This window comes from Clarias gariepinus, chromosome 5, assembly GCF_024256425.1.
Source record: "Clarias gariepinus isolate MV-2021 ecotype Netherlands chromosome 5, CGAR_prim_01v2, whole genome shotgun sequence".
Lineage (NCBI taxonomy): Eukaryota > Metazoa > Chordata > Actinopteri > Siluriformes > Clariidae > Clarias > Clarias gariepinus.
Genome location: NC_071104.1, coordinates 15,423,266 through 15,488,236, shown reverse-complemented (window position 1 = coordinate 15,488,236; position 64,971 = coordinate 15,423,266). Strand labels below are relative to the sequence as shown.

The window sequence follows — 64,971 nt, the reverse complement described above, 5'->3', positions numbered from 1 at the left end:
AGGGCCCTGCCTGCCCAGCATCAGGTTAAGTGCTCCTGACAGCCGACCACACAGTTATTAACTGTGATCTGCCACCACAGCACCCAGGCATGGCGGCCGAGGGGAGGGCCTGAATGCACACTCCTCACCCACACAAAGACCGCTTTCACCAGCCTGCCTGCCCTCAACACCCCTACCCTCTACTGTACTTTATACGCACATAGTCAGGCTGATTTTAATATCTTCAGCCCTAAAGGATGTATCTTATAAATTGCATGGGACGACACCGGTTCCACAAAAACACCTCATCTGACCTGTTCACTCATGATCAGCTGGATAACAAACAGCCAATAAACCCAGTCTGACTGTTATGACTATACATGTACTGTATGTGATGTTGGTGCTACTTGAAACACGTTCCTCAAATCCAATGGTTTAAACACTCTACCTCTGCCTTCCCTCGCCACCATTACCCTTTCCGGAGGATGTGAATGCCACAAACTATGTTGAGCCCCTGCAACGGACAAAGTGACATTAATATAGAAGTAGACTTGAGATGTTGTTAGGAGGTCAGCGAAGATCCATAATGACAGCTAACTATGTTTAGACACGAAAGTATTTCAACAAACAGCAGCATCGTCCTTAGTCTCTGAAGAACTCCGGCACTGTCTGGGAAAAAAAACCCTCAAGCGGTTTTTCCTGCCCATGCTTCCCATAATTAGAGCCCACAATGTGCTGTTAAATAGTTGAGGCTTTTATTTTTTTTGTGTGTATGTGTCTTTGAATCAATGGGATTCTATATGGTAACATAGCGCATACGGCCTTTTCAGCAGAGGGAGGCTGTGTGCACCTTCAAAGCGGCGGTGGGCTGAGGACACGGCTGACATGCATTATTCCACACAAGAGCTGCCTTTTGTTTACTTCAAGCTCCCTACCACAAAATTGCAGGATTTGTCCATCAGATCTCTTATTTAATTTTTTTTGAGTGTTTTTTACCCAGTCCATGCTTTGTTGGTTAGTATATTGATAGATAACAACAACAGACATTCAGACTTTAGAGACTGTTATGCTCTTTTTGATTTCATTACAGAAAGTCATGAATACAATACTACTTAAAAGGTGTACTATTAACCAATGTTTTGCTTGAGACAAAGACAAAGAAATTTGTATACCTATAAACTGAAATTTTGAGCTATTCTCTCTCTCTCTCTCTCTTTCCCTCTCTTCCTTCCTCACCCACATATATACACATACGAAGTTAACCAAAACTTCTGCCAAGGCAGTGAAAGGCTCAGATTGCTGCCAAATACAGTGTAAGCAGAGAAGCTGCACCACTTCTGCCAGGAAGCTTTAACCCCTACGTGTGCCATTAAGCTTAACAGTCTGCCAGTGCCCCTTTGAACTATGTGCTCACATCCACTCAGCACAGGCCAGACTCCAAGTTCAGCTCACTTAGTGGCTTACATCCTGAAGACATGTGGCAGCTTAATTTCATGCAGAGCAACATTGTGGGTAACACTGCCCTCTTGTGGCCACACAGACATACCAAAGAGGGCTGTTCCAGATGAACACTGTTATACCCACAACAAAGAACTTTCCCTTAAAAAATTCTATATCAGACAATCATACATTTAATAGTTCTATTTAATAGTTTATTATGCATAACATTAGAACCACATAAATAATATGCACACCAGAAAACAATTTTCATGAAGCAATTTCAGGCTGTTCTGATTTGGTGTCAACTAGAGGTAAACCCAGACACTCCCAGATCCAACCCTCTTTTGGAGCTTGAGCTTGTGTGGCAGACCACCATATCCCACAGTTTTCTTGTGGGGGTGTGTCACAAATGCATAAATTAATACTTGTAAACCACTGTGGTTTGGAATGTAAAAAAAGGAAGGGTTTCTCGGTAAAGAAGCTGAATAAATTCCAGGATATCTCTACAGGGATGATCTTAAAATACTGGATAACACCTCCTTCTCTCAAAATCCTCTGCCAATGCTAGAAAAGGCAATATTAAAACAAACAAACAAAACCTCCCAAAAAAAGATTATTGATATAATTGCTGTTATATTAAGCAGATTGGATAGGTAGTAACAATGATGGGGTTTAAGTATAATTATTTATAAAAACCATCACCTGTATGACATAGTGCACTCTGAAATTATGCAAAAAGAAAAAAAAAAAACACCAACAAAGCACATACAACTGAGACTGTATTTTGGCACAGATCGTTCATCTGTAAACTGTTTGAGGGAAACCTGTTAGGTTTGAGTTCCTCAAACTGGGGAACAGTTTAAAAGTCCACCATGACAATGACACGAAACAGACAACACAAAAGCAACTCGACAGCAAGTTTGAGAATTTTCTTGAGGATAAAATTGTAACCAACTTGGGCATCCTGTGTCACAGGGGATTCCTATTCCAGTATATACACTTAGGCATTTGGCAGACGCTCTCATCCAGAGCGACTTACATTTTTTTAAATCTCATTATACATCTGAGCAGTTGAGGGTTAAGGGCCTTGCTCAAGGGCCCAACAGTGGCAACTTGGTGGTTGTGGGATTTGAACCTGGGATCTTCCGAACCGTAGTGCAATGCCTTAACCACTGAGGTTATGCTCATGTATAATTGCTCAGTATCATTGAGAGTAAGACAGGATAATTCACCCTGCACACCATGTACACATACACTCAGTTACACTCAGGGAATTGAACATAGCCAATCTATCTACTGGGTTTTGATATGGGTTGTGTGGGGCTGCCCAGAGAGGAACTGTCCTTTATGAAGTGGCAACACTACCTATACAGTTGCAACTGGCCACTCTCAACAGAACATTTTTTTTTCTTTGTTTTAACCTGAATCTGCGTGGTATGCAATGAAATTTGAACATAACTGTATTTCCAAACTCAAAGTATAATGCATTAAGCTTAAGAACGTGCACTTAAAGAGCATTTTTAAAAACTTTTACAATCGTATCATTGAAGTTGGGGAACACTCAACTTTAATGCACCTTTGTCGCCATCTAGTGGAGACTTTGAACATTGACAAGATTTTACCTGTTTATTCAGCATCGGGTCGAGGCCACACCACACCACTTTAGATATTGTCGTGTATAGATTTTGTTAAGTTTTAAAATCGTGTCGAGTCTGTTTGATTTTTTATTTTTCAGAGGTGACTCTGGACGTTGTCGTGTAGAGGCCACTAACCATAGAAGAGTCCGGATCCCCCACGCTTGGGTCGTCTTCATTCATTCATTTATTTATTTACCTCTTTATCCTGTACAGGGTCACAGAGGCCTGGACCCTATCTCAGGAGACTTAGGGCACAAGGCAGGGTACACTCTGGACAGGGTGCCAATCTATCACAGGGCACGCACCCGCGCACGCACACAACCCGGAAAATTACCAATACACCAATTAACCTTACCTGCATGCCATTGGACTGTGGGAGTAAAACAGAGAACCCAGGGGAAACCCACCAAGAATGAGGAGAACATGCAAAGCCCTGCATACAAATCCCGAGGTGTGAATTGAGGATGAGTGCGAGGCCATAAGGCTAACCACTATACCCCATTCCGCCACCAATGTTTGTCTATTTTTTATTTTCTTTTTATTAAAAGTGTACTCTAGCTCTCGTGAGAGTTGTAATGAGAGTTTGTTGCATTCAGTTGGCCTCACCTGGTGCAGTCAAGTGTATGGTCCACCGTTTTTGAGACATCAAAACAATCAGTGAGAAAAATCTGTTTTCGGAACCCTTTGAGATCGTAAATGTCATGTAGTGTTGAATCAGCCTTGCCTATCAATCATGGGCAAGTCATTAGCAGGGCAAACTGGATGACCAAAGAAATGTCTCTTTCTTAGGTATTTGGTTTACTCCCACCCCGCACATAACTTCCCAACACCCACCCAAAAATATCCTTTTTAACAGTGTGGCTCCGCTGAGCATCTTTAAGAGCGGATAAGAGCATCTTTCAAACACCTAATGTAATTGTAAATTAAAATACATTTTGGGTATTTCAGCACCAGTATGTTAATAATCTAAGTGGACTAAAAATGAATTAAAATTTGTGCTGCAGTGCAGCTATTTGGAATGTCTGCTTTTTAACAGTCTGTACAATCATTTCACCCAAGAAAAGAACCAATTCAAAGAAATACTGATGGCTGACTTTTAAATTTTCCTTCTACTTTTATAACTTTATCAGTAGTGATTTGTGTGTTTCACAATGACTATTGTAAGTACTTCACTAAGAAGTGTGTTAAATAACAATAATTATTACTTTCATATGCTTTCCCTAGTTGTTCTTTCCTTATTTTGCTCAGTTTCAAATGTGGTAAAGTTCATTTAGGTGATAATCATCTCTGTGCCCCAGTTTTTTTTTCCCAAGAGAACTCTATCCTGTTACTTTGCTCGCACTACCTACCCTGAATTGGATTTTGCAGCTACTCTGCATACTGTATATTGCACACTTGGCATCTTAAAAATTGATGTCTCTTATCTAAGGAGAATAACGTGCTATAGATTTCATTATATTCTCTTGCAAATCCATGAAGTTAGGAGGTAGACTGTAAAGACAGATTGTTGTAGATTATTTCTGCAAAAGGCCATTTAACTCGAACACCCTCTCTAATGGCCTTGCATCATAGACTAAAACACTTTTACTGATAAATTATTCACTTACTTAGCATCTATCCCTCTTTATCCTGCATTCAGGGTCATGGGGGGCCTGGAAGCTTAGGGCACGAGGCGGAGTACACCTTGAAGGTTGCCAATCCATTGCAGGGCACATGCGCACGCACACACACAATTTGGGAACACCAATTAGCCTAATCTGCGAGTCTGTGGGAGGAAACTATTGTACCCAGAGGAAATCCGCCAAGCACAAGGAGAACATGCAAACTCCATGCACACAGAGACAGGAATCGAGCCTAGCCAGAAACCGGACACTGGAGGTTCAAGGTGACAGTGCTAACCACTACACCCCTGTGCCACCTACTGATAAATTATAATTTTTTATAATTTACTTTTCTCGCTCTTCTAACATTTACCATCTGTACATTCTAGCAAATCCAAGAAGCACAAAACAGTGACTTAACAGTGTCAATGACATAGCCTTTCATAGCCAGCTCATTCGAATGAACAAATGTTCATCTGTCCTCTAAATCATTATTATCCCCTTATAACCGTGGCCTGGACATGTGGTCAGTCAAGGGAAAATGTATTTAAAAAGAATAAGTTTGAAACATTATTATAAACCTTTAATTAAAGTCTTGTGATGATCATAAACTTTGCTCCTCTCGAGCACTGGGGCAATTTAATGCAGCCGTCCCCTGTTGAAACCACAGCACGGGACTTAATAGAAGAAGAGCCAAAATGTTTATCATAAGAAAGGTCATAGAGGTGATGTTGGACATGTTAAAACTGAAAAGGAATATCTTACAATTAACAAAATCATCCAAGAAGGAGAAAAACAGAAAATACTCCATGAAGGACATAAACGTCTACAAATAAACAATACAGTCATATAAATCCTTTCTGAAAAATTTGGAAGAGAAATATTTGTCTGACATTGTACAGTAAAGAGGCAGGTATTTCTTTAAAAAAAAAAAGTGTCTTTTAATATAAGGGCTCAGTCTTATATGTTGCACTTTCTTGTGGCAGCTTGGTTCCTTTAGAGTGTTGATATAGTGGGTAGTACACTGGCCAAAGAGGGAACAACTGTTAAACTTTTAATGCAAACACTGAAACCATGATCACAAAAGCCTTAAACAAACAAACAAAAAAGATTATTAAAAAAAACTTGCTGTGTTCCATAACCCTAACTTTGAGAGAAAAGGGGTCGCCCTCCCAAAAAAAAAACAAAAAAAAAACTCAAAACAAAACACACACACAGACAACCTATCCTGAGTACAGTCTGAGAAAATAAATAAACCCTCCATGCTTGATTCTTTTTTGTGTTTATATGGTTGGTGTATGGAACTCAACAGGGTAAATCAGTCCCGGTATTGTTGGCTGGCGTGTCAGTATCCCTGTAAACCGTTATAAACCTTCTGAGATGGTGTCTGCTTCAGCAGCTTCTTTATGTCTATACAAGGAAAGAGATGGACAACATTACAAATATTGAATAAGTGAGGAAACCTCAGGAGCAAGATCTGGGGGATTTTGTACAAAAAAAAGAATGTCCTGTACAGTACCAGTCAAAAGTTTGAACACATCTTCCAATTCAATGTTTTTTATTTTGTGATTATTTTCCTACATTCTAATCAAGTTCTTGTCAAGTACATTTGCAAAACCTGTCAAGCATCATGATGAAACTGGCTCTCATGTAGACCATTTAAAAAAAGCAAGACCAAAACTTACCTCTGCTACAGAGTAGTTCATTTAGGGTTACCAGCCTAATCATTGTTTTTGAAGGCTTTGCAGAGTAGCAGAAACATTACAATATCAACTGTTCAAATTAGATGATTGCATATTTTGAATGCTTTCAGCATTGTTTTATCATGTAGAAACAGACTTTTGACTGGTGCTGTACTATATTCCACGCACAAAAAATCTAGGCCAATAAACTTGTCATACCAGCTTTCTCATCTTCATTAAACTGATCCTTAGGGAAGTCTATGTCAAAGGTTATTATGAGTGATCCACGGATATTGTTGTTGTCGAAGTTAGGAAGTCCTTCACCCTTCTTCCAGATTCGAGCTCCAGGCTTGGTAATCTTATCTCTAACAATATGAACCTGTATATCCAGAAGAAGCACAATTGATACAATGGATCATGGGAAGTTTCACAGGAGCATAAAGGTGTGAGTGGTAATTAGGATACTTGCCTTGTGGCCATCCAGATGTCTAATAAACATTTCAAAGCCGACCAAGGCTTCTACCAGTGTGATGGTGACGTTTGTGTAAAGATCATCGCCTCTGCGCTCAAACAATGGGTGTCTAGAGTATCAAAAACATAGAAATATCTTATTTTCATCCTTTGATTTTATATATATATATATATATATATATATATATATATATATATATATATATATATTTATATATATACACATACACGCTTTAAATATGCCATTGATCTTTATCATCCTCATTATGAGTGGACAATTAAATACATTAATAACAATGTTCTTAATTAGTTATAGAATTGGGTGCAATATTCACCAGCTAATTGCCTACCATTATTTTCTGATAATGGTTAAAGTACTTTGGTGGATCAAGTCTCAGGCCATTAACTTATGTTTAGTCTTGTGTTCGATGGTGCATCGTTCTGGAATAATAACCTAATTATATTCTTGGGCCCTAATAATGCAGTGCTAACCTCCATCATATGTGTAGAAATGTGACTATAACTCATTGAGCACCTAAGCAGACCTATAAAGTTATTACATACCCTTTGGGAGAGTGAAGATACCATTTAAATTCTATGTGATATATTCCATCGACTGTTTTTAAACAGTGAGCTTACTTTAAGACTTTGATGCGGAAGCGAAGATCTCCAGGCTCTCCATCAATATGGGGTTCACCTGCACACAAGGGAACAAACTTCAATGCTGCTTTGCCAGACACCTACTTTTGAAATTGGGAAAAATTTAAGGGTAATAAATCCAAAAGTTTCTGTGGAGTCATGCATCACCTTCTCCAATAAAGGGGTACTCCATCTCATCTCTGACCCCCTGCTCGATCTCCACTTCTAGTGTCCTCTCTTCATTCACAAGCCTGCAACAGTGCCAGTGTTATTTTTTTCTCTCTCTTTGTGTGTGTGTGTGTGTGTGTGTGTGTGTGTGTGTGTGTGTGTGTGTGATCTATTTCAATACATTTTCTCCTGAAAAGGAGTAGTAAGACTCACCTAATATTGGGACATTCATCACAGACTACTTCCTGGGTCATTTGGAAGCGGCCTGGGCCAAGCTGTGTGGTTCTCATCTCCTGGCGACAGTTGCATTTTCTTTTGCCTGAAGCCTCTTTCGCAACAGGTTTGTTTCGCACCACCTACATCATAGGTTAAGAGCAAACCACCAAAGGGTATTAAAAACAAGGACAACAACAAAACGTATAGCACAGTTTTTGGATCTCTTGCTCTAAATAATTAGAGGCGAAAGATATCAAGTACATTATACTTTGTTATTGTACTTGAGTACAGTTTCAGGTATATGCATTTTACACCCTTCAACAAATGTCTGTACTTTTAACTTACTAAAGTAGCCTATCTGTTTATCTGTTATAATATTGTCATTATTTATGATATTTGGGTTAATCCCCTCTCGTAGCAAAAAACAAACAAACAAACAAAAAAAACCTTCCCAACAGTGTTTGACTGATGGCACTTAGTTAGTAACCTAGTAACCAGTGTAAGGATCTATCCAATGACGGAAACTTCAAAGCACATTTGTAAGTCGCTCTGAAAAGAGCATCTGTGCCAAATGCCTAAATGTAAATACATTTTTTCATGTGGTTATATTGACCAAGGTGGCATGTAAAATTTGGAATTGTACAGTAGTATTGCCATGTTCTGACTATTATACGTAATTGTGTAATTTGCTTTTCCTACGTAAAACGTAAAAAAGCTAATTCAAGCTTAGTATTTTTTATATTTATGTAAATTTAAACGCAAGTTATTTTGTGCTTTTTCTCAATTAGAAATGCAAATTTGACTTAAACTTGATCAACATTTTACTTGTGACACCTGTACTTCAGCTAATGCACATCAGCTAATGACCTATTCCATTATCCAAGCTTAAAGATGATAGGATTTGCCATCTTATTCAGTTAAGTGTGCTAGAGTAGGAAAAGGCAAAGCTGCACACTTCTGTGCAGTAAAGTAAAGAAAGTGTATAATGGATAATCTATATAGATAAAAAATAACTTTACATACTCCACACTTTGCAGAAAATTAAACAATGGTACTTAGTAGCCTAGTTACACAATTTTTGCATAACTAGCCAACAGGTCAATATAAAATAATTATGACAAAGCTCCACCGCATGTCTGATTAAAACTGTACCTCTACAAAATTTCCAGAATAAACCTCCTCCAGTGTAACTTCAAGATCCAGGACTATGTCGTTTCCTCTTGGAATGTTTCGGTCTTGCTGTTGTCTGTTTCCACCGAACATAAACCCAAAGTCCCCAAAGAAGCTGAAAGAAATATAAACAATGCTAAGGCACAGCTCAATACATCCCAGCATCTATGTACAGTACATACAAGTTACTAAATTATTAATTTGAATCACAATTAAAAAAAAGTCTGGTTTTCATTCTTTTCATGTTACTGAAAAAAGCAAAGCTTGAACTCCTGAGAATACTTCTGTAATGCTAAATTCATATATGTCTGCAGAAAACTGACAAACAACAAATAGAATTTTAGTTGTTAAATAACATCATGTTTTTATTACTAGCTTCAGATTGTTTAGATAATTCTACATACAAATCTCTGTGGTGACTCAAAATGAAGTAAAAATGTCACTACAGAAATGAGCTATATGAATATTTGCATGACATAAATAAAAAGGTTAAATAGTATAAAATGTTCAGGAATATATTAAATACTAATCATAAGTCAAAAGTTTGGCATTTCCATCTGTACATCGGTAAACGATGCTGAAGGCGTCCAAAATATGCAATATTGTCAGTTGATATTGAGATGTGCAGGCTACTTACGATATTAAATCTTTTATAACGGCTCTAATCTAAGGTGCTGTAAATTGGCTATTTTTTAGGCTGGAGTACTCTAAATGAACTTCAACAACAAGTCTTGGTCTTGCTTTCATGGGATGGATTTTGCGAATGCACTTTACAATACTGATCTTGTAAGAACTATTCAAGAACAGCAAAAAACTGAGTGTCATTGTTACTTAATTACTCAATTCTAGAATGTAGAAAATAAATCGCTATACAAAAACCAAAATAAACATTGAATTAGAAGGTGTGTTTAAACTGTTGTCTGGTACTGTGACAAAATGCTGTGGCATAAGAGACACTGAACATTTTATGCTATTATGTCAGAATGATTTTTTTTACTTGTGTAAAGCTGCTTTGTGACAATGACCGTTGTTAAAAGCATGGACTTTATAAGTGTCACTGTTCATGGCGTGGACAACGACACAATGTGCGAACAGGTAGCCAATGTAGTTTGTGTAGGATGGGAGTGATGTGTGAGGATTTCTTTGAATAATTGAGGACCTTAGCAGCAGAGTTATAAATGTATTGGAGCTTATTTAAATACAACATTAAATAAGCTCCAATACATTTAGAACTCTGCTGCTAGGGTCCTCACTTATTCAAAGAAATCCTCACACATCACTCCCATCCTACACAAACTACATTGGCTACCTGTTCGCTGTTCGCATTTAATACAAGATTCTCCTTATCACCTTTAAAGCACTCCATGGTCTTGCCCCCCCTTATATTTCAGATCTTATTCACACTTACTCCCCTGTTCGCACACTCCGATCTGCAGATGATGGTCTACTGTTAATTTCTCGCCATAGACTAGCATCATTTGGAGGACGAGCATTTAGTATTTCTGCCCATACACTCTGGAATTCTATTCCCAAACACATCCGTGATCTTTCTTCACTACAGGATATCAAAACCCACCTTAAAACATATCTTTTCTCTTCCTCTTTTCCCAATCTTTGAATACGTGTTTAGATCAATCCTACCGGTTTTCATGTTTATCTGTATTTTGTTTTGTTGTCCTTCAGATGTCCTTTTCTATGTGTAAACATTTTTGTTATTGTAAAGCGGCCTTAAGTCTCCTGAAAGGCGCTATATAAAATAAACTCATTATTATTATTATTATTAATGTTGGAAACATTCCTTTGAGAGTCTGATCATTAATGACATAACTGCATGATATTATTCCTGCGGATTTTTCTGGTCTATTTTATGCTGTGAATCTCCTGTTCTAGCACATCCCAAAGGGTTCGCTTGGATTCAGATTCAGTGCCTGGAGATACCACTGAAGACATCTACACTCATTTTCATGTTCTTGAGACAACTTTTCCTTTGTGACATAGTTCATTATCATGCTGGAAGTAGTAATAGCAGATGATCATGAAAGTAAGATTGGTATTAACTGGCTTAAAGTGTGCCAACAAAACATTCCGCACACCATTACATCACTGGGTGTACAGCCTGGACTGGACTGTTGACACAATGCCACCCGGGTCCATGGATTTGTGCAGCTGGTGCAAATTTATGATTATACCATTTGTTTGCCATCAGACCAGGCTGTGTGTTTCCAGTCTTCAACTCTCGGAGAGCCTTAAAAGCCTGTGCTGCTTTAGCATTCTGTTCATAAGTGAAACAAGTGGAAAATGCTTTTTGGATCACTAGTATTGCACAGAGCAGTAATCTGAGCTGCTGTAGTCTTTCTTTTAGTTCAAATCTGTCAGGCCATTCTCTGTTGTCCTTTATAACCAATAAAGAATTTCTGTCCATAGAACTGATGCTTTCTGGATTTTTTTTTCTTTATTGTGCAATTCTATGTGGACTCTAGAGAATGTTGTGGGTAAAAATCCTTGGAGACCAGTCATATAAAAACAGTTAAACCAGCCCATAATCGCACAATCAATTTTGCCAGGGGCTAAACCACCAAGATCTGATTTTCCACCATTTTAATGGTTGATACTAACATTATCTGAAGCTGCTGGCCCATATGAGCATGTTTGCATACAAAACTCTACTGCAACACCATTGGCTGGTTAAATTAGTGCATAAATGTGTATGTGCACAGGTGTTCCTAATACAGTTCTCAGTAAATGTATGACTCAATTTGGGTTATACATAACCACACCATCATGGATTATTTTCCCATAACAGCACTTTCTTTATATGCACTAGTGTATTTTTTTATAAAACTCTAAATCCATACCTAGAAAATATGTCACCATCTGATCTATGATGACCTTCTTTCAGGCCTTCCTCTCCATAGGCATCATACTGTTTCCTCTTCTCCTCATCTGATAGCACCTGAGCTCAAGAGAAAACAAAAACACACAAATTGGCTCATTCATTCATTACTTCATCCTATATATATATTTATTTCCTTAGTCTTAGGGCACAAGGATTCATTGGAGGACATGCACACACACACACACACACACACACACACACACATACATACATACACACACACATTATGGGCAATTTCAGAAGGCCAACCACCCTAATCTGCATGTGTTTTGACTGTGGGAGGAAACCTGAGTATCTGGAGTAAAGCACAGTGTGAACGTTAAAACTCCAACTCTGGAGGTGTGAGGGCACAGTGCTGAGCACTTCGCCACCAGGCCAAAGATGGCTTAGTCTAATATTGAATTATGTTAAATTCATATTACACTTCGAAATCTTTTTCTAATGAATGAGTGCATAGTAAATATATACATTTGATAAGTGACTAATTTCATTTGCAGTCAGTCCAGTGGGTCTGCCTGAGGGCCGCTATTCCAGATCCATGTCGGGTTTTTATCCGTACCACTAAGCTGGCAGTTCGACCAATCAAAAAAAGCCACACGTTTCTCTCCACCAATCAAATTCTCCCATGGTTTCTACCAGCAACGAAATCATGCCTGTCACACTCAGTGCTAGCACGATCTTACACAATCAACTGACAAAAAAAATTTAAACAAACCTGGCTCGGTTTTTATTATAAATAACATAAATTCAATTAATGATGTCTGAGTGTGCTAAACTGAACACCTGGTAGAATCTAAATATAAATAGCATTTGCTGCAGCATTCAAAAGTCTCTTAACATCAAGTCAGTAAAGCATTTTAGCTCCACGATATACAATAGAGACTCTCAAACCTCATAAGCCGCCCCAAGATCTGCAAATTTGTCTTGGGCTTTGGGATCGTCCTGGTTTCGGTCAGGATGCAGCTGCAGTGCCAGCTTTCTGTAGGCTTTCTTTATCTCTTTGACAGTTGCTGATTTGCTTACTCCGAGGATCTCGTAGAAATCTCTCCTGAAGAAATGTCCAAAACATAAAGATATCGAATCTGGGATAATCACAAGCGTTGCTTTCTACATTATTAGGCTGTAAATGTTTAACTTATGTACATAGGCTTTGGTAAGAAAATTCCATTCAAACAACATATATCTATATGTGGTGGAATCTACTTCATTCTGATACAATTTTAAAGGTTCAAATCCTGAACATTTCTTCTACAGTTGATGGATTGTATAATCATTATTAAAAAATCATACTAGTTTTGTCTTTTAAGCTTTTACACACACAGCTGTAGCGTTACCAGGGCGCCCTGGCGGAGCAGACCAATCACAGAGGAACATGTGGACAAGCCGGTGGCTCGGTTTAAACCAACGAGGAAATATATAAAAAAGCGTCAAATAAAATGACTGTCACTTACCCGGCGAGCACCGTCGCTATTAAACACAAGAGCAGAAAGCATAAACTCGACAGTTTCATCCCTCCCGCGGCCATAGGTCTTTTCTTTCGTCCACAAATCCAGTTAAAACGCACCGGCTTTCTGTGTTGTCTATCTAAAAGCTCTTCCTGTTCTCGCTCAAGCCACGCCCCGGTGGTCATAGCAACCGGAAGTAAGACAAGGGTCCCCGCTAAACATAATGCTCGCACTGCATTTGGTTTATATGAAATTATATTTCTTACACACAATACACAGAAAGTAGTGAAATTATAACGTGAGTGAGTCACTATTTGATTAGTTTTCCTGCTACGCGTAGAATAATTTAAACGAATGCGTTAAGATTTAGACTTTTATTTTGTGCAGTATTTTTGACTAACAGGAAGTAACGCTGCTTTAGGGATCCGCGAGCTTGTTAGTGATAGAGGGAATAAACATGTCTTCGCTTGACAGAGTAAAAGTGTTAGTCTTGGGAGATTCAGGTAAGGAGCAGTAAAATGTTAGAATTACTATGTTGTGCATGTGTGAGCGATGTTATGTAATGAACTACCTTTCTGATTATGGTGTTAGTGTTTTGACACGACACAGGACAAATCCAGTGGGGTCAAGTATTGAAAAATAAAAGTTTCTTTTACGTTTTCATGAGCAGAGCTGGCAACATATCTCACTGTGATTAAATAGTTTATATATAATAACTATATATGTAATAATATATCTTGCTTAGTAACTTATACTGACTGTTCTTTTAGGTGTTGGGAAGTCGTCTTTAGTTCATCTGTTGTGTCATAACCAAGTTTTGGGAAATCCTTCATGGACTGTTGGCTGTTCTGTGGACGTCAGGGTAATGATCATAACCCATCTATACTGTCCTTATCTCCTTTTTTTTTTTTTTAAAGTAAAAAATATTTATTAATTATATAATTTATTTGGAAAATAAAGCAGCACGATTTAATCTTTAATAAAATCACATTGTGAATTATTTTGGCACATATTAAACACATCATTTTGTGTTAAGTCGTATTTATCTAGGCTAACACCAAATAATGTCACTAATGATCTCATTAAAATGATGTTGTTGGATTTTCGGCTGCTGCATCCAGTGGCTGGGGTTTGGACATTGTGTGGGAATTGAACCCGGGCCTTCAGGCGAAAAACTTACCACTGAGCTTAAGGGGAGCTATTAATACTAATATTTATTCATCCTTTCAGAAGTATACAAAATTTTAACTCAACATGGATTCCCAATTTAAATGCAAATAATATGTGGAATGAATGAAAAATGTCCAGAAGTGTGCAATTGAGCAATGTGTGTGCAAATGTGCTATGTCCATGATTGTCCGGTCTACAGTGCGTTGGGGTGTGTGCACAGATGAATAATGTCCATGAGTGTCCATTTCTGTGCAATGTTGCAAAAGCGCTGAGATAATTAGTCTTGTGTGTTAATCTGGTTGAGAGACTGTATCGCCAGCGGGAAGATGCTCCTCCTCAGTCTCTCTGTGTTGGCCTGGCCTTCAGGAAGCGGAAGCGCTTTCCTGACCACAACAGAAAGAACAGTCCATTGTTGGGGTGGCTGAAGTCCTTCACGATCTTCCTGGTCTTGGTCCAGCACCGCTTGCTGTAGATCAAGTGCAGATCAGGGAGCTCGGTGCGGATGGTGCGTTCAACCAAACGCACAACCCTCTGTAGAGCTCGTCTGTCCAGCATGGTGCTGTTCCCGAACCAGGTTGAGATGTTTCCCGTAAGGAGGCTCTCTATATTGCAAGAGTAAAAGTTCCTGAGCACTTTTTCATTTATCGCAAAGAGTTGCGATAAATGAAATTTAATTTATGTGCCAAGCATTTGTGTGTCCAAATTTGACCAATCAGATGGGCCCTTACTATCTTCATACCCGGCTCCCAAGTAGGTGATATAATGCTATTGTCTAGACCGGGCCAAAAGGTGAACCTAGCGGCTCAGAGCAGAGAATGAAAAATAAATATGGCAGGAGTAGAGACAAGCGAGGAAAATGACAGCAGCGAAGAACTTGTGCCTAAACAAAAAGGGTACATCAGAATTATGGCAATATTTTGGCTACAAGATAAGTCGTGCCGAAAAACTGTGGTCACATCGAGAGGAAATACAACTAATCTCCACAATCACCTGGAACACAATCACAGGGAGCTACATATATGTATATGATAGTATACATATATATGTATACTATCATATATATATATCACTAGTATATGAAGACCTCCAAATTAATAATATTTATTTTTATTTGAAAAAAACAAACAAACCAAAAAACCAGGCAAGCCAGAGGAAATATTTAGTTTAAAAGATGCTCTTGTTTTAAGACACTCTCGATGAGTGTATGGTTACACGTGAATAAAAAGTAATGTTTGAAAGTAATTCATATTGTGTTGGCAGGTCTATGGTAACAGCAAACCAGAAATCTGAATATCTGCTGAGGGTCATTTTATAGTATTTGCAACTTCCTTGACATATAGTTTCTTTTTAGCCCGAATTAGATTTAATTACATTAGACGAATATCTATTACCTGTTTATTTTAGCATGATCATTACATATATAAATGATTTTAAAAAAATAGCCAATAATAATGAATGCATTTTTCTAGGGAAATGTTATATCGCAAGAAATATCTTTATCGCAATATTCAACAACAATATTGCATCTCTCATAGTTTCCTAATATCGTGCAGCCCTAGTCTGAAGTCTCTCAAGCGCCTGAGGTGGTAGAAAGGCTGCCGGGCCTTTTTCACCTCGGTGTTGATGTGACAGGACCATGACAAGCGTGATGTGAAGCGAGGTATCGGAAGCTGTCCACTCTCTCCACTGGGCTCCTGTTGATGACAGGGGTCTGGTAGTTCCTCTCCTAATTTGTGCTAAAGTCCACTATCAACTCCTTTGTCTTGCTGACGTTCAGAAAGAGATTGTTCTTCTGGCACCAGTTCTCCAGATTTCCAACCTCCTCCAGGTAGGCTGTTTCTTCATTGTCAGAGATCAGGCCCACCACGACAGTGTCGTCAGCAAACTTAATGATGGTGGTGGAGATCGTAGTGGCTATGTAGTCATAGGTGTGCAATGAGTACAGCAGGGGGTTTTAAACGCAACCCTGGGGGGCTCCAGTGCTGAGAGCGAGGGAAGCTGAGACCTGTCCGCTCATCCTTACTGCCTGTGGTCTGCCAGTTAGGAAGTTGGTGATCCACTGACGCAGAGATGATTTGAGTCACAGGTGCTCCAGCTTGTTGGTGAGTGTGGAGGGAATTACGGTATTAAATGCAGAGCTGTAGTCGACGAAGAGCATTTTAACATAATTCCCTTTCCAAGTGTCCAGGTGAGTGAGTGATGTGTGGAGGAGATGTGAGATTGCATCGTCTGTGGAATGGTTCGGCCGGTATGAAAACTGTAGTGGGTCCAGTGTGTCCGGTAGTAAAGAGATAATGAAGTCCTTGACCAGCTGCTCAAAGCACTTTATCACTACTGAGGTGAGGGCTACAGGGCGATAGTCATTAAGAGAAGCAGGATGAGGTTTCTTCGGGACAGGAACAATGATGGACTCTTTGAAGCATGTGGGGATCACCGACTGAGGTAAAGAGAGATTGAATATCTCTGCAAACACAGGTGCTAGCTGGTTATTAGAATTAATTTTTTTCTGCAATAAAGTGTGCCCATGTGAGTATCATCTAAATACTACCTGGCCAAAATAAGGGACTTGTATTTCAGATGGATCAAATTATTGGGCTGCATCAAGAAAAAAAAAAACAAACAACTGAGGAGATTTGAAATGACTCAAACTGGGTTAAGAACCCTTTAATCCTTTTTGTGAAGTAATGTGGTCAGGGAAAAAAAATCCTGAATGTAGACCACTTACACACATTATGAAATTGTAGGGGGAAAATGAACAGCAAAAACTATAGCTATGTTTTATTGTGAAAATCAGAGCATTGAAAACTCACAGAATTGGGACTAAACAGCTGTTTGTCCATAAGAAGATCACTTTAGTGAGACCAATCAGTTTCTAGGGAGCCAATGATTGGATTTTGGAGCAAAGGATAAAGGTCATGTGGTTTGATGAGTTCAGAATAACCCTTTTCCAGAGTGATGGGTGCATTGCTTCAGGTGCTTCCTTTCTTCTGATGCACCATCATTCTGGAATAGGGTCAACCTGAACTCATCGGATCACATGACCATGGCATAGTGGCCACTGGAGGCAGTGTTGCCTCAGTTGGTCAGGTCAGCTTTGGCTCTACAACGGTATGTGGGAATAAAATGAGTCATCTGATGACCTGAATGTACTGAATGACCAGATTTCACACCATGGAGTTTTTTTTCCTTGATGGCACAGGTATATTCAGGGACTCCAACTGTGAAAGATTGGCTCTGGGAGCATGAGGCATAATGTTTACACATGAATTGGCCACCACATTGTGTGCTGAAATCAAAACTAAAGGAGGTTTTAATTAAATCCATGTATGGCGTCTGTTAAATGGAGTCTAATAATTTTGTACATCTTTATATTGGAATGCAAGTTGTTTTCAATGATGAAATAAAAGTTTGCATTTTCCTTTTCTTTTTGACATTTCACAGTTTATTTAGGAACCCACATTAACAACAATTTGCCTAATCACTCGTTCAATTTTCTTTGTGAATTACAGAATACGACAATGAAATCAGGGGAGCTTAAATTTTTTTTGGTAATAGCTGAAACTCATTATTATAAAGCGAGAAACTTTTGAAGTTGTTTCTGTCTTGTATCTGAACACACGTTTGTAGCCATTTTTTTTTTTACTTCTTATATTGAATGAATATCTGGTTGCATCTTATTGATTTCCTTGCTCCTGCAGATCCATGACTACAGAGAAGGTACACCAGAGGAGAAGACTTACTACATTGAACTGTGGGATGTTGGAGGATCTGTGGGAAGTGCCAGTAGTGTTAAAAGCACCAGAGCAGTTTTCTACAATTCAGTTAATGGTAAGATGGCAAAACCATGAATACTTTTCAAGCAGGAATGGAATATAACAGTGGTTTGATGCTTCAATAGATTTTGTTTTGTAGACTTGAATGATGATTACATCAGTATAGTCCAATAAACATGCTCTTGGTTAATGTTGGACAGATGATACTGACCTGTTTTCACAGGCATTATTCTAGTTCATGATTTAACCAACAAGAAATCCTCTCAGAATTTGTATCGGTGGTCAATGGAAGCACTAAACAAAGACTCGTCTCCTACTGGGGTCATTGTGTCAAACGGGTGAGTTACCTCCAGTTGAAATAACTAGACTTATCTAGAGACTCGTGATTCTCGAATGAGTAGAACTAGGAATGGAGAAAACAGTCGATTCAGAGATGTATCGTGATTCTTTTGTGTGGCCACACTGACTCCAAAAAAAAAAACCTTTTACATTTATATTTGGTTTCATTTGAGGTGAAATGTTGCCATTCCTCTATTATCCTACAGATGGCATCTAAACCAGATCTAAACCTTTCATACATTAGCAGGCAGCACAGCATTCTGTTTAAATGCACAGTTTGTTTAAAATTATATGAAAAAAAAAGAATATTGGATCGGGATTATTTATAAAATCCAAACAAAATCGCGATACAAATCAAATCGGCACATGGATATCGTATAATATCATGTAAGCTAGTCCCTGGTGATCAACAATTGATGTGAATTAAGGATGGGGATCTTTAAAGTATTATCACATGCAGTGGGAATCTAGGAGTACTAAACTAGAATGCTTCAGCACTCCTGTAGTAATTCCTCCAATAACATTTTGGACACACCTTCTAATTCCATGGTCTTTACTGATTTTTATTTCTTTCTACATTTGTTAAACAATTCTAAGGGCATCCAAAATATGTATAAAATCTATTTAAAAAATCCCTTTAAACAGTTTATATCTGAGATGTGCCTGCTGCTTGTGCTTTGTAAAGCCTTCATAACAGATCTAATCCGAGGTTGCAGTTAACTGCTTATTTTTGGGACTGTTAACTCTACATGAACTTGTCCTCTGCAGCAGAGGTAAGTTTTGGTCTTGCTTTCCTTGTAAGGGGTTTATGAGAGCCAGTTTCATCACATTTCATGTGAGATTTATTTCCTTAAGCATGGTTATGGTTTTTGGCCACATGATGGCAGTGTGGGGAAAAGGGACAGATTTAGTCAAGTGGATTGATATGCTTTACATTATATATTAATGACAAAGGCATGTAAGACTGTTTGTTGGACTTAAGAACAAATCGGACTTACGAATGTGCTCCTGGAACAGAACTTGTTTGTAAGTCGGGAACTACCTGTACAGTTCTAGAATGTAGAAAATAAATCACAAAACAACAAAAAAAACTTAATTAGAAGGTGTGTCCAAACATTTGACTGGTCATGTAAGGCCTATATACAGTACATGTAAACACATGCCTGTACCTCTTCAACTTACTGCTGTGGACTTGCAGGAATTATGACAGAGAGCAGTTTGCAGACACCACCATTCCTCTCCTGCTAATTGGCACCAAGTACGATCAGATTCCTGAAAACAAGCGCAATGACGTCCTGACTCGTACCGCCTTCCTGTCTGAAGACTTCAACGCAGAGGAGATCAACCTGGTGAGTGATTCTTAGAGTTTATTACTGTGAATATAGGCAACACATTACCAGACAGACAAAGTTTATTCTGTGGTGTTTTTTACCTCCATTTCTTATCTTATCTAGTTCAGATTTATTATTATTATTATTATTTTTATTATTATATCTTATTTGTCTGTCATTTAGGACTGCACTAATCCACGCTACTTTGCTGCTGGCTCATCTAATGCTGTAAAACTGAGCAGATTTTTTGACAAGGTAAGATAGCGTCATTATTTCTGATAGACCTACTGAAGATGTTCTACTCATTCGTCACTTCCAATTATTGACAACACTTTTCAACAACTTCTGATTATTTCAATCAATCAGCAGTACATGGTCAAAATGTAACTTAAATCATCTTAGCATATAACAGTAGTCTGTGTAATGGTGGTAACACGTATAGTACATGACAGTGTGAATAAATAGTAGAAATATCATTTAGCAAAGTGAAATCACTTGAAGCAAAGGCAAACATGTAGTGTATATTACATTATAAAGTATATTGCAGTGTTAAGTTTTTAAGGCACATTGACAAAGCCAGAACAGACTTGATTTAATTGTACCCAAATCAACATACTGCTATTTTCTCTTTAAATGGCTGTTTTTGGAGCAATTAGTAAAGTTCACGTGCTGAAGTTGCACTAACATAGCAGAATATTTGAATAGGGAGTGTGTTTTATTATTATACATTTTAATTTAAAAACACATTTTTATATATAATTTCAAGGTTGGCAAGGTTATAATTTTATTGACATTTTACTATGTTTAATGCTTTAAACAACATTATTTAAAGGTCCCCTATTTTATTATTTTATGGTTAACAAAGGTTTCATTGGTATGTCCCAGTGTATGCTCTAGCTGAAATATCTCAAATAATGCATATTTTCATACCTTAAACTCCCTTTCCACACCTTTTTCCAAATGTGCTGTTTCCGTGATGGTGTAAGCGAGCTCCTGCCAGGCCACATCTCCACGAAATAGCAGAGCTGCATTATAAGCCAGGAAAGAGGGATTGTCTTATATGAAGTCACATTAGGGCAAATAATCAAGTTTCCTCGTTTAAACCTGGGCTAATACAAAACTAGAAAATGGAGGAAGAAGATTTTTTTGTGCTTTTATGTACTGTAGTTTGTACACTTCTATTGGAGACCCATTTAAATATCATGAAATGACTAAAAAGTGAGTTTTGCATGATACAATGCAGTGAAAAAGTATTTGCCCCTTCCTTATTTATTTGTACTTAAAAAAAAAAAGTTTTTTACAACACTTAAAAGGTTGAGATCATCAAATAGATTTTAATATTATACAAAGATAACCCAAGTAAATACAAAATGCAGTTTTTAAATTATGTTTCATTTAAAAAAGTTGTCCAAACCCTCCTGGCCCTGCACGTCCATCAGTTTGTGACCTTAAGCTTAAACACACTTGGTTTATGCAGCAGGACAATAATCACAAACACACCAGCAAGTCTAAAAAAAATCAGATTTTGGAGTGGCTTAATCAAAGTCTCCAATTAAGATGACTTTAAAAACTTGCTTGAAATCCCTCCAAGGTGGCTTAATTAAAACAATTCACAAAAAAGGTTTAAGCCAAAATTCCTCCACAGCGATATGAAAGACACATTTCCAGTTATTACAAATGCTTGGGGTTAGTTGTTGGCAAGTGTGACAAATATGCAAAAAAAAAAAAAAACCTTTTTTTTATAGCATTGTAGGGCCCCTTAAATAATTATTTTTATTAGATTTATTTATTCTAATACATTTACAGTGTTTTATTTAAATCACCTTTTATTTTTTCTACTATACATATTTTTTTATTGGTTTGTAAGAGTAATATTATTAGCTGTGGATATTGTGCAATATTATTAGCTCATTCATGTATTTAATGTGTCCACATCCAGTGTAAACTAATAGTTAAATTTTAATTGTTTTTCTGATGTTCCAGGTTATAGAGAAGAGATACTTCAGCAGAGACTCGAGTCAGGTGAGAGTGTTGTTTTTGTGTGTGATGTGGCGACATACAATAGGGGAAATAAGTATTTGATCCCCTACAAATTTTCTAACACATAGCCTCATTCATTGGGCCCTCAGTGCAGCAAAGTCAATCTGTACCTTTAGCAAAGAAACAGCCCCAAAGCATAATGTCTCCACCTCCGTGCTTGACTGTAGGGACTGTGGTGTTCTTAGTGTCATAGTCAGCATTTTTCTTCCTCCGAAAACAGCAAGTCAAGTTGATGACAGAGAGCTCAACGTTGGTCTCATCTGACCCCAGCAGTTTATCCCAATTTTTCTCTGTTCATTGGCAAACCTCAGACTGGTCTGTACATGTGTCTTCTTGAGGAGGGGAAGACTTGCTGCGCTGAAGGATTTCAATTCATGCAGGCGTACAGTATTGTGTTACCAATGGTTTGTCTGGTGACTGTGCTCCCAACTGCCTTGAGATCATTCACAAGCTCCTCCCGTGTAGTCCTAGGCTGGTCCCTCATTTTTCTCATGATTATTCTTACTCTATGGGGTGAAATCTTGCATATAGGACCATTAATGGTTAATTTGTATTTCTTCCATTTGTAAATAATCGCTTCAGCAGTCTCCTTCTTACCAAGCTTCTAGCTGATGGTCCTGTAGCCCATTCCAGGTCTTGCCGATAGTGGTGAGGTTTGAATGGAAGATAAAGATTTTGTGGACAGGTTGCTTTTATACATATATCACATTGTTGTTAGGAGCACCTTCTTAAATTAATATGTGTACCACAAGAGCACATAACCAGTCTGTGAGAGGCAGAATTATTGTTGGTTGGTAGGGGATCGTCTCGGGTTACTTTGCTGTAACCCTGTTCCCTGAAAAGGCGGGAAGGAGATGCTGCGTGAAAACGCTACGGAAACATCTTTTTGTGTTGCCGGTTGTGAAGCATGTGTGTGTCAAACACGCCAAATTTTGGCATATATAACCATCTTCATCTGATGAAGCGCACCTGCAGGTTATAAATAGGAGTGAACCGGAAACATTCCTCAGATCAATTTTGTCTGAAAAGGACGTCCAGTCACGCAGGCAGTGCAGCATTGGAGCGCAGCATCTCGTTCCCGCCTTTTCAGGGAACAGGGTTACAGCAAAGTAACCCGAGACGTTCCCTTTCAAAGGCTACACTCGATGCTGCGTGAAAACGCTATGGGAACGAGAATACCAACGCCGCCGCACTGCAAGTGTCTGGACCCCAAGGTTGTGAAGCGTGTGTGCACAAAGGCCGAGGAGGTCTCAGAACAATCTCTGGAAGGCTGACTCGAGGACCTGTGAGCCTGGAGTAGCATGAACGTCCAGACTATAGAATCTCACAAATGTGTGCGGAAAGGACCAACCTGCCGCATGACACACTTGCTGCAGGGGAAACTCTCTTGCCAGCGCAATAGATGAGGCAATCCCCTTGGTCGGATGAGCCCTGATTCCTCGAGGCGAAGTGAGACCACACGCCTCGTAGGCTAGGGCAATAGCATCTTTCCCTGATGTGATGAAAAAGGCTGCTCTGACTTACGCCACTAGCTAGTGCGGTGGACGTTAATCTAAAGAGTGCGTACTGAAGATAGGAGGTGGAACCTATCCTGCTCCGGAGCTGTAAAAGGCGTAGGACAGAAGGCTTTGAGGAAACTGGGTGCATGGTCAAGAATGAAAATAGTTCGGGTGAGGATGCTGAATAGCTCCGACTAGCCCAGGGGCAAAGTCTAGGCAGGAAGGGAAGCCTGCAGATCTCCAAAAGTGATTATAAAAAAAAAAACATCTTGAGGGTCAGAAGCCAGACAGGCGCTGACTCTAGTGGTTTGGGAGGGGTGTCAGCCAGACGCCATCCGTCAGAACATGACAAGCCGAAATAGCGGCTACGTACATTCCGAGGGTACTAGGGCATAAGCCCAAGTAACTTTTTGCAGAACTCCAGCCCTGAAACAATTCGGCAGTGGACTGGGTCTTCATGTTCCACGATGCACCACTTTCAAATACCCTCTCCTTGAGGGCGTACGTTTTTCTAGTGCGTTGAAGGTACCAGGGCTCCCAACTTCATATGCTCTGGAGTGTAAATCGCCTTGAGGAACAGAAACTCGTCCTGTGAGTAAAGCAGAAGCTGGTGCGCTAGCTTATTTAAGCAGCGCAGCACAGTGCGCTCTGGCGATTATAAGCCAAAATGTACATCGCCCTGAGGGACAGGGACTCGCCCTGTGCCCAAAGCAGAAACTGGTGCGCTAGCTCATTCAAGCGGCGCGAGCACAGTTTGCCTCGGCGATTATTGCACTAGGGCATGGTAGCCTCTCAACTGCTGGAGGAGGTGTTTCAGGGCCAAAATAAAGCCATCATTTTGGGGGCAATTGATGTGCCACGCGAGAAGATGGCCTTTTTAGCTCCCTTGGGCTGGACGGCCATCTAAGACCGCACCCCAGCCCGTGAGGGACGCGTCTGTGATTATCATCTGCGACGACAAAAGGACGCACATAGAGTGGGACCCAAAGTCAAAAACCGGGGTCCGAACCACATAGAAAGGGCGCGTAACCCTTATTCGCCTCTGGGGATTGGCCCTGAGTACAATCCCCTTGCTTTTAGCCACAACTGAAACAATCTCATGTGCAGAGGCACAAGGAGATATCTTTGGCAGTAGCTTTCACGCTGCCAGTTTCTCAGAAAGGGGCAGAGTCTTTGCGGTTAGACAGAGGGGTGTTAGCTGTTCGGCATCCTGAAAATGGCAAGGAAAAACCCGAAAAACTAACATTTCTTGGAGAGCGGTGTTGTTCGAAAAACCAGTGGTGGCGAAGCAAGAACACCGACCTCCTGGAGGTGCCAGGGAGAACACTTCATCCCTGAGAGGAATTCTACGTGCCCCTCCCCAGGGGGAGCCACCCCCACAGTCCTGGACGACCTCAGGACTTCTTCTTTGTGAAGGAGACAGTACGTAGGTCCGACTTCTTCGAGGCTGATTGCAAAGCGTGGCGCGCGGCACCCCAGTCTTACGAGGGGGTGCCCGGTCCATAACGCTCTATTCCTGCGCTTAGCACCTCGCGAGAGTCAGACCCGGTCAGAGCTGGGTGGCCGACAGTCATGACCTTTGAGCATGGCGGGGAAGGACTTTCCCGAAGGCTTGTTCATATGATTTCGCCTCCCGAACCTAGTGGCGACGTTAACAGCATCGCCAAACAGGCCAGAGGGCGAGATGGGGCATCAAGGAGGAATGCACGATTCTTATCCTTGATTCTCCCGTGAGATTTAGCCATAGGTAACTCTGCGGGACACCATTGCAGCCATAAACAGCCGATAGCACGGACCGTCTGCTTTGTTGCACGAAGAGACAGGTCTGTGGCTCAGCGTAATTCCGGGAACGACGTTGTAGAGCCCCGCCAGTGCCCAAGTTTTTCAGCGCCGTTTATCCGAGGCTCCTCCCCCCGGCCACCCAAAAGCAATCTGTCGTCTTTTTTTTTTTCCCGCTTCCGCAGCCAAATACGAAATGCGATCGCCTGCGTTACTTACCTGCAGAAGCGAGAGTAAGTCTTTCCTATCCATTCACAATATTCGGTCCTTTGAAGACAAAAAGATCTGAGGAATGTTTCCGGTTCACTCCTATTTATAACCTGCAGGTGCGCTTCATCAGATGACGCCACCTGACCAAGGTTATATATGCCAAAATTTGGCGTGTTTGACACACACATGCTTCACAACCGGCAACACAAAAAGATGTTCCCATAGCGTTTTCACGCAGCATCGAGTGTAGCCTTTAAAAGGGAACAAATACTTATTTCCCTCATTGAAATGCAACTTAATTTATAACATTTGTAACATGTGCATTTTCTGGATTTTTGATTGATATTCTGTCTCAATCCTTTACCATAAACCTATGATAAATTTATAGACCCTTCATTTCTTTGTAAGTGGGAAACTTAGAAAATCTGTAGGGGATCAAATACTTGATTACCCCCACTGTACATTGTTTTATTCTGAATACAATCATGAACTAAATTACTACCTTAATGTGATAGTTTCATTTACATTAAGGAGTGTTTTCTATTGAAGACACACATGCATTTAAAAAATAATAATTATATGCAGTGTGCTGTCTTACTGTAGGCATAATTTCTCATTCTGTCCTGTTTTTGTTTGTAGATGACAGGCTTCACAGACAGGAAGCGCTTCAACTTCAAGAGTCTTCACTATGACTGAGTCACTAAAAAAAAAAAACAACCACAGAGTCTTGTGGTTTTAGGTCTGTATAACTACCAAACTCACCATCATTATATCAGTGTGCATGTGTGCAGTTACACTAGTGCAGGTGGACCGAGAACGTTTGTGAAGTAACAACTAGTAAAGACAATTTGTGTTTCTTTAATTGTGAGATTGTCAGTCAGGGTTTTCTTAAGTTTCTGTTAAAGTACTTGTTCGGTACTTGTTCTGTTTTCACCTTTCATGAGCATTTATGAACAACTTCCTCTGTATCTGCTCCATGATTGTACAACGATTTATCCTTAAAGAAAATTATTTCTATATAATTTCCTGATTCTTCTAATTTATGCAGTTTCATAAATTTGCACATTTGCTATATTAGCAAACTTGTACTTGTATATGTTTACAGGAATCAGTTAAATAATAAAAAAAAACTTTCCTCACAGAAGTTTGGTGTTCACTGTTGCAGTGATGTTTGTTGCATTCCTCATTGCTTTTGTAATTAAATTTTGTATTACATTAGAAAGAAAATCTAACAAATAATTTTTTTAAATGTACAATCACCTAAAGGATTATTAGGAACACCATACTAATACGGTGTTTGACCCCCTTTCGCCTTCAGAACTGCCTTAATTCTACGTGGCATTGATTCATCAAGGTGCTGAAAGCATCCTTTAGAAATGTTGGCCCATATTGATAGGATAACATCTTGCAATGGAGATTTGGGCAGGGCACGAAGCTCCCGTTCCACCACATCCCAAAGATGCTCTATTGGATTGAGATCTGGTGACTGAGTGGGCCATTTTAGTACAGTGAATTCATTGTCATGTTCAAGAAACCAATTTGAAATGATTCGAGCTTTGTGACTGTTACGTGGTGTGGTATGGAGCGCCGCACCACGAGATGTTTTTTAATGATAAGAGCCCTGGTGCAGGGCTTTAGAGGGGGTCAGTAAAATAGGAGGCTGTGAGAGTGCTTATGATACACACGGGAAGACCTTCCCGTTTGGAGATGGCATGGGATTGTTAATTAAGGGAACTCAGGGGCGTTTGCCCTTACCGAGGATTTAAGGGGAGAGAGAGGGGTTGTGCTTTTGTGCAAACTTTATACTTAACCTGAGAGCGCACGCTACACAGCTGCGTGACGCTCTCTCTCTCTCTCTCTCTCGCCGGCGTCTAAGGAAGACCCTTATATAGACGCACTGCCAGGTGCGGCTCGTTCAGGCTGATTGCCTGACGGCGGTGTTGCCTGGCAGCCGTGTGCATAGATGGCCGCGCCTTGGCCGTGGTAGCAGCATGCGGATCTGCCCGTTCTGAACAGTCTGTTTTGATTCATACAAATTCACATTTCATACAAACTTAAATAATTCTTTTGACTGTGTAAAGCTGCTTTGTGGCAATTAAAATTGCTAAAAGCGCTATACAAATAAAATTGAATTGAATTGAATTGAACAGTCCAAGCGCGGCTCTGCCCTTTGCGCGAGCCGCATCGTTACAGTGACATGGTGCATTATCCTGCTGGAAGTAGCCATCAGAGGATGGGTACATGGTGGTCATAAAGGGATGGATGCCCAATTGGCACTAAGGGTCTAAAGTGTGCCAAGAAAACATCCCCCACACCATTACACCACTACCACCAGCTTGCACAGTGGTAACAAGGCATGATGGATCCATGTTTTCATTCTGTTTACGCCAAATTCTGACTCTACCATTTGAATGTCTCAACAGAAATCGAGATTTTGGTGAGCTCGTGCAAATTGTAGCCTCTTTTTCCTATTTGTAGTGGAGATGAGTGGTACCTGGTGGGGTCTTCTGCTTCACAAATGCTTTGCTGCATACCTCGGTTGTAACGAGTGGTTATTTCAGTCAAAGTTGCTCTTTTATCAGCTTGAATCAGTCTGCCCATTCTCCTCTGACCTCTAGCATCAACAAGGCATTTTCGCCCACAGGACTGCCGCATACTGGATGTTTTTCCCTTTTCACACCATTCTTTGTAAAGCCTAGTAATGGTTGTGCGTCAAAATCCCAGTAACTGAGCAGATTGTAAAATACTCAGACCGGCCGATCTGCCACGCTCAGAATTGCTTAAATCACCTTTCTTTTCCATTCTGACATTCAGTTTGGAGCTCAGAAGATTGTCTTGACCAGGACCACACCCCTAAATGCATTGAAGCAACTGCCATGTGATTGGTTGATTAGATAATTGTAAATATGAGAAATTGAACAGGTGTTCCTAATAATTCTTTAGGTAAGTGTATATATAATGATCATTGTAAAACTTAAATAATAAATATATTTAGGAAACAAAAGGTGACTGCCATTTCTGAGGTCTGAACTGTATTAAATAGTGTGAGGCCATGAACATATTGATTGCATTCTACAGGTAATAGAAATACTTACTGGTGGTTAAGACATTCTGATTAAGGCTGTGACTGGTGTTCACAAAACAGAAGGATACACTCTAACGTCTAAAGAAAGAAACAGAAGTGCCACGGCTGATTCTGTTGACAAATCCTTTCATGTTCACTTGAATATAATATCAAACATGAACCCATGACTTTGTTTGACTATGTATGTTTTATATTAAGGAGAAGTGAGAAGAGTTACAAAAGAGATAGAGAGATACAAGAGAGCAGAATGAGGTGTGGAACAAAACAATACATTTAGATTACGTTCAGCACCTACACCTACATTCTCTAAAACCTTTTACTCTAATCGTTCACTTTTCACTTTTCCCCCAAGCCACATGACTGACACATACGCACACACACACAGATATTTTCATAAACCATACACATGTTAGTGGAATCTAAACACATTCATTAGTCAACCAGGTTTACTAATTTGAGTCAGCTGCTGCAACAATGATGATACAAATTTGCATCAAAGTTCACTCTGTGATAGGAAACATGATACCAGTTTTTATATTGACACCATACATTGTGTATGTTTGCCCTAGAACAGGTCTGTGTACTCAAAACTCTAAAGAAGTTTTAATGAGGTTTCAATAGCCAGCAATAATACTGACCAAACCCCTCAGATCCCAATCTGACCAAGCACCGGAGATAATGTTTTGGATTGTTATGTATTGGTAAATAGTACCAAATGAAGGTTCTTTGTCTTATAACAACAGCTAAACATTTTTGTTACCTTATAGAGCCATTTCTAAAATGTTTTTTGAAATAAACTGATTTAGCAGGGTCCATATGGAATGTAGGGTATTATAAAGATCAGTGGATTATTCATTTTTAGTTAAAGAGTTAGTTAAGCCAGTAAAGTGCTGCCACCTCACAACTTTTTATGTTGCTCTGATTTGTCGTTCTTATATCTCAGGTTACAATTAAGAACTATATACAGAACCCAAGTCTGTTTTTTCTCAGTTTTTTCTCCCTGTTTCTGACTATCAATCCCAGCAATGTATTTCCATCAGACTTGAATTTGCATAATTTAATTTAAAATTACTTTATCTGATTTTAAGAATTCAGTAAAGAGAGTATTCTTATTTACAACATAAATGCCCATGTAAGAAGGACACAATAGAAGAAACGACACATATTTTACAAATGCAATTTGTATATTTTATTGGATTATTGTTACTTCCATTTTGTTCACTTTCTAGCGTATAACTTCTTCAATCCATGGAATAAAGTAGGAGATCTTCATATAAACCTCTGGATACCGGGGGTCTGTGCAGTTTTTAGGATGGGTGTATGCAGCTAATCCTTGTGTTTTATTACCACAGATAAGAGGACTCCCTGAATCACCCTGCAGGGAGAACCGGAGAATAAACATAAACTAATTATTTTAAGAATAAGATTTTATAAAGTTTGATTTTAAAAGATTTTAAATCCTACACATTACCTGGCAAAAAGCTTTCCTCCCATCAGAGGCAGTGCAGATCATGTTGTCTATGTCAAAATAGTGCTGCCAAAGTCTCTTGCACTCGGTGTTATTTTGTATCTTCAGCGTGACTTCTCGTAGAACACTTGATGCAGCGCTGTCCTGGTGTGTTCTGCCCCAGCCAGCGATTGAACATTTTGCCTTGTCTGGAATGTTTTCATTTTGTGTAGGAAGACCAATAGGCTTTACAGCTTCGCTCTTCTTGGGTTTGGACTTAAGCTGTAACAGATTAGTTAGTGTGTGAGATCAGAGCTAGTTTGCACTAAATGACCAGAAACAAATGTTTTGAATGTAAAAAAAAAAAAAGTACCTTCAATAGCATGATATCATTTAAACGTTCATTCTTCTTGTAACAAGGATGCTTGGTGTAATTCTGTACTTGGATTCTCTGCTGCTGCGGTTCATTTCGACTGATGTTGTGAGCTCCCAGGACCACTTCAAGCTTGTCCTCTCTAGGGTGTTTAATTTTGCTAGTGACACGAATAACATACATCAGATTTTACTATATTTATTTACTTTATAATGTGACTACAAACTCAAAATCAGAATCATTCATTGGCATAGTCTTTAAAATTGTAAATAAAAAAAAACAACCTATAACATACTCTACACAGTGGGCTGCAGTCAGCACATAATCGTTTTTGATCAGCGTACCACCACACACATGGAAATTTTTTATCTGAACAGACACCATGTAGGGTCGGGAGTGTGGTTTTGTTTCATTTCCTCCAATAATACGACTCTCCATTCCTCCTGAGAAAAACAATATTGCTAATTAGCTATGATTTTAATATAGGAGCACATACTTATATATATATATGCATTTTTAATATTTAATATAAAATACATTACCACACAGCGGAAGGACAGAAAGTACAAGTAGAGAGATGCTGAAGAACATGTCTGTAGTACACCACACTAACAAAACTGTGCAACATGATTTTTCTTTTCTGTTACATTTGAACACACTTCCAATCATAACTCCTCCCCTTTAGGAACTTTCAAATCTCCTACACTTTTCTTCTAACATGGTGCACAGTGCATGCACATTTGTCGCTCACACACATTAGGAGTGCTTCTGGTGGCAGGTTGCCTAACAAAGAATAAAGATATTCTTTGTTAGGCAACAAAGATAATAGTGAAATTTAGCTGTAGCCTTCCCAACATTGGGGCAAACCAGGGTGCGTTTCCTCAAGTGTTTAAGTACTTTAATTTTAAAAATAGAAATGTGTTTCCGAAAATGCCTAATGTGTAATGTAATACATAACCTGACTATAAGTACTTCTTCATTTGGTGATTTCACATTTATCCATGTATTTACTTGACTGATTAATCATTTATGAAAATATATAGGGGGAACTGGTCGGCTGTGCTCATGTGGTGAAGATGCAGAAAATGCATGGAATCTTGTTTTAAAAGTGAAGACATGTTTGAAATAATTTAATCTTTTACAAACGTGTGGTTTGCTTTAATGCTGCTGTTCCTTTAAATATGAACCCATCTCCATCTTAGTGATGACATGCTGATTTAAGATTGAGACCTTGGCCCTCTGTGATTTGGTGCAGGAGGGGTTGATAAGAGGAACAAGAAGAAATTTTCCTCCATAACCCCACATAGTCATTAACAGCTCTCCAAAAAAAAAAAAAAAAAAAACCTGAAAAAGACAAATCTATCTTTAAGAAGATATCACTGAAATCACCATGCAAAAAAGCATTTTAGGGAGCAAAATAACTTCAAAGCAAAAAAAAAATGTTGTTTCATTCTGATGTCTCAGATTATACAGAAGTATTCCAGCAGAAACTCGATTTAGATGAGAGTGTGTTGTGTTTTTTTGTGTGATAACCAGGCTCTGTTACCTGTATAACCTGCAGTTACACATGCAGTATTTTAATTTTAACAGCTTCACAAACTTTATTGATACAATTCTGTGCTGGTTTTGAATACCAAAAAGCTATTTTTATATATAATTTAAAGTGGAAACATCCCCAGTCATTACATGTTTCCCAAGCAGACCACATGGGGCCTCCATGAGATCTCCAACTTAAAGCAGTGCTCCGGGATGTGTCAGACAGGTCAGAGGGGGTCTGGATCACTGGGAGCTCAGAAAAACCATGTGTAGCTCGACGGAGAGGAAGAAGAGAAGAGAAAACAGGTGACAGTGACATTATCTATAAGGTGAATGAATATTTAGTGCAGAGTGCAAGCAGGGACTACAGCAAGACTAACTATGACAGGATAACTAAACTGGAGAGCCAGAAGGAAACACAGACATGAGGGCTCCCTGAGATGTAAAGCAACCAGTCACTCCACTATCAACAAACCTAAATGATCAATGAGAGTGGGAAGACAGCATCCAAAATGACCAATTCACCATATACTTCCTTCAGATCATTTCACAAAAATGGTTGGCTAAATAAATAGTTTTTCAGTCTAAACTTAAACTGTCTTGAAAATTAATGGGATAGCTATTCCATAACTTTGGGGCTTGGCAGGAATAAGCTCTGCACTCTACTGTAGTTTTCATAATATACCGTACAGACAAGCAGCCTGCATCCTTTGATCAAAGTAGGTTTTGATCGTAAGATACTGCGTGTCATCAGCACAATAGTGGAAACTAATACCATGCTTACAAATTTTGTAACCCAGAGGAAGCACGTAAAGGGACAAGTGCAGAGTACAGTTCACCTCTCCCAAATGAAGCGGACAAGGAGGGACCGGGGCTAAATTATGTCGGTGACAACGGTCTTACTTACAAATAACGCACATTTCATTCAAAATATTATAAACACAGACCAATAATTAGCACTTTTTTCATTTATTTAATTGTGTGAAATAGCTAATAAAAATAGGTAATAAAAACGATTATGATGTGGAGGTGAATTGGTTTAGTCTTGACTTCTGGTCGTGAGTGACAGCGTTGGGGGAAATCTGTTGATTGTCGAATCGTCGATTACAAAGTAAACACAGCGATGGAGAGAAAAAGGCCAAAGCTGTCAGGTGCCCAATTTAGGAAAAAAAGAAAAGAAGATGAGGAGAAACGGGCAAAAGATAAAGGTATGTAACAATGTTCTCTCTGTATGATTAAGGTATTCATGTCATTATCTTAATTAGTGGTATAACGTTAACTCTTACTGTAGGTTTGTTAGCCTTCTTGCTTATGATGCTTGATATGCGTACCATGCTAAAAAAACAGACACAATAAAAGCCTAATATACAAACCATCACAGAAATTCAAATGGTTTCTATTAAATACCATTATGAGCCATTAACTTTTTTTCAGTAAAACTATTACAAAATTCCTTATTGTTGTGTGTTTTGGACACTTTTGCAGTAGGATTTCCCCACCAATAGAATCCATCATATACCAGCAGACATTGTTATACTTACCATTAAAACCAATACAATTCCCATTATAACAATTAAATCCAATACAATTTCTATTATTTTTGGGCAGGGTTCTATTGTTTTTTCAGCAGTGTATACAACATGAGATCTAATTAAATTTAACCACAAAATTATGCTTTGCAACAAAACTGTTGCAAATACAGGTATTTATTTCCATTGGTTATGTTAATGTTGGCTATAACTCAATGTATTTACAATATATTTACAATATACTGTACATACAGTAGCCAGTGTAATTTACATCTGTGTAGATAGTTTAAAAGACATTTTCCATTTGCTATAACTCTGTTAGATAACAAAGCATATAATTTGAGGCAGTAAATTAACCAAGGAGCTAATTGTTCCTCCCTTAGATTATATTAGATTAGATTAATGAGCATGTTAGGGCATGTTTATTTAAATTTGCAATTTTTAAGTAATAATAATGAGTAATATTGTAGACAACAGTCTTTTGATGTCAATTTCAACTGCGTCCTGTTTCAGGGACTATATATGTATATTATTCTTAAAATATTTTAATATTTTATGAGTAGGTTAATAATTTTTTGCCAAAATTGGTATGTTGCGGAACGACATGTAATATTACAACAATAAAACGTGTTTTAAAAGATTTGTCAGTTTTTTTTTTTTTTTTTGGTTGGGGGGGGGGGGGGGGGGGGTTGGGGTTTGGGGGTAGGTGGCTTGGGGCGCCAGGAGGGAGTCTCGTCCAGGGAGCAATACAGTGTAGAACCGCCACTGGCTGTTTCCTTAACATTAACTATATTTTCTAACCCGTGAGGGAGAATATTATGATCAATGTTGTCAAAAGCTGCACTACAGTCAAGCAACACACAACCCCACATCTCTGCTCTCTGACTTCCTGTAACTGCTCGCATCAAATTCAAAACCCTGATGCTTGCCTACAAAACTAAAAATGTTACCTTTATATTCACTTTTACAACCTATTTACCACAACTGGTCAATCCTTCATCTACACAACACAACAAACTTTGAATTCACTTTACACACACACACACACACACACACACACACACACACACACACACACACACACACACACACACACACACTTTTTGGGGTCTAGTAATAGTATGACTAAGTTTACTAGGTCATAGCATACAAGTCAGTTACTGAAAAAACTGATGTGGGAGAGAGGAGGTGATGCAGGTATTGTGCTACAAATTTGCATCAATAGTGACTGATAGGAGTGATGCGAAACATGAGGCGACACTTTTTCTAAGGCAAAGTGCATCAGATCAAAAGCAGCTTAACGCCTACCAGTGCTTTAAGTCATGACTTTCCCCTAAAAGCCCAAACATTGTGGGCACTAGACTTAAGACAAACAATACAATACACTATGTACTTTCTATCCAGAAAGGAATCTGAGTTATAATTATTATTTTAAATAAATCTTTAAAACTGTGTAGATAATTCTGTGCTGATTCACAAGATTATACGTGATTTGATAAGTTGGTCTGATGCTCCATTCTCTCTTGTTTCTGCAGAGACCTGAGCTCAGCCTGTAATCACGCCTGCAGTGGTTTAATCCGAACAGAATCATAGCTGGAGTCTGTAAATGGGCATTCCTGTGCTGTGCTGATTTTTAGTCTTAAAACTACAGTGAAACCTTGGATTGCAAGGAACGCGGTTTGCGAGTGTTCCGCAAGATGAGCAAAAGTTTTTAATAAATTTTGATTTGAAAAACGAGTCTTGTTTATGAGTACAGAGTATCACGTAACACGCATGCGCTTCTTGTTTTGACGCCGAGCGTTACTTGATTACAACTGAGCCAACGTTTTATCTCTACCCTGTGCCGCGGAATTGTGGGTAATCGTCTCCCCTGATGGGTCTTAGTGCACGTCTCTCACTGTCAACATCCTTGTACGCGTGTACTGTTTACTATCACACTAAGATCACGTGTGTGTAAAACATATTTCATTTTGTGTTTGTAAGCATGTGTGTACAGTGCACATGGACTGTTTCTTATAACACATGTGTGCGCGCGTGTAAAGCAAAAGAAAGCGTCAATAGAAAGTAAAAAATCTATTTTCCCCCTCAGCCTCGTTATGTGTGTGCGCTAGTAAGGCGCAGGTCGGGTTGGGGCGGGTAAAGAAATTGTCACTTTATTTGCACTTTATTAACCCGCAGGAGAGTTAGGGCCCGCGAGTCATTAAAAACAAAATTCAATAAAAAATCCATGTATGTTGCATGCAATTCCCTATAGCCTATATTAAATATGTGGGAATATCTATTTTCATATTATATTAAGTTCTTTGATAAGGTTACGTCACGTGACAAGTCACGAAAGCGCCAAGCAGCTTCCGCTGCCAGTCACAACAAAAACAAAGAAATAAAAGTGAAGATGGAAGACGAGGTGCGGGGGAAATTGAGGTCGGGACTTTACATCATTAAAAGAAAAAAAGGTCAGGCTGCTAAATCTAATGTTTTAGCATCCTTTTTTTGCACAGCGAATGTAAAAACGCTAAATGAACATTTCTGTGTGATAAATTAAAAAAAATATTTCAGTGGTTATTTAGCGTAGGCTGTAAACTGTAGGCCTGCCCTATACATATCTAAAATAAAAAAAGTTGTTTAGCCTTAATTACAAACGCTGCTTTGTAAATGTTTAAAATGTGTATCATTATCTTGTTATTAATATGACCTGATTTATCGCTCATGTTCAATAATCATCTGCTGTTGCCAGTTTACAGGGCGATGTTTCCAAACACTTTCAGGCTGAAATAAAGGCTGTTTTCATTTGAATTACAATGCCTAGTATGTCTATTTAATGGTTGAGGGTGCGGGGCGGTGCGGGTTGTAAAAATAGATACAGTGGTGCGGGGCGGGCTGGGGCGGGCCGAATAATTTCATAAAAGCGGCATCCCTAGTGTCTCCTGAACTCCAAACTGAATGTCAGAATAGGAAAGAAAGGTGATTTAAGCAATTTTGAGCGTGGCATGGTTGTTGGTGCCAGATGGGCCGGTCTGAGTATTTCACAATCTGCTCAGTTACTGGGATTTTTCACGCGCAACCATTACTAGGGTTTACAAAGAATGGTGTGAAAAGGTAAAAACATCCAGTATGCGGCAGCCCTGTGGGCGAAAATGCCTTGTTAATGCTAGAGGTCAGAGGGGAATGGGCCGACTGATTCAAGCTGATAGAAGAGCAACATTGAGTGAAATAACCACTCGTTACAACCGAGGTATGCAGCAAAGCATTTGTGAAGCCACAACATGCACAACCAACCTTGAGGCGGATGGGCTACAACAGCAGAAGACCCCACCGGGTACCACTCATCTCCACTACAAATAGGAAAAAGAGGCTACAATTTGCACGAGCTCACCAAAATCTCGATTTCTGTTGAGACATTCAAATGGTAGAGTCAGAATTTGGCGTAAACAGAATAAGAACATGGATCCATCATGCCTTGTTACCACTGTGCAGGCTGGTGGTGGTGGTGTAATGGTGTGGGGGATGTTTTCTTGGCACACTTTAGGCCCCTTAGTGCCAATTGGGCATCGTTTACATGCCACGGGCTACCTGAGCATTGTTTCTGACCATGTCCATCCCTTTATGACCACCATGTACCCATCCTCTGATGGCTACTTCCAGCAGGATATTGCACCATTGTCACAAAGCTCGAATCATTTCAAATTGGTTTCTTGAACATGACAATGAGTTCACTGTACTAAAATGGCCCTAACCATCACCAGATCTCAACCCAGTAGAGCATCTTTGGGATGTGGTGGAACGGGAGCTTCGTGCCCTGGATGTGCGTTCCACAAATCTCCATCAACTGCAAGATGCTATCCTATTAATATGGGCCAACATTTCTAAAGAATGGTTTCAGCACCTTGTTGAATCAATGCCACGTAGAATTAAAGCAGTTCTGAAGGCAAAAGGGGGTCAAACACTGTATTAGTATGGTGTTCCTAATAATCCTTTAGGTGAGTGCATATATATATATATTTCAATTTTAAAATATCTAAATAGAGGAAACATGATGTATTACACCATGTTATAGTTAATTGTAATGGTTAAGTTGTGATGTAATGTGTCTCTCGAGAAACTAGGGAGAGTTAGTAAAAAAATTCAGTAAGATCTCTTCCATGGACTGTAGGTGAGTGGATATCTCCTACGAGGCTCTGCTATTAAAATTAAGACAAAGGGACGCAAGAATTAAGCACCTCTTTTCATGACAAGAGGCCAATGATGTATTATGCCATTGTAAACTTTTCATGTTCATGTTTGCATGTTCCTTGTATTTGTTCACTGTAAGTTCATGTACATGTTAGGGAGTAAATTGCTAATGCATTTGTAATATGTATTTACGAATACAGTTCTCACGGCGTGACAAAAAGATTCAAGCAATAAATTCCCGTTTTAAAGAACTGACCTGTGTCATGGTTGTTGTGAAAAGATTTACACAGATCTTTACAAATTTTATGTTTTTTTATGGATTAAAAAAATTAAAATAAAACCAAAATCGCAACGAACAAATCTATGTTTAAGAAGATATCGCCCAAATCACCATGCAAAGGCTGTATTTTAGAATGCACATGAGGTCGCAAAACAACTTTAAAGCAATTATTATACAAAAAGAAATTATACAAATTAATCTTACAGCTGGACAAATAGTTTTGTGCTGATTCACAAAAATATATTTGCATTGAAGTTGGGGGTGGCACAGTGGTGTAGTGGTTAGCATTGTCGGCTTGCACCTTGGGTCCCTGTTCGATTCTGGCCAGGCTCGATTCCAGTCTCTGTGTGCATGGAGTTTGCATGTTCTCCCCATGCTTCGTGGGTTTCCTCCAGGTACTCCGGTTTCCTCCCACAGTCAAAAGACCTGCAGATTACACTAATTTGCATTTCCAAATTCCCTGTAGTGTGTGTGAATGAGCGTGTAAATGTGTGTATGTGTGTGTGCCCTGTGATGGATTGGTCCCTTGTCCAGGGTGTACAACACCTCGTGCCCCAAGCCTTTTGGGATAGGCTCCCCGCGACCCTGAATACAGGATAAAGCGGTATAGACAACTAGTGAGTGAATGATAAGTTGGCTGATGCATCAATCTTACCTGTTTCTGCAGAGACCCAAGCAGTGAGCAGTTTTCTCTGAACAGAATCATAGCCTCAGTTTGTAAATGATTATTCCTTTCTTTCTAAGCCTCAAAATTTATTATAAATATGTGAAACTCATGCATATGTTTTTTCCATTTTAATTTCTTTAACCGGCAACATTTTGTGTCTGTGTGTAGCTTTTTCCCCCTATTCCTCTGCATAAGACTTAAAAAAGCATAGTTTAATTTACCTTATTTTTGTAAGCGTAAGCCTTACTGGATAGCACTTATTGTGAGAGGTAGACAATAGAATGGAAGACACATGAGAGTATGCAAATGCAATGTAAATTTTATTGGATTGTGGTTACTTCAATTGTATTCACTTGCTATAACTTGTTTAATCCATTGAAGAAAGTAGGAGATCTTCATATACACCTCTGGATATTGACGGTTTAAGCAGTCATCAGGATAGGTATATGCAGCTAATCCTTGTAGTTTTTCTCCACAGATAAGAGGACTCCCTGAATCACCCTGCAGAGAAAACAAAAAAAATAAACATTCAAAAATTATTTTAACACTATGATTCACAAAAAAATTAAGTTTGATCTTAAAAGATTTTTATATCACATTGCTGTTAGAAATTTAAAGCTGTACAAATTATTTCTAATAACACAGTAGTTGCATTGAAGAAAAATCACAGGTTTATGAGTTGCTATTTAATAATAATACAGTAATAATAATAATAATAATAATAATAATAATAATAATATTAATAAAAATAATAATAATAATAATAAATGTATTGTCTGCAAATATATGTAATATATGAGGAATAAAACACTTTGCTTTTATTGGAAAATAATTAACTTTAAGATTGTAATAAAACCACATCATACCACTCATTGATCCTTTTTTTTAACAGCACATTCCATTGTGCTTTTATTTCTTTATTTATTATCTTGAGACTGATTCTCCTTATTAAAAGCTACATCGCAGTACCTGGCAAAAAGCTTCCCTCCCATCAGAGGCAGTGCAGATCATGTTGTCTGTGTCAAAATAATGGTCCCAATCTCTCTTGCACTTGGTGTTATTTTGTATCTTCAGCGTGACTTCTTTTAGTACACTTGATGCAGCGCTGTTCTGGTATGTCATACCCCAGCCAGCGATTGAACATTTCTCCTGATCTTGAATGTTTTCATTTTTTGAAGGAAGACCAATAGACTTTACAGCTTTGTTCTTCTTGGCTTTGGACTTCAGCTGTAACAGATTCATTAGATAGTGTTTGAGTGAGAGCTGGTTTGCACTAAATGACCAGAAACAAATGTTGTGAAATTAGAAAAAAGTACCTTCAATATCATGATATCATTTAAACGTTCATTGTTCTTGTAAAAAGGATGCTTGAAGTACTTCTGTACTTGGATTCTCTGCTGCTGGGGTTCTTTTTGACTGATATTGTGAGCTCCCAGGACCACTTCCAGCTTATCTTTTACAGGGTGTTTAATGTTGCTAGTAACCCACACAACATACATCAGATTTTACCATAGGTATTAAATTACTTTAAATTAAATTAAGTATGTAATTATATAATGTGACTATGCACTGATAATTTTAGAAAAGTGTCTATATTTGTGCAAAAGACACAAAGAACATACTCCACACAGTGGGCTGCAGTCAGCACATAATTGCTTTTGATGAGCATACCACCACACCTATGGGAATTGTTAATCTGAAAAGACACCATGTAGGGTCGCGAGTGTGGTGGTTTCACTTCATTTCCTCCAATAATACGGCCCTCCATTCCCCCTGAGGGGAAAAAAAACCAAAAATCAAACAAACAAAAATAGAAAAATATATAAAATACAGAATGCTAAGAAAATTATGTACCAAACAGTTTTAAACAACTTAAAAATGAAAAGGTATTTAATTTATATAAATATCTTATAATAATTATATAATATTTTAAATATCTAATACAGGATACATTACCACAGAATGGGAGGAGAGAAAGTACAAGGAGAGAGATGCTGAAGAACATGTCTGTAGTAAATCACACACACAGAGCTCTGCAACATGTTTCTCTTTTTTCCACTGTTAAATTTGAATAAACGTCCAATCAGAGCCCTTGAAGGCGTTGAAAGTTACCTCATTTTTGATGCACAGTGCATGCACCAGTGTCACTCAAACCCAGGGATCGTAAGGGAGGGTCATTCTAATGTGTCAGGTTATAAAGAAGAGTTATTTGCAGATACCAACCCGCAGTTACACACATGGTACATTTGGCCTCAATTTTTCTTTTCAACTGATACATTTTCTTTCTGTGAATAAGTGTTCTCAAACATGCAACAGGCTTGTGGCTTTTTTTTTCTGACTGTTAAACCCACAACCACTACATCTTTCCATCACATTTGAATTTGCATAGTTTAGTTTGAAATGAATTTATTTCATAAGACTCCTGTAAATAAAGCATAAATGACCACGTGAGAGGTATACAATATAATAAAAGACACATATTTCAAAATTGCAATGTATATATAATTGAATAGTGGATACTTCCATAGTGTTCACTCTCTATAACTTGTTTAATCCACATCAACAAGGTAGTTGATGTTCATATATGTTTGGATACTGGCGGTTTAAACAGGTTTTCATAAGAGTACTACTGGAATCACCCTGTAGAGAGACCAAGGGAATAAACATAAACATATTGTTCATGCTTTGACTCTAGAAAGTTCGAAAATTACAACATTTCAAAAGCTTTACAAATGGGTAATTAAATATCCCAAAAAATTGGGCTGTTTTGTTTTTAAATTCATGGAAAAAAGGATACAAAAAGCTTTTTGATAACTTTTTTCCTGATGTCTATGTAATTTTGTGTGATGTAGGTAAACTTTCATTCTGTTTAGTTCCTGGATTGTAGATGACAGATGACAGACAGAAAGCATTACAACTGAGTGATACGAAAACCCCACAGAATCTTGTGTTTTTAGTCCTGTATCATTATAAACTCAGTCCCGTGTGTGTTTAGTCCGCCTTGCATGTATAGTCCCGTGTGTGTTTAGTCCGCCTTGCATGAATAGTCCCGTGTGTGTTTAGTCCGCTATTCTGTTTAGTTTGTCTCGTCTGGTTTGTATCCCCTGTCTTTATTGTATTTGTTTGTGCAATCCCTTGTCAGTATATGTCTGTGTATTAATTGTTTATTGGTTCTGTTTATAGTATGCTCCAAAGTAAAGCCAACTTTCTTTGTTCTTGTTTGTTATTAAAAAAAGGCTTTGTTACACCTTATCCCCCTCTGCCTCTATGCCTTGCCACTCCATGCCCACAGTCCAACACCTAACATTACGTGACAATCATATGGTCATTGTATAAAATGTGTCAAATTTATAAAAGGCTCAGACTTAGCTTAATTAACTTAAAAACACTAAGGTAATATTTTTTCAAGCATCACGATTACTTGCTCAAATCAAATATTTTCTTATCAATCAATGATTTAGTTTAAAAATGTTGATTCTTATTTTTTTGTAATTTCTGCCATTTATATAGCTGTACAGTATATATACGGTATACACTGTGCAAAGCTTATTTGAGTAGCTGAATTAAAAAAATCTTAAAACTGAGTTTCCTCGTCACCTAAGACATTGAGCAGGAAGTTGGTTAGGCAAGAGGGCCGATTGAGGTGTGGAACAAAATGTTACCTTGATACTTACTTTTACAACATGTTTACCACAACTGGTCACTCTTTCCTGCATAGAACGCAGCAGATCTCACATTTCACACAGACACACACACACACACACGTAACAGGTCCTTTTGGGGTTTAGTGATCAGCTCAAAAAAAAGCTCAACGCCTACAACTGATTTATGTCATAACTTTCCCCTAAAAGTTTTTCCCTCCCACCTGCAATACTCGGTCGGTCTGTGGACTCGACACATAAAGCACTTCCGAGCAAACATTGGTCTGACTGAGACGTTGTGTCGCTGGCCAAAACAGTCGCTGTAGGACGTCATTAATTGGTAAAAATATGACACATTTCCTCAAAGACAGAACACACACAAGCCTCTGTATGGCTTTATCCAGAGGCACAAGGTATAAAAACATTGTGGGCTCTAGACTTAAGCCAAAAAGGATGATACAATGTTTTCCAACAAGGGATCTAAGTTCTTTTTTAAATTAATCTTAAAGCTGGGTAGATAATTCAATGCTGATATACAAGATTATATTTGTATTGATACGTTGCTCTGCTGTGTCATTCTCACGCGTTTCTGCGGAGACCCGAGCTCAGCCTGTAATCACACATGCAGTGGTTTTCTCTGAAGAGAATCATAGCCTTAGTCTGTGAATAATTAGCCTCAAAACTAATTGTAATTATATGAATAAGTTATAGCTCATGCTTATGTTTTAAGATCTTAGTGTTGCTAGATCAACATATCTCTCCACACTTACAGAAAATGACTAAAAATAATCACAGATTTTTATTTAATACCCCAGCAAAATTAACCAGAAATAAGACCAGTACAGAAATCTCCACATTACAGTTTTTTTTTACAATCGCTATGACAGTTTTATTAAACAAGTTTCCTAAACTCTTAACACGGTTAGCACAACATCCGTCTTTGTAGGCTATACAATTAACACATTTCTTGTTGCTTTGATACAAAATCCGTACAGTAAACACCAATTTATAATGCTTGAACTTCTTTTACACACAATAATTTATACAATTTATAAGTGCTTTCACACTGTATGTCAGAACAGGTAACATCATGTTCTAAACATAACTTATATAGGCTAAAGTCAAAGTAAACGGCTGTTCATATTGTAAATTATATTCCCTGTATTTTATTCCATTGCCAATGAGAAACAGCTTATTGCAGTTATGCAAATATATAAATCACAGCTGATACCCATCTAGGAACAACACTCAGGTGTTGAGGTTTTTCCAATCACATGATCATATGTTCTTGGGCTGATCTTGTGTGAAAAAGGAACTAGTAGAATATAGAGCAACACAAAAAAAAGAAAGAAAGAAAGAAAGAAAGAAAGAAAGCCTGCACAAGGAAGAGGAAGACGACTACCAGAACAATTGAGAGGAGTGGGGCAAGGTAGAGGGAGAGGAGTTAGAATGCGTGATGGCGCGCAAACAAAGACCAGAGCTAGGTTAACTGATAAAATAAGAGCTACTATCATCGTCATAAACCACGGGCTATCATACAGAGAGGCTGGTGAACGAGTACAGCCAAATCTCAGCCGGGACACAGTGGCATCCATTGTCCATATTTTCAGAGAAACCAACAGGTAGGATATTGCTTCTCCTACGGCAAAGTAGTAATTTTAAATAATTTAATAATGTGCGCCGCAATCTCTAACAACGGTGCACTCCTGAAAGACTGGTGCCAGAGGTAGAAAGGGACAGGTGGGAGACCACTTGCCAATATATGCCATCACATGGGACAATGTGGCATTCCACCATTCCTGTGCAGTCACAGCCTGGTTTGACGCCCGTCCAAGGATGATGTCCCATTTCTTTGCCCCTTACTCCCCTTTCCTCAACCCCATTGAGGAGTTTTTCTCAGCCTGGAGATGGAAGGTTTTTGACCATCGTCCACATGACCGTCCCACCTGGATGCAATGGATGCTGCAAGCCAAGACATTACAGCTGAACACAGCTGAAAAGATTCTTCACACGATGCCTTGCCAGAGAAGATATCAGGTGTGACGTGGATGCAAATAAAGTCTGTACTGCAGCAGTTCTGTGTCTGTATTTTTTTTTTACATAAACTGTACATTTTGTAAAGCTACTCTGAGATGGTCATTCACTTTTTGTATTGAATTTCTGCAAAAGAAACAAAATGCATGCATTTCCTAAACCCAGCAAAACACAAATGTAGAAAGGCTTCAAATATAAGGGCAGAACTGACACATAAAATAATGCAGTTTCTGTAATTTCAGCTGATGTTGGTGTTTTTTGTCAATGTGTTTTGATTGACTTAATGTTCCTGATGAGGGAGAACATGTGTTACTGATTTGAATAATTATATGATTTTAAAACATGTTTGCATTGTTTTGCTAGACGTAGTGTACTGTGGTAGTTTATTATTGTATTTTAAAAATTAGTTTTGGGGTTTAGTTTACAATGTGTGATTTTGAGCACGAAATTGACTGTTTTGCCAATTGTGTGTTTTAGGTGTGATGGTGGGTGAAGAGTTTAGGAAACATGTTAAATGTTTTGAAAAAACTGTCATAGCGATCATAAAAAATTGTAGGTCTCTCTTTGTCTCTTCCCCCTCTCCCCGGCCACCACTGTGACTCTATAACCCACCACCGCCATATCTCTGCAGACTTAGAACTGCATACTTTAGTTTCCATTTTTTTAAGTTTAAGTCTTACTAGATAGCAATTTTTTGTGTAAACTATGAGATTTGATTTTTTTTTTTCACTATTTTATCATAAATGCCCATGTGAAAGGTTGACAATAGGAAGGAAGACACATATTTTGCATATGGAATATGTATTTTATTGGATTGTGGTTACTGTACTTCTATTGTGCTCACTTGTTAGTAAATCACTTGTTCAATCCATGGAATAAAGTAGGAGATCTTCATATATACCTCTGGATACTCCTGGTTTAAGCAGTTTTTAGGATATGTATATACAGCTAATCCGTGTAGTTTTTTCCCGCAGATGAGAGGACCCCCTGAATCACCCTGCAGCAAAAACAAAAGAATAAACATAGATAGAATAAACACAAAACAATAAACTAAATTATTTTTACACTATGATTCTCTAATAATTGAATTTTGACCTTAAAATATTGTATATATTGTAGATTTTCTTTTCTATTGCCATTTTACTTCTTTTCTTTTCAGGTTACAAACAGTCTTGTAAACATTTCACTGCATATCATACGGTGTATGGGTGTATGTGTGACAAACTTTGAATTGAATTGAATTGAAAAGGTATTTTCAATATTTATATTAGGTATTTTTATATTAGATTTCTGTATAATATAAATTTCTTTTACACATAAAGTTTTCATTTTTTCAGCTCTGTTAGCTCTGACAGTAGTGCCAGCTGCACTGAAGAAAAATCACAGATTTATTTTAAAATATAAGATTTGTTGCTTTATAATAATAATAATAATAATAATAATAATACAAAATAAAAATATATACTACTACTACTACTACTACTAATAATAATAATAATAATTTTTATTATTATTGGCAAATCACTTTGATGAATGACTAATAAAACACTTTGCTTTTATTTGACAATCAGCTTTAAGATCCTTTTTCTTTAACAGCACATCCCATCATGTTTTTATTTCTTTACTTATTAAACTCGACACTGATTGCTTGACACTGATCGTTTTAATTAAATGCTACACCAAAGTACCTGGCAAAAAGCTTCCCTCCCATCAGAGGCAGTGCAGATCATGTTGTCTGTGTCAAAATAATGCTCCCAAAGTCTCTTGCACTCGGTGTTATTTTGTATCTTTAGCGTGACTTCTCTTAGTACACTTGATTCAGCGCTGTTCTGGTATGTCATACCCCAGCCAGCGATTGAACATTTCTCCTGGTCTTGAATGTTTACATTTTTTGAAGGAAGACCAATAAGCTTTACAGCTTTGTTCTCCTTGGCTTTGGGCTTCAGCTGTAACAGATTCATTAGATAGTGTTTGAGTGAGAGCTGGTTTGCACTAAATGACCAGAAACAAATGTTGTGAAATTAGAAAAAAGTACCTTCAATATCATGATATCATTTAAACGTTCATTGTTCTTGTAACAAGGATGCTTGAAGTACTTCTGTACTTGGATTCTCTGCTGCTGGGGTTCTTTTTGACTGATATTGTGAGCTCCCAGGACCACTTCCAGCTTCTGTTTTCCATGGTATTCAGTGTCACTAGTAACACGCATAACATTAATTAGATTTGATTATATTTGCTTACTAAATAATGTGAACACACACTGAAAATGCAAGCATAGTCTTTATACTTGTAGAAAAGCATTAAAACATACTCTACACAGTGGGCTGCAGTCAGCACGTAATCTCTTTTGAAGAGCATACCACCACACACATGTTTTTTGTTAATCTGAACAGACACCATGTAGGGTCGGGAGTGTGGTTTTGCTTCATTTCCTCCAATAATACGACTCTCCATTCCCCCTGAGAAAACAAACAAAAACAAGAAGCATAAAGTACAGAATGCTGAGAACACAATGCACCAATTACAGTTTTAAACAGTTAAAAAGCAAAAAAAAAAATTTTTATTTGTAGATAAATGTTTTAAATATCTAATATAGGATACATTACCACAGAACAGGAAGAGAGAAAGTAGGAGAAAGATGCTGAAGAACATGTCCGTCATATATCACACTTACAGAGCTCTGCAACATGATTCTTTTTTTTTCTTTGTTAGATTTGAACAAACATCCAATCACATCCTTTTAAGGGGTTGAAAGTTATCACATTGTGACCTCAGTTTTGATGCACAGTGCATGCACTAGGCAACCGCACCCAGGGATTTTAAGGGGGGTCTGAGGCAGCAGAAATGACACAAAACTACACTAGAGGTGAGTGGGAACAATCTGTGAAGACATTTCCTAGTAAGTTTGATTCTTCTCTTGCCTTAAATTTGTTTATTTTACTTTATTGATAGAAACATATGATATAGTTAAATCTAGAATTACTTCCACCTTAAAAAACACACCTTAGCTCCTCACTCTAATCTTTCTCTATTGCTACCCCCCCCCTTCAAAAACCCTTGAGAAGCCCAGTCGATACGACTTAACTTCCAGATATGAATAGTATTCTTTTAAATTGTGTAGCAAAATTATTGCCACACCTTAAAAACATTGTAAACTAATTCATTTTAGATTTTAAGAGAATTTTTAAACACTAATAGATGAAAGCAGTCCAAGAAAAAAAAAAAGGCAAAAAAACTAAAATGGAAAGGTGTACAGAGCTCTGCAACATGTGAATGTATGTATGTATGTATATATGTATGTATGTATGTATGTATGTATGTATGTATGTATGTATGTATGTATGTATGTGTGTGTGTGTGTGTGTATGTGTGTGCCAGTCCAGGACCTTTTTCTTTTTCTAAAAAAGAATCTTACACAATCTGATAGTGTGTGCCTAAATGCTTCATTTTCCATCACTACAGATTGTAGTGAAGATGGGCAGAGCTTTTTTCATCCTTTTCAGAAAGTAAAGACACTGCTGGGCTATCATGGTTATGAAGCTGGTCCTAAGGCTTCGTCTGGGATTCTCCACCAGTTGAACACCAAGGAATTTAGTGCTCCTGACAAACCGTATGAAGGAGCTGTTGATGTTCATTGGGAAATGTTCTTTCTGAAGTCCCCAAAAATGTCTTTATTTTTGTTTACATTCAAAGTCCTCATGCACTTTTACTTTGCAGAGTTTTGATTAAAACTGAGATGAAAGCACAAAATTAAGAAGAGCGCTGAAAGAAAGCAGGTCACTTTTTAAGCATTTGCGAACTGAAAACAGCAGTGGTTCAAGTTTAACCCAATTTTATGCAGGTCTTCAGGTGATACTTGTACAAGGTTTTCATTGAAATATTTTTCACATCATAATTAACCATACATTCTCAATTGGACAAGGCAAGTAAGCATTCTAGCACCCACTCTTTGTCTTTAGCAGCCATTAATGTGTAACCTGAGCAGAATGCAGTTTGGTGTTATCGTGCTGGAGAATACAGTGATGTCCCTGAAAAAGACACATATGTTGCTCCAAAAAGAACATATTTTTCTCCATTAATGGTGCCCTCACAGGCTTAAGACTTTCTTAAGCTTCAAGTTGCATTTGTAAATGTAGTGACAAATGGTGTAAAATAACAATCGTTTACCAAAATGTTTCAGAGATCACATCATAATATTCACTACAAAAGCATAATATACTCAGCAAAAAAATAAATGTCCATTTTTCAGGACTGTGTATTTCAACAATAATTAAAAAAAAATCAAATATCTTTACAGATCTTCATTGTAAAGGGTTTAAACAATGTTTTCCATCCATGTTCAATTAACTATAATCAATTAATTAACATGCACCTGTGGAATGGTCCTTAAGACCTTAACAGCTTACAAAAAGTAGGCATTTTAGGATTAAAAACGCAGGACACTAAAGAGACTTGTCTACCGACTGTGAAAAACACCCAAAGAAAGATGCCCAGGGTCCCTGCTCATCTGCGTGAACGTGCATTAGGCATGCTGCGGCAAGGCACGATAAATTGCCATGTCCACACTGTGAGACGCCTAAGACAGCGCTACAGGGAGACAGGAAGGACAGCTGATCATCCTCGCAGTGGAAGAACACGTGTAACAACACCTGCACAGGATCGTTACATCCGGATATCACACCTGCGTGACAGGTACAGGATGGCCACAACAACTGCCCGAGTCACACCAGGAACACACAATCCCTCCATCAGTGCTCAGACTGCTCGCAATAGGCAGTCCATGAGGAGGAGATGCACTGCAGTACTTCAAACAGCTGGTGGCCACACCAGATACTGACTGGTACTTTTGATTTTGAGCCTTCCTTCATTCAGGGACACATTGTGAAACATTTTTAGTTTATGTCTTATGGTGTTGACTCTTTTAGTGTTCATACAAATATTTACACATTAAGTTTACTGAAAGTAAAAACAGTTGAAAGTCAGAGAACGTTTCTTTTTTTGCTGAGTATAGTTTTAACGACAGTAATGTCTGAGAGATCAGAGATTTATAAGTGATAAGTGGGTTTTGGTTTAAACCCGGAGATTAGTTGGGTTTCCTTGAATTTCCTGATGATATTGTGGATAAACATTGGGATGTTTTTTTCCTGAAATTATTGCATAATTTGCTGGTGCTGAAATTATTTTCCTGAAATGATAAGATAATTTGCTAGTTCTTTTGGCAAATCAACCAGCCTCTGCCCATCCTTGCTCTAGAAGGTCTAGGCCTTTCTTTAAACCCTCCTTCTATACTATAACATAATTGTCTTACCTGTTTAACTGCACTACATTACAGACTGTTTAACTTGTCACATTGTTATTAATCTAAAATTGTCCCCGTCCTACCTCTTTTGGAGTTGTTGCAGCCACCAGATGTGAAAGGAGTGCATATTTTTATCAAATAATTAAACTAACATGGTAAATCAACAAATAATGAGATGTTGTCGAGAATATAATTACAGATGATTCATTTTTGTTTTATTGTCATTTTCCATACTGTCCTAACTTTTCTGGAATTGGGAGGTATTAAATCTCTATAACCTGTAAATCTGTAAATTATGAACAAAGTGCTGATTGGCTTTCTGATAGTTGAATTGCACTGCACCTACGCTTCCAAGCACCTACACATTACAGTATTTTTGTAGTATGTATTAGATATTTTTATTATCTTTCTATTATCTATCATAGCTAGGATACTGCATCGGACGAGGACTACTCAAGCCACAGGTTGAAGCAATACACAATTACACACAACCCAAAACAAAGAAACAGGTGCGTGCATTTCTTGGGTTAGCGGAATATTATCGACAGTTCGTGTCGTATTATTGACATCTCTCTCAACCCCGTTTTCAGACCTACTTTGGAAGGGACAGCCGAAAAAAATAAAGTGGTCAGAAGAATTGGAGAATGCGTTCGGCCTCCTGAAAGCCCACCTAACCAGTTTCCCCGTCCTCCGTAACTTAGATTTTAAGAGGCAGTTAATTCTTCACACAGACGCCTGGGAAACAGGTCTCGAGGCGGTGTTGTCTCAAGTGTTCGATGGAGAGGAACATCCATGTATTATATATTTTAATTGTTAATTCTGACAGCACTAATGTTTATTGTAGACAACCATACAAGGGTAATTGTTACTAAGCCCCGGTCTGCCAGAGGGCCCTGTGTACACAAATTTTCTTGTATGTTGCCCTCACAGGTTACCGATAACATGCCTCTGAAGTTTGACTTTTTGCACCATTAAAATACTTATAGGCAACTAGTTATCATATCTTCATATATGGTTCTTAATGTATTTGCATTGTACTAAAATGCATTCTTTTTCAATTGCTATATACAGTATCCCAAATCACTATGGCCATTACAACAAACAACAAACACAACAAACAAACAACACATTTTTCTTTTTGGTTAGTGTTGGTGTTAGTGCAGTACAGTATATAGGCCCGTGGCACAGCCGAAGCTTTTATCCTTAATGCTTTCTCCCCCCTCACGTTACTTTTACTTTTATACTTTAAGTAGTTTTAAAACCAGTACTTGTACACTTTTACATAAGTAAAAAGCTTGAGTTGATACTTCAACTTCTAAAAAAGTCCTTTTAAACCATAGTATCTAAACTTCTACTCAAGTAATGAATGTGAATAATTTTGACCCCACTGGTCACAGTCAAACAATGTATAATGTGAATGTAGTAATTTAGTGCACAGAGCAAGCAGGGACTCCGGCAGGACTAACTATGAGAGTATAACTAAAAGGGAGAGCTAGAAGGAAACACAGACATGAGCGCTTCCTGAGATGTATCACTTCACCGTCAACAAACCTAAGTGATCAATGAGAGTGGGGAAGACAGCATCTAAACATACCAGTTCGAATCCATTTACAAAAATGCTTGGCTAAATAAATTGGTTTTTAGCCCAGACTTAAATACTGAAACTGTGTCTGAGTCCCAAACATTAATTGGAAGACTATTCCATGACTTTGGGGCTTTGTAAGTAAAAGCTCTGCCCTGCTGTAGTTTTCATAATACGCGGTACTGAGAAGCAGCCTGCATCCTTTGATCGAAGTAGGCATGGTGGATCGTAAGACACTAGCAGTTAACTCAGAATCTGCGGCGTGAGACCATTTAATGCTTTATATGTAAATGGTAGTATTTTAAAATCGATGTGAAATTTCACAGGGAGCCAATGCAGTGTGGATAAGATAGGGGAGATGTGCTCGTATCTTCTGGTTCTGGTAAGGACTCTTGCTGCTGCATTCTGGACTAACTGAAGCTTGTTTATGCACCTAGTTGAACAACCAGACAGAAAGACAATAGTCCCACCTAGAGGTGATAAAAGCATGAACTAGTTTTTCTGCATCGCTTAGTGACAATATATTTCTTATCCTGGCAATATTTCTGAGGTGAAAGAATGCTATCCTGGTAATATTATCTACATACGCTTCAAATGTAAGGCTGGGACCTATAATCACACCAAGGTCTTTCACTGTTGCACTTGATGGAACAAAAAGGCCATTTAGAGTAACAGTGGGGCGGCACGGTTGTGTAATGGTTAGCACTGTCGCCTTGCACCGCCAGGGTCTGGGTTCAATTCCCAGCCAGGCTTAATTCCTGTCTCTGTGTGCATGGAGTTTGCATGTTCTTCCTGTGCTTGGTGGGTTTCCTCTGGGTATTCTGGTTTCCCTCCACAGTGCAAAGATATGCAGTTTAATATGGGAGTTACCAAAATGACTGACAGCTTTAATGGTTATAAAAGATGTGTTCTTTACCCAATTTGTGTAATTCCATTCTTAATTTAAAGAAGAGGTTTTGTTTTTTAGTTAGACTTTGTGCTTGGGTACAAAAGGTCAAAAATAAATATTTTTAAATGCCACAATGGTGATTTAATCATTTGTGTGTGTCTGTGTGTGTGAGAGAGAAAGAGAGACTGGTGCTTAGTCATGCAAATTGAATTCAATTATTTAATTACTAATGTTTACAGTATATAGGTTTTTATTCTACTCTTACTGTATAATCCTCCTCAGATGAAAGCCATGGATTAGATCAAATGATAGTTTTGAAAATTGCCTGTTTAAATGCATGTGTTTTGTTTTGATGGCTCAAAGTTGATCTAATTAAGCTTATATTTTGTTAATACAACTGCTCTTAACACTCACTCACTCATCTTCTATACCGCTTTATCCTGTATTCAGGATCGCGGGGACCTGGAGCCGATCCCAGGAGGCTTGGGGCACAAGGCAGGGTACACCCCAGACAGGGTGCCAATCCATTGCAGGGAACACACACACTACAGGAAATTTGGGATCGCCAATCAGCCTAACCTGGATGTCTTTGGACTGTAGGAGGAAACCCACCAAGCACAGGGAGAACATGCAAACTCCATACACACAGAGACGGGAATCGCGCCTGGCCGGGAATTGAACCCAGACCCTGTAGGTGCAAGGCGACAGTGCTAACCACTAAACCACCGTGGCATCCTGTTCTTAACAATTTGACATATTTTATATATTATTTATAGTGCCCCCATTTAAAAAATACTTGACCACACCATTCCCCTTAAATTTTTTTATTAGCGATATATTAAATATTGTGATATGTTAGATATTTTGGGGGGAACTAAGATAAATAGTAGAACACATCAAGATTGTTATTGGAATTTTTGTCTGTCCATTTGCCTGTTTGTGAACACATCATGTACTGTAAAAACTGTTTAACAAATTTAAAGGTATAAGTGAAATCTACTTATTGAATGCAATCTCAGACCTTCATTCAGCGCACTACACGGTATCATTAAAAATTGTAATTCATTCCAAAATCCAAAAGATGCTGTTGTACTTTTTTTTTTTTAAACATGTAGTGAATGTTTTAATGATTGAATGTAGTGAAGTATGTCTGTAGATTTGCAATAACCATACAATTCCAAAATTCCACAAAAAAAAAAACGTGGCACAGCTAGTTTATAAATATAAATTCAGCAAAGTGTAAACAGCATGTTTGTTGCTGCTGCTGTTGAAGAAATTAATCGTATCTTATTTATAAACGTGACTAATTGCATTAGGGAAAAGATCACCTACATTTGTTTAAAAGTTTTATTGTAAGAAGAAGTTAATTAAAACCAGGTTTCTTTACAATAAAAGAGAAGAGAAATATACAATATCCATTGCATATTTTATTGGATTGCAGTTACTCCTACAATGTGTACTGTCTAGCGTATGACTTGTTTAATCCATGAATGAAAGTAGGAGAGCTTCATATATACCTCTGGATATTTGCGATTTAAACAGTTTTCACTGGTATATACAGCTATTCCTTGTGGTTCATTACCACAGATGAGAGGACTCCCTGAATCACCCTGCAGAGAGAATGAAAGTATGATGCATATGAGAAAAATAAATAAAAAACATTACAAATTGCAGTGGCAGTGTTTTTATTTAGATATTAATTGTCTGTATTTGTGCTACAACACAGTACCTGACAAAAAGCTGTTTTTCCATCAGAGACAGTGCAGATCATGTTCTCAGTGGAAAAATAGTCACCCCAAATCTTTCTGCATTCGAAGTTAAACTGTATTTTGAGTTTGACTTCTCGTAGGACATTTGATTCTTTGCCGTTCTGGTGTGTCATGCCCCAACCAGCGATTGAACATTGCTCACGCGCTGGAATGCTTTCACTGTTCTTAGGGAGAGCAATAATGTCTACCTTTTTGTTCAGTATTGCGTTGGACTTCAGCTGTAACAGATTAGTTACTGTAGGTAATTTTTGAGGTGAGAGCTGATTTGCAATAAATGACCAGAAACAAATTTTTCTGTGAAATTATAAAAAAGTACCTTCAGTAGCATGATATCATTTAAACGTTCATTGTTCTTGTAACAAGGATGCTTGAAGTATTTCTGTACTTGGATTCTCTGCTGCTGGGGTTCATTTTCACTGATGTTGTGAGCTCCCAGGAGCACTTCCAGCTTGTGGTTTCCAGTGTCTGCAATTTTGCTTGTGTCACAGATAATGCATATCAGATTTTGCTATATTTACTTACAGTACCACAGTGCTGTAAAAATTATTTCCCCTTTCCTGACAAGTTTCTTTGTATTTGTCACACTTACTATAAATGATTTAGATCATAAAACAACTTTTAATATCACACAATCATAACCTGAGTAACAAAAAGTTATAATCTAAAGTAATCTGGCCCTATGTGAAAAAGTAAATGTCCCTTTGCATTTTTCGGAAAGCTGATTTTTCACTTGCTTCACCATGGCCTGATTACTACCGGAACCCTTTGGGACAGTGGTGAATATTCCCAGGAGTGACCTGCCTACAAAAAATGACTTTAAGAGGACGACAACAACTCCAGGAGCTCATAAAAGAACCCAGAACAACATCTAAAGAACTCACAAAGGCCTTACTTGTCTCAGTTAAGGTGAATATCAGTAAATGTCATCCATGGGAGAGTGACCAAAGAGAACTCAATGGCTGATCTTACATTTGCCAAAAAGAATCTTAATTATCCTTAAGAGTTTGTACCAAATATTTTGTGGAACATTTTGGACGGTGTACTGTGTGTCCCAGTAAATTTGTTGTAAAACTAACACAGCATTTATTTGGAAAAACATCATACCTAGAGTGAAACATGGTGGTGGTAGTATGATGGTCTGGGGCTACTTTGTAGCTTCAGGACTTCGACGACTTGTTATAATTGATGGAACCATGAATTCTGTGCTTTACCAGAAAATCCTAAAGGAGAATGTCTGGTCATCAGTTTGTGACCTCAAGCTCAAGTGCACTTGAATTATGCAGCTGGACAATAATACACACAACCAGTTTTGCATTGGTTCATGTTGTGACTCTTGAAGCAACATTTACACGGGCACTTTATGTTGTCTTTTGCGCTGCATTTGTATAGTACTTAGTTTTGTTAATTTATGGTGTTTATTTGTTTTGTCTTTGCTAGTTAGGACTACTGAATAGATGAAAAAAATGTTTTGGAGTAGTCTAGTAAAAGTTAAAACTTAAAATCGATTAACATGTTGTGAGATGTATAAGATTCATATTAATTGACTGTTATCGCAAACACTTTGTTAGCAGTTGTTGCAGCCCAGGGTGGCACAATCAGTTACTAGGTTTAGGGACTTTTTCAGGTAGGTTTGGACATTTCTTAATAAACAAAACCATATTTTAAAAACTGCATTTTGTCTTTCTTCATGTAATATTAAAAATTGTTTGATGACCTGAATCATTTATGCCGGACAAATATGCAATTAATAAATAATCAGGAAGACAAATCAGGCAAACACTTTTTCACAGCACTATATACTGTATAATGTGACTACACACTGAAAATGTTAGCACAGCCTTGTACATATGTGTACATGAGTAAAAAAGAACATACTCTACACAGTGGGCTGCAGTCAGCACGTAATCTCTTTTGATGAGCATACCACCACACTTGTGTTTTTTGTTAATCTGAACAGACACCATGTAGGGTCGGGAGTGTGGTTTCACTACATTTCCACCAATAATGCTGCTGTCCATTGCCTCTGAAGGAAAAAAGGGGACATAATGTTGAAAACATTGCAGTATGTTTTATATACAGTACACTGCGTGGCCATACTAAATGAATGTTTCTTGATTTGTGATTTATTTTCTACATTCTAGAACAATAATGCAGCTTTCAAAACCATTAAATAACACATATGGAATTCTGTAATTATGTACCAACACCACCAACACCAAGTTATTATTTTAAGACATGAAGGTCAGCTGTTCTGGAATAGAAAGAACTGTATTGTCAAGTGCACTTGCAAAACCCATTAAGCACCATAATAAAACCGACTTTTATGAAGACCTTCCTAGAAAAGCAAGACCAAGTTCATTTAGAGTTACCAGCCTCAAAAATCAACAATTTACAGCACCTCAGATTAGAGGCTTTATGAAGGCTTTACAGCGCATAAGTACCAGACACATCTCAATCTCAACTGCTCAAAGGAGATTATTGCATGTTTTGGATGCCTTCAGCATTTACACAATGTAAAAAGAAAAAAAATCAGGAGAGACAATGGAATTACAAGGTGTGTCCAAACTACTGACTGCTATTATGTAAGTATATATATATATATATATAAAAAGTCATTACCGCATAAAGAAAGGACAGAAAGTACGAGGAGAGAGATGCTGAAGAACATGTCTACTTGTCTGCTTTGGAAACAAACCATATGATTCCTCTTATATTTCAACAAATATTCTATCATAGCCCCTCCTCCATAGAAGCTTTGAAACCTCATCCACCTAACATGTCACACAGTGCGTGCAAAGTTCACACACAGGGTTTTTTTTTAGTTGTAAAAGGTGGCAGAAATGACTCAAACTGAAACTAGAGGTGAGTGAAAACAATTGGTGTGGACTTTTACTGTTCAAAGGAAAAAATAGTTATACTGCATATGTTGAACTTAAGCTTGAATGCTTTTTTATGCAAAAAAAGAGAGAAAAATCCAATCCTTACTTGAAGTACAACAACAACAACAACAACAATAATAATAATAATAATAATAATAATAATGTTGTTTTATTTATAATGCACTTTATATACACTCTCAAAGGGGTACAAATTATTTCAACCAAAAAGCCCTGATAAAAAGATACAGTGGTGTTCAAAATAATAGCAGTGTGTTGAAAAAAGGAAGTAAAGCTCCATATCCATATAATAACTTTTAATTTAAATCACACAAATGCATTGGACACTCTGCACGTTCTATTCTAAATCACAACATAAAGAAAAATGGCTAAATGGATTATTAGTTTACAGAAAGTGAAGAAAACAAATATTAGTCTGTTTAAAAAACTAGCAGTGAGCACTGAGAAGTGCAATAGACTCACTGCTTACCCAAGATGCAGAATACAAACTAAGGTTTGTGAAACAGAAATTTTATGAGCATGGAGATAAGCCGGGTAAATTTCTGGCTTACCTCACTAAGAAGAAAAGTGATTCACCCTCAATTATATCAATACTAGACACAAATGACAAACTACATTATGATAGCAAGTCAATTAACAATATATTTCGAGATTACAATAAGAACCTATATAATACTAAAGTGTCTAGTAGCTGCATTACACTATTAGAAGCTTTTTTTTTTTTTTTTTCAAAAATTAGTTTACCAATTATCTCGTTAGATCAGAAAGCAAAGTTAAATGCTCCTATTTCTAAAGGGAAGTTAATTGAGGCGATTTCACAAATGCAGAATGGAAAAGTGCCAGGTCCAGATGGCATTGGTTGTAAATTCTATAAAGAATGGCAAACTTTGTTACTTGAACCTATGCTTAATATGTTTAATCATTCATATAGAAGTGGGCAGCTCCCTGAATCTCTAAGAGAAGTTAATATTTCCCTTATACTAAAAAAAGGTAAACCTCCCGAAGCCTGCTCCTCATATATACATATATCTCTTTATTAAATGTAGATAGGCAGGTGTTAGCCAAAATCTTAGCTTCGCATTTGGAGAACGTAATAACAGATGTTATTAAAGATGATTAAGTAGGTCTTATAAAAGGCCGCTCTTCATGCAATAACATGAGACGTCTCCTTAATGTTATAGAAGTCTATAAACAGCATAAGATTGATGGGCTAATACTTTCTCTCGATGCAGAGAAAGCATTTGACCGTATTGAGTGCTCATATTTATTTTTTGTTTTGGGGAAATTTAATTTTGGTGATGCTTTCATTTTGGTGATGCTTTCTAGATGGGTTAGAGTATTATATGATGAGCCTAAAGCTTTTGTTCTTACAAATGGTTTCACATCAGCAAGTTTTTCATTGTATAGAGGAACTAGACAAGGGTGCCCACTTTCACCCCTGCGTTGGCTATTGAGCCCCTAGCTGAAGCAATCAGAACCGAGCCCTTAAACTGACTCTTCAGTACCATCTCTTCTCAATATCATTAATACTGTACCTTTTGCACGTTCTCAAGATACCAAATTAATCTTAGTAAGTCAGAGGCTATGCCTGTTGGTTCCATGAAAGCAATGCCAAATATCAGTCCCTTATTTCCATTTAAATGGTCCCCTGGAGGATTGATATATTTGGGTATTTTCGTTAGCCCTATGTGTAAAAATGTATTCAAAGATAATTTCTCCTCATTGTTTATTAAAATTAGAGAGGATTTAAACCGATGGCACACACTACCTATTTTGTGGTTGGGTAGAGTGGCTTTAATAAAAATGACTGTCCTTCCCAAGCTTTTGTATCCAATTCCAATGGTACCTGTTCTGTTTTCTAAAAAAGTTTTAAAAGATGTAAATGGCTGGCTTTCCTCTTTTATTTGGAGCAAGACCAAGATGACATTTTTCTGCACTGCAATTGCCAGGTTCAATCGGAGGACTGGATTTACTCAATATTAAGCTACACAATGGTCTGCACATTTAAGATATATTTCTGACTGGGTTGATCTCGATAATTCTTCTACCTGGTTGGACCTTGAGCAATCACTGTCAAAAATTGCCCTAAAAGATCTACTGTTTTTAAAAAAAACAAGTTTTTATCGGAAAACTGTGAAAACCCTGTAACTGTAATTGCACTTAAGGCATGAAGGGCCATTAATCGTTTTGAGGGAAGAATGAAAATAACTTCTGCCCTCACGCCAATTGTGAATAATCCGAACTTCCCTCCAGGCAGATCTGATGGGAGGTTATGATTTTGGGAAATCTAGGATATTTCTTGGCTTCAGGATGTGTTTGATGTAGAAGGCCTAATGTCTTTTAAGGATTTGAGACAAAAATATCAATTATCACAACAGGACTTCTTTCGTTTTTTACAAATTAGGAGCTATATTTTGAAGGATACCTTATAATGTACTAATAGAAGTCTGTCTCCTACAGAAAAGTTTATTTTTCGATTACCCGGAAAGTCTGTGAGTCTGTTATATAAGGTACTTAGTGGTACATTTGAGAAACAAGTGGTTTTGAACACTAGATCTGCTTGGGAAAGGGATCTTTCAGTCGCTATAAGTGAGGAAGAATGGAATGATATCTGGAAATATGCCAAATCTATTTCAGTATGTAACCTTGCCAAAGCAATACCATTCAAAATTGTGCACTGGTTGCATATCTCACCAAACCATAGACATACATTTAACAATGCCCTTTCTCCTTAGGTGCAAAACACAAATTGGCAATCTCACTCATTGTCTCCGGTTATGTAATCAGTTACAAATATTCTGGGCCAAGATTGTATCTGAAATGTGCATTCTTTTTGACAAGGAGTTGGCTATGGATCCTGTATGTTTGATCCTTGGTCTACCAGATCAATCTTTGATTTTATCCAATAAAAAGAGACTTTACAATCTTCTTACATTTGCAGCCAGGAAAAATATATTATTGAGATGGATAAGCGATAAGACTCCGACTATTTCGGGATGGCACAAGATTTTAATGGAACTAATCCCGCTGGAATATTTAACATGTTTAGTTAATGGCCGACCAGATCAGTTCAATAATGTTTGGAAGCCTTACATTAGCAATTTAGAGACAGATTTGTCAATAGTTGAAAGGTTTTCCTCCCCAAGTACCTCAAGTGAGTGCATAGGATTTTGAATTGGTATTGTGCTACCATTATATTTTAATTATTTTATTTTTTGTTTATCTATTCATTCTTTTTTACTAATTTATGTATTCTAAATCTCTTTAAAAAATGGTTTCCTTTTTTTGTGGCCTGTTAGGTGTATTTTTGTTTTGTGTTTTGTTAAAGTTGAAAAATGTTCAATAAAAATATATGACACAAAAAAAATAGCAGTGTTATCATTCATCTTTACAAAGTGATGAATTGACCATTTAAACAAAAATGCTTGAAGTTTAATCTTTCTCGTGCATCTCTGAACTAATATTTACTTGTATAACCATGCTTTCTGAGAACTGCTTCACATCTGTGACAATTGTACTACACGTCACAATTTCCCTGCATTTCTTGGTTTTGCCTCAGAAACAGCAATTTTGTTGTCAGGCCACAACTTTTTTATTGGATTAGGGTCTGGGGATTGGGCTGGACACTCCATAATGTCAATCATGTTGGTCTGGAACGAAGATTCTGCTTGCTTATTAGTGTGTCTATGGTCATTGTCTTGTTGGACACATTTTAAGGGCAATTCCTCCTCCACATAAGGCAACAATTCAGTGTTTGGGGGTCGCCTGACAAACTGTCTGCGGCCTCTAGACCCAAAAAGGACAATATTGCTTTCATCAGTTCACAAAATATTGCGCCATTTCTCTTTAGACCAGTCAATGTGGCGAACTGTAACCTCTTCAGCACGTTATTTATTTTTTTTAACAATGAGACATCTTGCTGATAGCTTGGCTTCACATAGCCATCTTCCAATTAGTTCTAAAAGTTAATGATTATTTACACATTTATTTAATTTCTACACAAAAATCAAAATTTTTGTTGTGGCAATCATGTGTGCCACAATTATTGGCACCCCTGGTGTAAATAACAATTCACAAGATAAAAGGAGAATACATATAGAAGGATCTTTGGGCATTTCTCTTTGCACAATCTTTCCAGATCATTCTGGACCCGCTCTTATGAACTCTCCTCTTCAGCTCACCACACAGGTTTTTAAGTGGGTTGAGGTCTAGGGACTAAGATGGCCATGAGAGGAACTTGATTTTGTGCCTGCTGAACCATTTCTGTGTAGATTTCGCCACGTTTTGTGTCATTATCCTGCTGAAACCCATTTTTAGCTTTCTGTCAGAGGACATCAGGTTTTGATTTAAAATGTTCTGGAATATTTCCAAGTTTTTTCTTTTACTTCTATTACCATCCTCCTCACTGTGCGAGGTGGCAATATTAACTTGGGCCTCGCCCAGCTCGGTTTCCAGTTGTTTGAAACTTCTTAATGTTTCCTCTGACAGTAGATGAGGCAACTATAGGTGAGTGTCTATATTCTTTTAGCTCTTGCCTGACTTTGAAGTTCAATACACTTCTGTCTTACTTGAATGGGCTGTTCTCTTGCCTTTCCCATGGTAAAGAGTGGATAAGAGAAATAGGCCTTTGTCATGACATTTATACCACAGGGAAACAGGAATTATTAATTTAAAGTTTCTAGATACTCTGATAAAATTAAAAATGATAGATCGATGGATGGATGGATGGATTTAAAGAAAAGTGGTGGCACTGAATGAGAAAAAGAAAGCCCAATGCATAGAAACCAGGGTTAGGAACCAAGGCTTTAGATGTTTCCCATGGGTGTCAGGCTTCCAAATTAGCAAATTAATTCAAATTTGTCACCTTTAAAACAATTAGCAAAGCTGCAAAAAATGTATAGACACATTCTGCAGTTTGAATTGTCCGTGGTCAGAGGTCCAAAAAACAGTCATCACACATTTAAAGCAACCTAGAAATGGTTAGGAACAAAATCAATATATTATAATAAAGACCATAGCGTCTGGATTAAAAAAATATATATTCGAAAAAAAAAAAAAAAAGAATAATGTTATGTTATATATAGAGGCATAATCCACTTTTCCATTACAAGTGTCTCCATTATTGTTAAACTAAACAGGAAACTATTGGACGATGACTTTATTTTATTCTATAGATTTTATTTTAGACAGAAGCCCTTTTTTAACAGGAAAAAAGACTAAAAACCTAAAGGCCAATCATCCCAACCAATGTTTCAAAATTGGTGGTTCAGTGGTAGGTTTCTCCCCTGCCATGCGTAAGGCCTGGGTTCCCACCCAATGCCCAAACCCCACCACTGGATGCAGTGCCAGTCCCAAGCCTGGGTAAAATGGAAGGGTTGCATTAGGAAGGAAATCCACTGTAAAACCTGTCTCAAGTTGTGTGCGGATCAGATGGTCAGCTGTAGCAACTTCTTGATCTGAGCAAGCAAAAGACCAACAACCTGCAAACAGCTGTCTAATTGTGCCGGTTAGACAAAACTCATAAAAACTTTAAAACGATTTAAACCAGGGTGTGGCGATCCATTGTGGTGTTATACTGCGTTTTATATAGTAGTACTATTTCACACTATGTAACTGACCCATATTATAGAAAATATATTTTTATTGTAAGAATGCACAGAAATACATCTTTTGACAGTTGAGTACTTTTAAAAATAAAATAAATAGTTATGGTCATACAAACAGGATATCCTTAGAATCTTCTTTTTATCATCCAGAGAAGTTCTGATCTTCAGACCGCTCATATCCCTCCATCCTCAGCACTCAGACAGTCACTGTTGTTAGCATGAGTATGCTATTTTTATGGGCTTGTGATGTGCACATAAACATGGGAGGCTGTTTTGTTGGGGGGGAATATTAGATTGTTTCCTGACATTTTCGGAGTTCAATTATCATGTGGTTTCTTTCTTTTTTGACTTTAGAAAGGGCTGGTGAAGCACATCGTACAGCCTTCTTGCCTAAATAAAGACGACATCAAATAAACCCAGAGTGTATTATATAAAAGTTCATTAAATTAAAAATAAGTTGCATAATTACAAGTTGTTGACAAACAATTATAAGGAAATCTCTGCTTATACAGACTAAACTAACCTTTTGTGGTCCAAGTCCTGGACACAATTCCAGCTCCTCCTTTGATGCACTAATGATGCCACCCAAAGACTATAGACAGCATAATGCAACAGTAAAGGACACATAAGATTCACACTATATATAAAGTATATACACACACACGCAGCTGTTGAATTTTGACTGTGCAGAATAACAGAACACAGTTAAGAAAACAAGAGCTCCCCTTATTTACCTTAGATTTGGGCATTTGGTTAATGTTCTTATCTAGAGTGACTCAGAAAAGTTTCTCAAAATTTACACCATTGGAAAACGTTGACATTAAATATTTTTAAACAGAGCATGCTCTAATTAATGGCTTAAAAATTTTAAAAAGCGAGCTCTTACTGAAAATGTGGACAGCAGTGTGATAGCATCAGTTTTGTTTATGGACTTCACTGTGGTCAGACAATCAGTAACCTACCAAAAAGAAACGTAAGAGATAACCATGAGGAGTGTGCTCAGAGATCATAGTGAGCAGGTGTTGTAAGTGCACTCTGACCTTAGATAGGTAATCTTTCTCGACTTGTTCTTTAAGCAGATCTGCTGGCTTTTTCTCGTAAGATTTGTACGTCTCCAAGTAACGACCAGCTTCCTCAGGGCTTTAGAAAACACACATATTACACATGTGGTACACAATGTGGCACATTGTAAATGCTAATAAGTGGTTTTCTGAACTCACCTCCAGGCCAAGATAAGTGTGCAGTCAGCCATGATGCAGATCCGAGCAAGTTCCTTCAGAGCATGATGAGGATCTTTCTATTTAAACAGCAAGAGGGTAAAAAGCAGAACGATAAACATCACAATACTGAGGTGCAGATTAAATTATAAATTTTAGGAACTAAACTAAATAATACAGGAAACACAGTAATGTGTAAAAGTTGGTGCCTCTTCCATTAATTTTATTTTTTTATTGTAAAAACATAATACAAGTGGGTCTTAGAATTAGGCAAATGCACTGTCAGACAACATAATATAACTTTTTTTTTCTCCGTGCTATTCCCTATATAACAAAAATAAAGCTAAACCTGCTGATGAGCAATTTAAACAGGGCTCATGATTGGCAACAAATAGCTGGAACTTACCCTCTTAAATCCTGTGGAAGCAATAGGGGGTAATTAGTATTGCCCACATGCTTATTTTTATATATATTTTTGGTTTAATTTTTGTTATATTTTATATTTTTGTTATAAGGTTATATGTTGTCCCTCGACTGAAGTTGCATTTGTCAAATACTGAGACCAGCTATGATCAGACATTTTTATCATGTTTTTACACAAAAACACACAGAATTAAATACATAGAATAAGATATTTTACACATACTGAATGTACACACAAAGATTGCTGATTTTTTTCTGTTTAAATTGTAAACCTGTTTGCCATTATTTGAGATTTAGAGACATGTGCATGTGACAGTACCACATAAAATCTCACCACATCAACTTGCACAAGCAGCACTCGGAGTGTGAACGCTTGACCCAGCTGTTTTAGCCGCTCATGGATGTAGTTTGGGTTCAGTGAATGGTAGCGCACACTAAAAAAACACAGATTACTGCTGCAGTTACCATATGAATCAAATTACTCCAGGTTTTAGTAATACATTTATTATGGCCTTATGGTACAAGTCTGGAAGCTGAGTTTTGTCAGCTGGACTGCATTTGGCTGGCTTGAAACATTTCTCTACTTATATTGTTCAGTCTGGCTTATTGAGCTTATAGAGAATGAAAAAGCTAATGGAAGTGAAATATTTTAAAGCAACCAAAAGAGGTTGCGTTGACAACTCAGCCTCCAAACAACTTTACCCGGGAGACTGAGGACCTTCACACACATTACACAATACATTTATGCTTGTAAGTGTAGATTAAAACATATACCTTCTTTCAGTTATTTATAACATTGTTGCTCGGAAAAGAAAAGAAAAAAAAAACATTTGCAAAAGCATTGTGGTTTCACACTTAGCTTGTGCTAGAGCATTTATGCATGCACGCACACATCAAACACACCTCTCTACCTGAGAAAGAGTGCACATGTGGTTCGACCTAAGATATAGTCTGGTACCACTTCTGCAAACTCCCATGGAACACTCCGGACAAACTTTAATATAGGGTTTCCTCTCTGTACACAAAAGAAAGTATATGACAC

General features: G+C 37.9%; 7 protein-coding genes across 7 annotated transcripts in view; 1 reads left to right on the top strand and 6 right to left on the bottom strand.

Moving 5' to 3' along the window:
* Window positions 1-5,689: 5,689 nt before the first annotated feature.
* Window positions 5,690-13,506, bottom strand: dnajb11 (DnaJ heat shock protein family (Hsp40) member B11). Its single transcript, XM_053495893.1, has 10 exons — window positions 13,351-13,506; window positions 12,791-12,947; window positions 11,859-11,956; window positions 8,986-9,118; window positions 7,831-7,973; window positions 7,618-7,700; window positions 7,450-7,507; window positions 6,809-6,920; window positions 6,559-6,718; window positions 5,690-6,067 (listed from the first exon to the last, which is right to left on the bottom strand). The coding sequence occupies exons 1-10, from the start codon at window positions 13,422-13,424 to the stop codon at window positions 6,003-6,005; spliced, it is 1,083 nt and encodes a 360-aa protein (XP_053351868.1). The 5' UTR covers window positions 13,425-13,506; the 3' UTR covers window positions 5,690-6,002.
* Window positions 13,507-13,643: 137 nt separating this feature from the next.
* On the top strand, window positions 13,644-26,610 carry rabl3 (RAB, member of RAS oncogene family-like 3). Its single transcript, XM_053497285.1, has 8 exons — window positions 13,644-13,847; window positions 14,115-14,206; window positions 18,213-18,342; window positions 18,511-18,625; window positions 19,825-19,975; window positions 20,141-20,212; window positions 21,941-21,979; window positions 26,125-26,610. Exons 1-8 carry the CDS (start codon window positions 13,802-13,804, stop codon window positions 26,179-26,181), a joined length of 702 nt encoding a protein of 233 aa, XP_053353260.1. The 5' UTR covers window positions 13,644-13,801; the 3' UTR covers window positions 26,182-26,610.
* Window positions 26,611-29,795: 3,185 nt separating this feature from the next.
* On the bottom strand, window positions 29,796-31,017 carry LOC128524511 (mast cell protease 1A-like). Its single transcript, XM_053497104.1, has 5 exons — window positions 30,933-31,017; window positions 30,686-30,833; window positions 30,391-30,550; window positions 30,042-30,299; window positions 29,796-29,945 (listed from the first exon to the last, which is right to left on the bottom strand). The coding sequence occupies exons 1-5, from the start codon at window positions 30,979-30,981 to the stop codon at window positions 29,796-29,798; spliced, it is 765 nt and encodes a 254-aa protein (XP_053353079.1). The 5' UTR covers window positions 30,982-31,017.
* Window positions 31,018-38,911: 7,894 nt separating this feature from the next.
* Window positions 38,912-40,689, bottom strand: LOC128524020 (granzyme B-like). The gene is made up of 5 exons (XM_053496286.1): window positions 40,529-40,689; window positions 40,195-40,345; window positions 39,889-40,048; window positions 39,542-39,799; window positions 38,912-39,073 (listed from the first exon to the last, which is right to left on the bottom strand). Exons 1-5 carry the CDS (start codon window positions 40,575-40,577, stop codon window positions 38,912-38,914), a joined length of 780 nt encoding a protein of 259 aa, XP_053352261.1. The 5' UTR covers window positions 40,578-40,689.
* Window positions 40,690-43,601: 2,912 nt separating this feature from the next.
* Window positions 43,602-47,043, bottom strand: LOC128524388 (granzyme B-like). Its single transcript, XM_053496952.1, has 5 exons — window positions 46,854-47,043; window positions 46,559-46,706; window positions 46,283-46,442; window positions 45,936-46,193; window positions 43,602-45,244 (listed from the first exon to the last, which is right to left on the bottom strand). Exons 1-5 carry the CDS (start codon window positions 46,906-46,908, stop codon window positions 45,095-45,097), a joined length of 771 nt encoding a protein of 256 aa, XP_053352927.1. The 5' UTR covers window positions 46,909-47,043; the 3' UTR covers window positions 43,602-45,094.
* A 6,390-nt stretch (window positions 47,044-53,433) lies between these two features.
* LOC128524387 (granzyme B-like) lies at window positions 53,434-56,496 on the bottom strand. The gene is made up of 5 exons (XM_053496951.1): window positions 56,406-56,496; window positions 55,662-55,809; window positions 54,103-54,262; window positions 53,747-54,004; window positions 53,434-53,627 (listed from the first exon to the last, which is right to left on the bottom strand). The coding sequence occupies exons 1-5, from the start codon at window positions 56,482-56,484 to the stop codon at window positions 53,481-53,483; spliced, it is 792 nt and encodes a 263-aa protein (XP_053352926.1). The 5' UTR covers window positions 56,485-56,496; the 3' UTR covers window positions 53,434-53,480.
* A 5,816-nt stretch (window positions 56,497-62,312) lies between these two features.
* ercc1 (excision repair cross-complementation group 1) overlaps window positions 62,313-64,971 on the bottom strand; it is a 4,315-nt gene continuing 1,656 nt past the window's right edge. The window contains exons 3-9 of the mRNA XM_053495933.1: window positions 64,841-64,944; window positions 64,264-64,363; window positions 63,510-63,586; window positions 63,330-63,429; window positions 63,176-63,247; window positions 62,813-62,881; window positions 62,313-62,679 (exon numbers count right to left, since the gene is read on the bottom strand). Of these exons, the coding sequence (XP_053351908.1) occupies window positions 62,614-62,679; window positions 62,813-62,881; window positions 63,176-63,247; window positions 63,330-63,429; window positions 63,510-63,586; window positions 64,264-64,363; window positions 64,841-64,944 (588 nt within the window). The 3' untranslated portion in view covers window positions 62,313-62,613. The remainder of the gene's footprint in view (window positions 62,680-62,812; window positions 62,882-63,175; window positions 63,248-63,329; window positions 63,430-63,509; window positions 63,587-64,263; window positions 64,364-64,840; window positions 64,945-64,971) is intronic.

Excerpts from the sequence above, each read along its gene's own strand:
- LOC128524020 (XM_053496286.1), bottom strand. The coding sequence starts at position 40,577 with ATGTTCTTCAGCATCTCTCTCCTTGTACTTTCTCTCCTCCCATTCTGT. Across the intron at positions 40,049-40,194 it reads ACTGCAGCCCACTGTGTGGA|CAACATTAAACACCCTGTAA; the intron begins GTATGTTCTTTG and ends GTGGGTTACTAG. Across the intron at positions 39,074-39,541 it reads GGAGGGAAGCTTTTTGCCAG|GGTGATTCAGGGAGTCCTCT; the intron begins GTACTGCGATGT and ends TTTTCTCTGCAG.
- LOC128524388 (XM_053496952.1), bottom strand. The coding sequence starts at position 46,908 with ATGACGGACATGTTCTTCAGCATCTTTCTCCTACTTTCTCTCTTCCTG. Across the intron at positions 46,707-46,853 it reads TTCTCTCTTCCTGTTCTGTG|GGGGAATGGAGAGTCGTATT; the intron begins GTAATGTATCCT and ends TTGTTTTCTCAG. Across the intron at positions 45,245-45,935 it reads GGAGGGAAGCTTTTTGCCAG|GGTGATTCAGGGGGTCCTCT; the intron begins GTACTTTGGTGT and ends TTTTTGCTGCAG.
- rabl3 (XM_053497285.1), top strand. The coding sequence starts at position 13,802 with ATGTCTTCGCTTGACAGAGTAAAAGTGTTAGTCTTGGGAGATTCAG. Across the intron at positions 18,343-18,510 it reads TTTCTACAATTCAGTTAATG|GCATTATTCTAGTTCATGAT; the intron begins GTAAGATGGCAA and ends CTGTTTTCACAG. Across the intron at positions 21,980-26,124 it reads TCAGCAGAGACTCGAGTCAG|ATGACAGGCTTCACAGACAG; the intron begins GTGAGAGTGTTG and ends TTTTGTTTGTAG.
- dnajb11 (XM_053495893.1), bottom strand. The coding sequence starts at position 13,424 with ATGGCCGCGGGAGGGATGAAACTGTCGAGTTTATGCTTTCTGCTCTTG. Across the intron at positions 12,948-13,350 it reads ATAGCGACGGTGCTCGCCGG|GAGAGATTTCTACGAGATCC; the intron begins GTAAGTGACAGT and ends ACATTTCTTCAG. Across the intron at positions 6,719-6,808 it reads GACATCTGGATGGCCACAAG|GTTCATATTGTTAGAGATAA; the intron begins GCAAGTATCCTA and ends CTGGATATACAG.
- LOC128524511 (XM_053497104.1), bottom strand. The coding sequence starts at position 30,981 with ATGTTCTTCAGCATCTCTCTACTTGTACTTTCTGTCCTTCCGCTGTGT. Across the intron at positions 30,834-30,932 it reads TTCTGTCCTTCCGCTGTGTG|GAGGAATGGAGAGTCGTATT; the intron begins GTAATGTATTTT and ends TGTTTTTCTCAG. Across the intron at positions 30,300-30,390 it reads ATGATATCATGCTATTGAAG|CTTAAGTCCAAACCCAAGAA; the intron begins GTACTTTTTTTT and ends AATCTGTTACAG.
- LOC128524387 (XM_053496951.1), bottom strand. The coding sequence starts at position 56,484 with ATGGTTTGTTTCCAAAGCAGACAAGTAGACATGTTCTTCAGCATCTCT. Across the intron at positions 55,810-56,405 it reads TTCTGTCCTTTCTTTATGCG|AGGCAATGGACAGCAGCATT; the intron begins GTAATGACTTTT and ends TTTTTCCTTCAG. Across the intron at positions 53,628-53,746 it reads GAAAAACAGCTTTTTGTCAG|GGTGATTCAGGGAGTCCTCT; the intron begins GTACTGTGTTGT and ends TTCTCTCTGCAG.